The following is a 60,948-nucleotide window of genomic DNA, read 5'->3' as shown; positions in this document are numbered from 1 at the left end:
CCCACCCAGTGGTAGCTTGGAATCTGTGTTAAAACCAACAAGGTTGAACTCATGCTCTTGAACTCTTGCTGGAACTGCAGTAAAACCCCTTAACTTTCTGCTCCAGCACCAGGCTGTCACCAACAAATCAGCCAGAGTGCTATTGCCACCACCCCAGGGCTGCTCCTAATGGCTGGTAAAACCATTCTTAAGGCACAGAAAGCTCTTAAGGAACCAGAGAGAATGGACATTAATGATGTTAATCATAACTCTAAAAGCAGACTTTAAATGCACCACAGTTACCTCTAAATCTGCCCACCAATTAACATAATTAATGCTTTTCTAGATAATAGTCTGAGTAACTTCGGGATCAATCTATTAGTGCCACTTCCAAGAAATGCCATTTTGTCTCCTCTTTGTTCCAACATTGCATTATTCCTAACAAAGTATTAGCTATATTTAAATGATCTTTAATGTCTTTTTTACATCGACTTACTGAAACAGTAATCTAAATCTGGCCCACTGTGAATTTTTTCCATCAGAAAAAGTAAAAAATATTTTACTTGAATAACAACTAGTAGCTGCCTTCAAAGGACACTTCATTAATGAGGTATCACTTGCCAAGTTATTTCTGTTGAGCTTGGTGCAATATGTCAAAAAAGTTATGGTCATTCCCTGGCAAAGTGAATTCATTCTATGACAACAAATTGATGAATCCTTGAATTCTGCCACATCAGGTTGATGTCAAAACATGGTGGCTATCTCTGTCAGCAACTATGTTAATATTTAATAAAATAATATTTGTACCTGAGGACCAAAAACTGTGTTGTGTGCAAATAAACACTAAACAAATATTTTGTATCAAACTTTTATGCAAAGATAAATAATTGTTACACTGTAAAATTGTCAGTTCCATTTACAGTACATCGACTAGGTTACAATGCATGAGAGACTAAAGAAAACAAAGAGGGTTTGTTTAACTACAAACAGTCTTAAAACTGATATACATTGTGGATAGTTCCCCATAAAAACTTCAAATGCTCTCTTCATTTCATTGCTCACAACTAGCTAACTTACATCTCTTAGCAAAATAAACACATACCCTTTATTTAGCATGGCATATTTTGTTGCTGAATTAATAAACAAACGTTATATAAAAATGATCTGAACATTTGCCTCAAGGGGGAGCTTACAGTTCATTCTTGTAGATCCTTTGCATTTTCAAGCCATTCCAAGCTAATGTTCTTTGACGACATTATAAATACAGCCTCACTGCAAAATGTTATTTTTGCATTCTTTTCAGTCAGTAAATCATTATACCTCCATGCTACTGTCCTTCCTAGGCGTCTTTGAAATCCATAGTGTGGACTGGTTCGGACTGGTTTTTGTTCTTCCTTTACTGAAAAATAAAAATATAAACTGTTTTCAGTGCCACATGTGCCTTTGCAGCCCTGATTCAGGTTTGTGATCAGACCTGATAGTTTCACTCCCATATTTGAAGGGCACAACACAAAGTTGTGTTGCTTTCACAGAGGAGGTTTCTCATCACAGTGGCACCACCTTGGTGGGTTTAGGTAAGCAACTGTTACCAAAGTTACCAGACCACCCTGCTTAGCAGTGCTACTCCCAGGAACTGTGATAACTTGGTCCATATTTCATTCATTTTGGTTTTGTTTTGTTTTTTTTTTTCCAGTTCCCATTTAACCACACCTCCTCTTACTGAATGGTCTTTTCAGGGATAGGTGTGGACACAGTTTGACCAGGGTTGGCGGGAGCTGAGTGCTTCCCTTGTAGTGGGGACCAGACACACACACCCACCCCTCAGCCCTGCCCAAGGGGCTCAGGGTACAGCCCACCCACCCCAGGGGAGGTACCCCAACCCTGCCCACGTGCACCCTGCACCTGCACCCCTGGGACCCCAGAACACTAATGGGTGTCAGTGCCAGAAAGCCTCTTCCCTTCAGGGCTTGACCTGGCGTCCAATGAAGTGATGGTGCATGAATCAGACTCCTAGCAATGAATGACTGGTAGAAAGCTTCACGAGGGCTGGTTTTCCTTCAATTGTGGTTTGTTGGGGGAATAAAACTGGTTCCAAAAGTAGGTGGTCTACAATATTTAAAAAAAGTGTTCACTCTAGTTTTTACAGGGAGCATGCACCACCTTCCCTCACGTACACTGGCAGGTAACAGTGCACTGCAGTCTACTGGAAAGATAAGCCACTTCATGAGCCACTGCAGCTGCATTTCAATCAAAATGCTTTACTCTCTGGCTAGAATATTTCACACTGACAGGTTCTTTTCCAATTAAGTAATTACCAGAGGAGGAGAAGTAGCCCTACATTACTCTGTAAGCTGGAAACTTCAAGAGTCCCAACAGTCCTACACATTCAGTTTTCTGAATTTTCAGCTTACTCCTTTCCTGGTTTGTAAAAGCAAGCAAGTCTGAGTTGATTTAAAATGTGCTTTGAGGTAGCTGAAAGGTACAGTAGTTTTAGTCCCTCCAGACTTACCTCTGTAGTCCTACAAAGCAATGCATTATGTACCTGAGCCCATTGGAGTGATTGAAAAGACTCCCATTGGCTTCAGTGGACTTTAGATCAGGCCACAATGCTATAAACAAAGCAATTGCAATGAATCAAGGAGCTTCAGCACTCCTTTCTTAAAGAGACTGATTCCCTACTTCCTTCCAGATTAATACAGCAAATGCAGGCATTTTTGGTAAATTAATGATGAAATGCTTTGAATGGAGAGTCCTTGCCACACAGCAGGAACAATTTCTAAATACCTTGGATCAGAACTTGAGCTGTATAAAAGGAGCTTATCTTCAGCAAACCTACGCTGATTTTCACCAGCTACACATCTGGTTCAGGAAATATATTTTAGTAAGAAAGGTAAGGAAGATGCAATAAATAGCTTGAGCATATTGCTGTTTTGACCATCAAATGCAATCATAGAAACTGAGAAATATACCAGGTTGGAATTTAAACTTTCTGCAAGGCATTCAGATGATAATGGAGATGGGTCTTTGAAGCAGTTTCTCCTTGCTTCCCTGGAAGAAATGAAAGGGAGAGCATCTAAGCATGAATGAGCTGATCAGTTCTGCCAGCTACAGGGATGAGGTTTTGTTTTCCTTGTTAGTACCCTTTAAGAGCCCAATGCCAGGCAAAATTAGTCATGACCTTTCAAGCTAGGCATGTCCTGGTTGGCCATGGATTGTGGGTTTCAGAGGAAAGGTCACCATGTTGTGGAAGCCTAAAAAAGAATGAGAAGTCAGGTTCATGTGGAAAGTTGGGGATCCCTCCTTCCCCAGCAGGACAGAATCCCTTTCCTAAAGCTCTACAGTGTCCAGATGATCAGTTCAAGTGTCTCTTTTTTTAATTTGCCTTTTGCCCAAGAACTGCACATTTGTAATGAAACAAAATGATTTGCAAGGTGGAAATACGTGGAAAAATAATTGAAAATAGATGGGGAAATATTTTTTTAAAAACAAAGTTCTGTTTCAATAGATAAAGAAAATACCTTGTTCTTGGTGATAGCTTTTTAATTAAAGTAATTTTTAAAAATTGGTGTAATTTCCTAAATTAAAAGTTTTGATGAAACCCAAATGAACATTCCGGGAGGAAAAAAAAAATCCCACAAACAAAAAGCCAAAACTGCTATTTTGATTCAAAAATCACTTTCTCACTGATTTTTGTATCATTTAGTCTATCAAACTAATCAGCTAACAGAAAAGGGACAATCTTCCAAGGTGAATTTCCAGTATCTGTGTCATGCAATTTTGAAGTCTTGGAAGTTCAGATGAATTACTTCTGGATGAACTGCTATAGCATCAAAGGCCTGATCAAAGCCCACTGAAGTCAACACCACTAATTCCATTGATTTCAGTGGGCCATGAATCTCTCATTGCTTTCCCAGGAGTATTTGAGGGCTGAAACCTTTCTGGGGGGAGAAAGACCTGCCAGGAAAGGTATGAACACATATGTCATACTTACCAGAAAATCCAGGGCTATTGTAATAAGGGTTCCAGATTTCAACTACTATAAAATTGCTGTTGTTACATACATTATTTCTTTATTACCCTTTTTGCTTTGAGCTTCCAAACTTCTGCAGCCCTAGTGCTGATGCCTGGATGTAATCTTGCACAAGCATGTATTTGCCTGTCATAAGACGTTGAAAAGTACATATTTCCCTTTTCCTTATAGGAAAGTGCATAAAAAAGAAAATCTTAATTTATGATGCAGATCTCATAATATCTTTACTTTATGATTACTTGCTTCAATGAGGCACATCACTAACAAGTACTGCAAATATCACTATAGACTCACTCATACAGACAGAAACAGGCTTCATATTTGAAAAGTTTTCTCACCTGAAACAAGGTGTTTTGGCTATTGGCAGGAAAAATTAAAGAAAAACCACAAAATAAAAATGAAGACTAAAAATAAGGAGGATTTTTTTTCTAATTTCTTAAAACAGTGATATCATATTCCTTACTGTTATTTCTGCTCTTCAAGAGGGATAACAGCTTGTGAATCTGTTTATTACTCTTGATATTTTACTAAAATAGCAATTATCTATTTCAGTTTAAACCTTTCTGGATTACATTGCCTTGAGAGCACTTTCTGAAAAAAAGGATGAAAAGGATCCTGTAAAAAAGTTTCAGAAATATTAGTTCAGAAAAAAAAAAATGTTGTCATATCTTAATGTATCATACTTTAAGAAAAATTAAAAGTCCAAAGAATTTTAAGGCATGAATCAAAACTTATCCTGTTTCATAGACTGAAATGTTTCCTCTTTGCATAATAATTCATCTGTTTGACACTGCATCTATGTACAAATATCTGTTTACTTTATGCATTTTCTTTAGCAGATACACGACATACAAAGGATGTCACCCTGGTGTGTGGCTCAAAGCACAGGTTTGCTCTTTGTTTTCAATTTCTCTGCTCCAGTGATCCATCTGTTGCTTGTAGGGCATGTGCAGTGAAACAGCATTAAACAGCTGCTGGCCCTTAGGTTTATCCTTGGAAAAAACTGCACTTTAAGACAGAAGGTGAGGCAAGTCCTTGAGTTCACCCTGTATTTGTAAGGACCCCACTATTCCTTCCTACAGCCCAGATGCTGTAGGTGGTTATCGTGATGGAAGAGGTGAGATAGAAGTGCTGACAACAGCTCAGCCTACCAAATGGTCTGCAGAGATACCTTTTTCATAAAGACATGAAGTCCTAACAGCAATGTACTTTGAGACCTGGAATTATTTCAGCATGTTGTGGAAAAGCCCAAAGGTGAATGTTCAGCTGTAACAGCTGTAAACTACTTGGATTTTAGCAGATGAAAAGATGCTTATTTGCATATTTGGGGACAGATGTAAGCAGTCTTTCAGCATGAATAGCTTGCCAATGGAAATATGAATTCTGCATTTTAAGACCATTATGGATGAATATATTTTACCTTTTATGAAGCATCTGGAAACAGCAAGTCCCAAAAGCCACCAGTATCAACAGCAGTAGTGGTATAGTGGGTATTACAACATAAATTAGATTCGGAATTATACCTACAAGACAAAAGCTCTCATTAATGTCTCCCATGCTGAAAATACTCTTAACCATGTGAGCAAAAATCTGGAGTAAAATATCAGAAATACATTAACTTACTCAAAAGAACACTTATACATTCCTTCTATAGGAAGAGCTCCAAAGAGATAACTCAGCAGTATCAATAAAACGGCATTTACTGAGTGATGTGCAAGATATATTAAGGTCTTAAATTCTGACATTTTCCGATTTTGTATTTGAAAATTCAAGTATTTTAACAGAGTACATTTCACAGCCTATTATTTTTACAGTCTACACAATCTGTAGACTCAGTTGCCCTTGTATGTTGGATTCCCATCCATGCAGGACCACAGGAGGAGCAAGCCTGGCTCATCTCCTCTTTCCCCTTAAAAGACAGATATGCACTGTTCTTGACTAGTCAGGAGAGCTAAAGGTGCTCTCCTGCAGGTCCCTGGACAAAAGGAGTGGGAAATGGTAAAAGCTGAGACTGTTATCTGTCTACAATAAAGGATGTGGTCTGCAACTTCCAGAAGGGTCTGACTGGTTTTCAGTAATTATATACCCATGTTCTATACCAGCGTAAGTTTAATGTACAAAGTGTGGAGAGTTTCTTACCCATCTCTTTTGAAAATATTTTTCACTAGCAAAAATAAATGTGAATGTTCAGGTTGGCTTTGTTTAGGAGTTTTAAACAGTCTTTGCATAGTTTCTGTAAGTGGTATTATTGATTTTAAAACACAGTTCATCAATATATCAAATCCTCTGGAGTTACAAACAACGGAAATATCAGTTAGGAAGCTGATTCAAATGCAGATAACCAGTGTGGAAACAGAGCACCAACTTTCGATAATCCCATGGTACAATCCTGTAAAATCCAGAATTGCTCCTTGGAGATGTTCAGTTCCTTGAACTAAGGCTGTACTACATATTTTCACAAACCTCAAGACTCCATTCAGGACATAAATTGCTAAATGAAGTAGCTGGGGCACTACAGGAAGCACCCAGGCAGTAGGTATCCATTTCCAAAACACCAAGTCTCATTTCTGCTAGAAATCTCAGCAAAGCACTCAACTCCTCTAAGCATGTGGTATTCCTTAAAACACAGGGTACCTGGAGCTATGGCACAGTGCTTATTCTGTAGATAACTGGAGAATTCATGTCATGTCTGTTAGGAAAGATTCATTTGTGCCTGTTTTTTTAATGAGTCAAAGGTATCAGATATAACCCATACGTCTCAGGGAGGAGATGGAGAGAGGCAAGGCACTGGTTACCACAGCCTAGAAGGAGATGCTCCACAGCTGGGTGAGCACTGGTGAAATCCTACATCTCAGGAGAAACAGTGTAGATTGTAGATTCAGATCAAAGTTTTAGGAGACAAGGAAATTATTTGTTTCCACAGTTACAAAGAAGAATGACTAAAACTCTTTACATGTTACTCAAATGTATACATTTTCAGGGCAGTTCCTGTGGAAACAGACTGCTTCCTCCCATTGACAAATTAATATTTAACAGTTTCCATTATTAACAGAGTCCACTGTTAATATTTTTACCAGAACACTAAATTCATATGAACACATTACCTGTTTCAGTAGCAATAATGTGATACTGATCTTCTGGTTTGCTTGTGTCATAAGGATTTCCTGCTGGCACTGTTGGAATAGTATCTGAAAAGGATATCAGATATCTTAGGAAAACAGTGAGTAAAAAATATGGCTGTTATGTTGTTAAATAAATTAATAGTAATTACATCTTAATTTATATTGGAAAAATGAAAGTTTTTATGACTGACTGAACTGCTGGATATATACATGTAAACAGGATTTTATTACAAAATTGGAATTACATCTGGAACAAGAATTACGAGCAGCGCTATTCTGAATAGCCATATATTCGTAGCTATTGCTCTCTAAAGGATTCATTTCTCCTATGTTCCAGTTTTAAAGTGTGCCTGTTAAACTTAAATAACTTTGGAGGGTTTTGTAAGCTATCCCCATAATTCTGTATTTACCTCTGCAAATCAGTTTAATGTTTAAAATTTCTTACCGTAATCTGGCTCCGCTCTGTCTCCTAATTCTTTTTCTAAGACATAATCTGTTAAATCAATATTTGAAATCAATTGTTGAAGAATTAAATATGTGTACAATAAAACAGATGTTTTCATTATTTTGCATGCAGTATCATAGAAATAGATACATTTCCCCCAAACAGTAATTGCTTAACTCTTCAGCATTTCATCTTCTTAAAAAAGACTATTTGAAAACTAGCCTCAAATCACTTCTACTTCATACTTTTTGCTCCTTAGAAAAGGGCTATAGTTTACTCTAGTTCCAACTCTTGGTGGCCACTGCTAGATTACTGAATAAACCACTAAACATCTTAATTTCCTTTGCTCAATAAAACTCCTAACACCCTCAAAGTTTTATTTGTGCAGACAATCCTAAAACAATACAAAAAACTAAGTGTTCTTGATTAGCACTTCAATCTTATCCACATTTTCAAAATAATGCATACAGAATATTGGCTACGAAACAAAACAAAGCAGCACAAGTTTGTGAGGTTAGATGCCAGTTTCATGTAGTTTGGGTTTGCATCAGGCAGCCCTAAAATCCAAATCATGGGGAGTGGCTTCTAATAAATCTCATAAGGAACTGAAATCACTAAAAGAGGAATGATATCTTACTTGTAACGCACCAGAAACTGGAGGACAAATTCACGGCTTTGAGCTGCATTGCAGAGGCCTGTAAATTTACTTATGGTTACTGTTATAACTAAAAGTTCACAAAGATTACAGAATTAATTACCTCATATAGAGGAAGGAGTGGAATCTGCATGACTGAACACCATTCCTTTATCATAAGATTATACTAACTTAATAGTGCTATGAGCCTGCAATTCTGAGTGTCTTGATAAACACAAACTGCTGGGAGAAATCAAAGCAGCAATAAAGCCTACTAGAAAAAGGCAATTATTTCACCTACTCTGACAAAAAATAGCTACATCTGACCATATATAAAGAAAGATAGCAAAACACCCCAAAGAACTGAGTTCTGTCCCTAGACAGCAGAAGAGCAGTTTTTAATTTGATTGCATAATCAAACATACAGGAGCTGGGCAGAAACTAAATGCGGTTGCAATTACCAACCTATAATTAAATTTAGGATTGCTGAATGATCAATACGATCTAAAGCCAGTAAATGCTGTCAAGGAAAGCACTATAAAAAGGGCTTACAAAAACAAAAGTGACCACCAGAAATGTGGTTGCTGCTTGATCAAGACTGCCTAATGAGCACTGCCCTGAACTTGCTGCTGATACAATTAGATTCAACTTCATCACAGTCACCTACAACCTGTTTTGGCCTGTGACTGGTATCCTACACCATATACACCATAAAGACAGAAAAATTGTGGAGAAACAACATATTTGGATAACAAATGGAAATTCAATATGCATGTGGAGCTTGAATACTCCTGCTAAAATGGATGTATTTTGTATTGTAAATAGCTGACGTTGAAGCTTTTACGGTGATTTGGGGGGAAAAAAAGGTCATTTGTAAGATCTCAGTTTGAGATGGCAAATGTAATTTTCTTACAAACATTGAGGTACTTTCTTCAGGCAGTGAAAGAAATGTCATATACCTATTTATATACATTTATGCATCCACTCCTTTCCTCCATGTGACAGAAAAATGCATTTCTGGAGAATAGTCTGGTTTGCTAAAGAGCACAATTCCAAGAGCTTGAAAAATAAATAGCTACAATTCAGTAGTACTGTATTTAGCTGCACAACAATGTCAGTCCTAACAATTATCTACCTACATATTATTTGCCTTATATGCCTCATTATACACTAGTAACCTATTTCTACATGGTGAAAGGAATATAAATGCATTTTCATTGTTAAGCAATTTCACTGTTATCACTTTGTTTTCTGCCAATCCAAAACACCTGGCATTTTTTCCAATGGTGAAAGCAATAGAAAAAACAATTCTTTATCACATCTCAACAAGAATGGTAAGTAGTTCACTATTAGAGAATCATTATTTCACTTCAATTTGTTTTTTTTAAGGACATGAAATATACTTGAAATTGAACCTTTTTAATCAAATGTGAACTTTCTGACATAAAAATGTTATTTTAATGATATAAAATCTTTTTATTCTCTTATAAATAATTGTGCTCGGTTGTAAAAGTGATAAAAATGTAAATGTCACTTTTCCTTGAAGGGCTTATGATATATAATGATCATCATAAACTAATAACTTTAAAAGCAGAAACAGATTTTGAGGGTGGGGCTAAAATATGTGGGTATACCAAGCCTTCCAAATATTTAATATTTGCTTCCAATATCAATTGTCATTAATATATTCATTAAGAGACTAGAGAGTGAAAAAGCTATCTCCCAAAGTCAGAGGAATAAAATGAATCTCTACAGACAGACAGATCTGTAAAGAGAGAGTGATTATGGTTTGATGGTGAGCATCAAGAAAACAGAAAACCACAGAATGAGGTAGGACAAATAGGTGTTAAGAGTAGGATTTCACAGAATCACAGAATGGCTTGGGTTGGAAGGAACCTTAAAGATCATCTCATTCCAGGGACCAGGTTGCTCAGAGCTCCATCCAACCTGGCCTTCAACACTTCCAGGGATGGGACATCCACAGCTTCTCTGGGAAACCTGTGCCAGAGCCTCACCACCTTCAAAGCAAAGAACTGGCTGCTAATTTCTAATCTAAACCCACTCTCAGTTTGAAGCCATTCCCCCCATCCTATCACTACAGGTCCATGTAAATAGTCTCTCTCCATCTTTCCTGTAGGCTCCTTTCAGGTACTGCAAGGTCACAATTAGATCATTCCAGACCTTTCTCTTTTCCAGACTGAACAATCCCAGTTCTCTCAGCCTTTCCTCATAGCAGAGGTGCTCCAGCCCTCTGATCATCTTGGTGGCCCTCTTCTGGACTTGCTCCAACAGGTCCATGTCCTTCCTGGGTTGGGGACCCCAGAGCTGGAGGCAGCACTGCAGGTGGGGTCTCACCAGAGCAGAGCAGAGAGGCAGAATCCCCTCCCTCCCCTGCTGCCCACACTGCTTTGGATGCAGCCCAGGACACGGGGGGTTTCTGGGCTCCCAGTGCACATGGCTGGGTCATGTCCAGCCTCTCACCCACCAGCACCCCCAAGTCCTTCTCAGCAGGGCTGCTCTGGATCTGTTCATCCCCCAGACTGGATTCATACTGGAGGTTGCCCCAACCCAGTTGCAGCACCTTGGACTTGGCCTTTTTAAATCTCATGCCATTCCCACTGGTCCACTTTTCAAGCTTTTATTAATTAATTAATGAAATTAATGCATAATTTCATATGCATTCTGACTTTTGGCTTTAGTTTTTGAGAAACAGACACAGCACAGATTATTTGAAAATATTTGTATGATCCTGCTGCAAACCATGGTTTCATTTACTGTAAGTACCACCAAGAGTAGAAAGTGTTACAGGTTCAAACTTGAAAGTTTATTTTTCACGTCTTTTCTGGTTTGCATGATGTTCTAGTTTATAGTTCATGTTTCCTCTACTGACATATACAGAACTTATGTCATGTCTGGAAGTACAGCCAAATTGCCTAAGATCTGGCTTTTTCTGTCACCATCTTCACTAGCATCCATCTGCTTTTCATATCTGAAGTTTACATGCATGAATGCAGAATTTTTTTCCTACTGTTCTGGACTTCATTCTTCAAGCCAAAACATTTTGAAACAGCCATCACAAATAACTTAATATAAAATGGTGGGTCTACAACTACAAGGACAGTATTTTTTCCAGTAGGACCAAGAGATGTCTTGGTCATTTTACTTGATAGTGAGCAAGGAAAGTAGAAAATGGCCACTTAAAACACTTTGTGGAGAATAAAATAGTCAGGGAATGAATTAAATCAAAGCAAACCTGGTAGTGTATGATAGTGAAGACAACGTTGAAAACATTCTTATTAGATACAAGCAGGTTTATTTAAATTTATTACAAATTTATTAAAATAAATAATTATTATTGACATATTACATTCCTGTTAATGCCAGCTCAGCACACACCAAAGGAACCAGTACCATAGGCCACAAGACACTTGCAGATTCCCTCACAAAACTGAGGCAATTCTTTTTCTAAGGTAACGTCCCACCTGCGAAATATAACTTTAGTTTCACCTACCTGGGGCGTATTTGCAGATAAAATTGTGCTTCATGTTGCATCTATCATCATTCCATTGATAAAGGTATGGCCCTCCCAGCCCAGGGTTTGCAGTTGGCTGATGATACATCACCACACAGGCTTCACTTCCACAGGAAGGCTCATCTGTATACCAATTTCTAGTGGTACACACAAAGACAAGCTTCAACTTTTGGAGGTAAGGTTCATCAGGGTGCTAAAAAGAGTTTACTTCAATGAAGACACATCAACCCCAACACTCCCATCCTCAAAGATATGCTGCACTTCTCACAGCTTCTCAGTGAAAAGAGTTTAAGTCCCAAGCTCCACATCTCTGGATCTTAAAATTCTGATGAGTCAAAACACCTCTGCAGAAATAAAATCCTACTGCTCTGCTTTCCTGACTATTTGACTTTTAACTGTCCCTTTGTCCTGAGTTCTGTGAGTTGCTGCTACTCTGTCCTTTGGCTTAATCAGGAAATGAAAGGCTTTTCAAAAAGGGTAGGAACAGAAAAATTCACGCTAACTAATATGCATTAATTTACTTAGTGGCTGGCTCCCTGACTTGAGGTGGCCAGAGTCTTACAGAATTTGCCTGCCTGCTATCAGGCTATACCCTAAAGATCCTGTGTGTGGTAGAACAACCTCCAAAAGCCATAAAGAGACAAACTCATTAGATGGGAGCAAGCCACATTATGCCACCCTTTCATAGCTTCAGATTCAAAACCTCAGCTCCCCTTTATGTGGAGAAGTTAAGGAGGGACACTAGTAACTTCATGGGCCAATAAGTCTTCAAGCTTCTTTCTAGAGTACTTGGCTTGCTGGGCATTTCAATCCCCATTTCTTTCCACGGAACCTTCTCAATAAGCAGACTTACCTGAAGGGTGAAATACTTCCATCAGCCCACTGGTAGAGGTCGGGGCAAACACTTGACGTGGCCAGTCCATCGCCACTCCTCCAGAGCCCGATCCAGAAATCACCATCAGAAATCCCGGAGCCTGATTTAGTGAGGTTTTGTAACATGTTTTCTATCAGTTGCTGCTCAGCTTCGCTTTCCAAGCTCAGTAAAGCCCCACCATCCATCTCACAAGCTTGGCGGGCCTCCTGAAAGCCCACGCGTCTAGACAAGTCCTGGAAATAGGCTAACTTGTAACATGAACGCTTGAAGGCACCATAGCACACCTTTTGACCTGAAAAATAAAAACATGAGAGTGTTTAGGGTACAGTAATGAATGGCAAAACTGCCAAAAAAAAAATAGAGCACATGATGCATATGCTGTTGGAGGCCAGGAGATTTTTTTCCCCTGTCTGAAAGGATTCATGGGGATACACTGGCACCACTGAAATACTTCGCTCTAATTTAAATTGCAAATATTGCACAGTTCATGGGAATCTATGGCTTTCTTCCCAAGGCCCGTGAAACTCTCCAAAACACTGAAGATTCCCACTAACTTCTAGAAAAATACTCCCTACTCTAATGACTGTACCATCAGGCCACTCTGTTAAAGCCAAGATCTGTTTGGAGGGTATTTTCTTAACTATTTCATACTCATGGACCAACTCCACTTTTATTTTGCAATCAAAGCTATTTGATTTTAAAAAAATGTTTAAAATTCTCCATTTTAGAGGCAAGAAGCAGCTAGCAGTTTTTGAATCCTGCTATATAACCCTGAGAGGCTGTATTCACAAGGAACTCGTGATGTGAAGCTACTCTTCACTATAATGTGACTACAACATGTAAGGGTGTGTGGAAGGAGAGTATCTGCTTCCTTAGGGTATCTGGTCAATGAATTTTTTGGTGCAAAAAGGAATAATAATAAAAGGAACCAAATACACAAACACAGACTTGACAGGAAAATGTAATGGAGAAAAACAAGAAGGAAATAAAGAAAACTTGTCAGGCACACAAATTGGTGAGCTATCAAGAAACTGCAGGGAAACAAGACTTTGCAACTTGATAAGGATGTTGAGGGGACTACGTAATCTCATGAGGTATCAGGCAGGGTTAGGGAATGGGAAGGAACAAAAGGGGAGAAGCTGAGGAGAAGGAGGGGACTTTGTTCATGTTAACATGGGTGATGCACTGGGGTGCTGTCAAAGGCAGCATCTTGCCTGTGTCAATCTGTGTGACAGCCGTGTCCTGCCTGCACAGCACTGGAATATCTGCTTGGCTTTCCGACTGGTTGAACCATCAAGGGCAAAAGCTGCAGCCACATCCTTCAGCTCAGAGAGAAGCCCTGGGTACCAGGGTGGGCACCAGCAGCCAGGCAGGAGGGGGTCCAGGGACTGGAGGTGCTAGAGGAGGTGGCCACTCTCTAAACATGCTTTGCAACACCCAACAGAAACTCCAGATATTAACAGATATCTCAATGCAATCCAGATCTCACAAAGAAACCCTGTGATGCTTTCAGAAAGCACTAGATCTACTGCATTCACACCACTTTTCCTTTGCCCTTCAGAGTTATGTCTGTGGAAAGAATCAAAAGCCAAATGAAGAAACAATACTTATTCCTTCCAGTTCTGTGGCTGAGAAAGACACATGCCTTTTTCCAGAAAAGGAAAAATAATTATCTTCCATTATTGAGATTCTCTAGAGATTATATACCAAGATGAGAAATTAACACACTCCCATATCAGCTGCAACTGAACTCCAGTATGTTCATTTCAGGACAGGAGAAGGCTTCTAAATATAACCATCTTTTAGAAAAAAAAAATCAATTTTTTCCAGTATGGAAATTTATCATTTAAAAAGAAAAGCGGGAGAGGTTATTTTGATAAGTAAAAATTACTGAAGGATACCAAAGCAATTAAAACTGTGAGACATTATCTAGATTGTTTAGAAATCAACAAATTTCATAATTTGACTGGATAATTTGGCAAGAATATTATTTGATTGTATCATGTCAGGTTTACATTAGAAAATTTTGTGTTTAGTCCCATTCTTAAGCAAACCCTTTGGCTTTACCTTTGAACAGGATTTATTCCATTTTGCATTAAAAAAAACCCACTGTAATTTGTCAGTGGAAAACAGCAACATCATCCTATAAATTAAGTTGTACCATAACTTTTTAAGCCAGTGTTTTTCTAAACACAAAGAACAAACATAGAAGTAAACAGAAAAGCCTAAAAGCTAATTCATTCATCTTGCTTTAGTATTGTTTCATTTTTTTTTATTAAATAAGTAGCATAATTCCCATAACAGATTGCAAACAGCACAAGAGCTGACTGAAGACTTCTCTGTATTTGCAGAGTGGACAATTTCCAGAATTTGTACAGAATAAGCAGACTGTATCAAAGCTGTATTAATAATGCAACATAAAAACAGGAATAGGTCTTGACTTTTAGCTAAATCGGAAAATAACTCTTATTTTTGGGGATCATTTTTGTTGTGGAAAGCTAAATTACGGGGTCAGTAGGGTATTTCTATGCTTAGGTTTCTAGAGTTTCCTAAAACTCTTTCCCAAAAAAAAAAAAACCAAACCAAAACTCTGAAAACTTCTCTTTATGAAACCCTAATAAAGTTCATCTGGGAGAAGGACTGTCAGTAAGATATGTACTTTTGCAGTCTCATTCTTATTTGGCAGAGAGACTTCTGAAAATTCAGTTATTTATCAATAGTTAATCTACAAAAATAATACAAAAACTGTTCAATAAAAAGGACAAGCTTGTTCCACAGATATCCATGGAAAAATCCAGGCTCCAAGATCAGGAAGAGAGCATCTATTTGGACTTCATCTGATAACATCCTGACAATATTGTATGTCCCAATTCCTTTCCTGCCATTTCCCTTTATTCATGCAAGTTAAGAGTTTTGCTATCAATCCATGTAGTAAGAGCCACAGTCCTGGCTGGGCAATGGTGCTGAAGAACCAAAGGGCAGACCCTTAGATACAGAGGTATATAAAATAATGGGCTTCTTTCTAAGACTTCTTTGAATAGAAGAAAAAAATGTCCCTGTTATCAAAGTAAAATGATAACTCTTAACTGCTCAGAAGTGGGAAGTGCAAGAATGAAAGCTGCATGTGAAATCCCAGCTCATTCCCTTCATCTATAATACTGCAATTCAAATTTTGTTAACATGATCAATTTTCCCCAGGAGCTCTGTCCGATCAACATTTTGACCCTCACCACTGAGTGAGTGACAATGGCTTATTGCCAGAGTACACATGTGGATATAACAGCTCAAACATCCAAAGGTTAGCACTGAATCATGTGGGACACGAATCACTTACAAGGAAAAGTGACCACACCTTTCCCTCTGGCTCAAAAGTGGATTCAAAGCATCAATTCAAGACGTATATGTAAATTTAGGGAGAGTCCTTTGTTCACTGTCTTGTCTTTTTTTTATTTTCCCAGACGATTTTTAGAAAGAAGTTCTTCCATGGTTCCTTTCATGCTGTGCACATACTCCCCCTTGACACCAAGTAGTAAGTAATGAGCAAATTCAGCCATCAAAATATTCCAGTCACAGTTTCAGTCATGCAGGAATGTTCAATCTAGATGAGTGGGCTGACCACTGGAGATCTCAGTTCCCATGCTGTACCTCCCTTTCATGGGAAAATAGTTAGCTTTCCATCTATAACACACACATCCAGTCCCCTGCACGTTTCTCAGGTGGTTGAAGTGACTCCTTCCTAGCAGGACAAATGGGTCCTTGCTGGCTACCTGACCAAGCTCCTTCAGGGTATTCATCTCCAGTCAGCTGCTGCACTGAGACCCATGCTGCTTGATAGAATCATTTAGGTTGGAAAAGACCTTTAAAATCATTGGGTCATGGAGTCCTGGCAAGTGCTGTGTCTGAGCTGCTATAAGAATACCACTGTTGTTGCAGATGTTTGTGCAGTGTTAAATAACTCTAAAATCAAGTCTTACAAAATGAAGGAATTGAACAAATGAAACCCAACTCCTAAATTCCTACTCTTTCATTCGTTGCTCTCTACACCTCCGGCAAAAGAAATAACTTCCCCCTTAAAGGCTGATCATTTCTGCAAGAATATACCTCTAGAAACCAACAGAAAAAACAGCAAGGAACCAAGAAATAATTGGCACTAAGATCCATAGACCCATACAATGTGAATGAAGTATGTGAGGCAGAGTAGTAAGCTTTCTGGAAGAAGCTGTGAATTTCTCTTGTTCTAGTTAATTTAATCCCTGCATTTAGTCAGTGACCGACTCTGAATCTTTTCTTTCTTCTTTTGAAGGGACTTTGAACTAGCGCCACTGTGGCAGATAAATGTGTTAATGGAAATCTGCAGTTTTGCCTTAATAGCTGGCAAATCAGTTGACATTTCAGTGCTCTTCTCGGAACGAGCTGAGGTGTCAGGTTTTTAAGCTTCATTTTTTACCACTTTCTCTCTCTACTAATTTCTCAACTACAAAGCAGAAATAATTTTCCAGTGAAAAACGACAGAATGGACCACATTGTACAGCAGACAAGATAAGTATGGAAACATTAACTATGTGTTATTTTACCTTACACTCACATCTTTGCAGCAAGCAAGACTCCATAGTTAATTTTAAAGCAACATTTTTGTTATTTCAGCTGTATAAATTCGATTCCAATTTTTCTGTCACAATTGAATAGAAAATAGATTTGTAACCAAGACTGTTGGAATGAATCACATTAAGACACTATGCAATATGAATAGATAGAGGCAAGTTAGACATTTACAACCTTTCCAAAAGATCTGCCCTGTGATACTTGGGGGAATAAAGAAAACATGAAGGAAAACATTGTGCCACCACATGGTATCCAGAAAGAAAAAAAGAAAAGCATGTTGTTGTATTTGATCCTTCCTTCAGTGTGAGACTGAAGATCTAACTAATTTAATAATTTAATAAGACCTAAGAACTCATTCTTACTCTTTTCCCCTACAAACACCCAGGCAAATTAAGGTTTCAACCAACTCTATCTGATTATCCACAGATGTGAAAATGGAGTGCTTATATCCTTCCTTTCATGAGGTGTATCAGAAGAGCCTTCCCTCACCCAAGCAGAACAGTCCAGACCCTGGTCAGAAGCAGGAACAGAAAAAAGCAAAAGCTCCCCTGGCTTGGTGTCGTGAACCCATTCCTTACCTTTCCATCAATAATTGCTTTCTCGCCTCTTGAGGGAAGAGCATTATGTTGAAGCAACAACTGACAAAGACTTTCACTTTCTTCCACAGTTACAAAAGTGCAAGATTAGATGTCCCCAGTTTTCTTATGGGAATGTCTCCTGGTTTGTTCTTTCTACCTCTCTCGCAGACATCAGCCAGACAACACAGCTCTGGCCTTGTTCCCTCAGCTTCAGCAGCTCTGGTCACCTACTGCGGAGAACCTGAACTGGCTGGACTTCCCTCGCACTCTATCTCACCATCTCATTAGCTGATGAAAGCAAGTCTACAGTACTTGCTCTAAGAAATGCCAGCTACCATTCACAGAATCACAGAATCGACCAGGTTGGAAAAGACCTCCAAGATCATCAAGTCCAACCCTTGATCCAACAGCACCGTGGTTACCGGACCATGGCACTAAGTGCCACATCCAGTCTCACCTTAAAAACCTCCAGGGACCATGAGTCCACCACCTCCCTGGGCAGCCCATTGCAATGCCTGATTATTCTGTCTGTAAAAAATGTCTTCCTAATATCCCACCCATAAGGACCAGTTTTCATCTTTGGGTGTCAATAGCAGTTCCATAGTAGAATGTTTTGATCTCAACATTAGAACAAAGTTTTTAATTAAACTACGCATTAAAACATTTCTGGAAGGAAAAAAGTGCTCTTAGAGAAAAGGAGAAACAAGCAAATTCTTAGCTGGTATTTCAATCAATTATGTCTCCATTAAGTTTTAATAATTATGTTTCATTAGACAGAAATAATAGGTTCCTTGATTTCTGTCATGACAGAAGTTATATTGTCATGATAAAGTGTCATTTAGAAGCTAAATTGCTGATAAAATACCCAGGTCAAAGACTCCTCTTCCCTAAGAGCATCAGGATTTGTATTTACTAAATCTCCATGGACATGATGCTGATGGAGAACTCTGAAAATAAAGTGACAAAATAAAGACACAAGAACTTAAGTGATAGTAATAATGAAATAGCAAAAACAGAATTCTACGTAAATTAACTAAAATATTCCACTGGCTAGAAATATATTTCTCTGCTTGTGTTATAAAGACTAGTCTTGGTCTCAAGCTTGCATGAGCACAGTGACCTAAGGGTCTGGGTAACACTGAGCACAATTTGTTTTCACCTGTCCCTGAGTCACAGGGCATTCCATGCCAGGTCCCAGTAATGCATTTCAAATGCGGCCAGTAAGAGCCTAAAAGATATTAAATTTCCCTAATCACATTTTGGTTCAAAGCTGATGCATCTTGTCAAATGATCTTTGTATCATCCACTCAGATTTTGACTGGGTTCAGCTGATGGTCATGTTTTGCTATATTATGTTACTGCTGTTGATGTTTTACTGCATCATATTTGTGGCCATTCATTGAATTTAATTGATGATTCATATTACTTTTTTTAAAAAAATACTGTGATAACATTTCATAATTACATTCTGTCTTCATTTAGGACAAAAGCAAACTTCCATCTTCTCTCACAAAGTTTGTAACACTAAGACACGTTCTCTAGCTAAATCATTATTCAAACTACTGATGTTTTCTCAGCTAACACTTCTGAGCTGCTTAAGCAATTCTGTGTGCTCTCAAATTTGCCATTCAAATACCAGCTCCTGTACAGATCACACACCAGCCTGTAGCCATACTAATATTTCATAGCTATCTCTTCCATACCTTAGTAGGTATTTTTTCCTCCAACCCGCCTAACAACCAAGTCTGCAAAGAGACATCCATTACTGATTTATACTTCTTCTGGATTAGGGGTTATGCATAATTGTCATCATACATTTTTTCTTAAGTGATTTTTCTAATGGGAAAAATTTTCAAGGGTTCCAAGTCATTTTTAATGGCTTATATAAAATATCACAGGGCCATATTTGCCTATCTAGTAGCTGTACTTCAAGTAGATATGTGTACAGGGAGACACTTGGTATGCATCATATCAGAGTCATGAGCATGTAGACAATGTCTAAGGTGGCTTATTGGAGGCTGGCCCCAAGCTCTCAAGCAAAACTCATCTGTTAGCCAGACTTCTTACAATATATATATTGTAAGGGACTCCTATAATGGAGTGCCTTTCTTGCTAAATTCTTGGTCATTAACCCATAAAAGTTATAGATGTATAGACAGCATGTATAAAATGATCACTAAAAGGTAAATTCTTTCTATTCTTTCTCAGACACAGGCCAAATCTATCTTTAGCCGTTAACCACCCCATATCTTGTGACGTAGCAAAGACGATGCTAGAGGTCCTCAGACACCAGCCAAACAGCCTTCTCTAGGATTAATGCAAATCTTGCAAAGTGACAAAACAGGGACAAAGGAAATTTTAAGTAAAAAGAAAGTATTATACCATTCAGACAGAGTTAGTAGTTATGCAGAATATGAAATTTTATAGGAGTATTTGTCTCAGTCCAGTCCCTGTCTTCTTTATTTTCTCTTTTTTCAGTTCATTTATTGCTGAAATTGGGTTTTCAGCTGTTAACTAGTTAAGCTATTGTGTTTCTAAGCACTTTTGGGGACAAGGATTTCACTTGTTATTTCTGAATAATAACTGTCCTCAATAGACCCATAATAGCTACACTTTTACAAAACCAAGAAATCAAAAGGAGACAGTCCATTTGTAAAGGAACATTAGGCAGTGCTGATTTAAATATTAAATATTACTCATCATTAACACCTGGATTTTGCCATGTGGCTGAATACAAATGCAATTAAAATTCAATCTGATAGCTTCCCTGCATATTGCAGCAAGATTGCTGGTTGTTAAAAATACATAAATGAACACTTATGACAAGTATTGATCTAAATATTACATTTGGGGAGGTTTGTCAAAGCCTCTATGTGCTCAAAACCTGCACTCTTCTAGGTCTTGGGAAGATGCAAGCTAGGATCCCTTGTCCTGCAAAATGTTTTTCATTGTGTTGAAGAAACACTGGGAGGATTTGTCTTTCCCAGAGTAGACTAAAAGTTTGTCTGGATTTTCAAAATCAGTGTTGTGGTGTTTCAGACACAGACTTGCTCTTGATGTACTGGGAACTGGAATGAAAGCTGCCATCTTCACAAAGCAGTGATAGGTTTATTCATTCATTTCACAAAGAAAATAACATTTATTTCTTTTAGTTAGCTTCTCAATCCTGGCACACACAGCAGGGATCTCAGGCCACTGATAAAGAGGCTGTAAAGAAGTAGCTTGATGTCTAAATCTCATTAGAAGCTAATCAACACTTCACCCTCCATAACTACCCTTGCAGGAAAACATACGATTACAATTATGTAAATCAATACAAGGTAAGTGTCTTCAACTGGAAAATAAATATCCATTTTTATTAAAAGGTTTTAGTCACTGATTCAGGTCATAACTCATTATCAAAAAGAAAAAAAAAATCTATAAAGAATTTCCCAAAAAGTATTTCTTTTTTCCCCCCCACAGTCAAATCATTAAAGCCATGACAGCTTTCCTTTCTTCTAGGTGAAACATACCCTCATTTTGGCATCAGCTCTGTTTCAGATATATAACTCATCATAAATTTAAAGCATGTGATCCATTTAGCTTTTCCTGTAATAACAGTTTTCCTCTCTTCTGATCGTGTGAACTTTATAGGTATATATCACAGGGCTGATCATGGCAGACAGCCACTTACTTCTGTAAGGGGCCACTACACAGCTGTCCTGGGGGTTCACCCCAAGTGCCAACATAGCTGCTAAGACAACCACCTGCAAGTTGCCTTCTCTATTCCCATGTTAAGAAGGAATAGAGATCGATGTGAGACCTATATTTTTCCCTTGTCTGCCTTTGAGAGGTCTAGAAACACTGTCACTTGGAGCAACGCAGGCTCTTTGGCACCACCAGGCACGATGAGGACAATGCACTTTGAAACTTAGTGCTGGCATCCAGAGAGGATCAGCTTGCACTTCAACGTGGTACAATCTGCATCTGATCAACTGGCAGCAAGAAAAATGTCACCATGAGCATAGGACATGGAGCAGACCCATTTTCTTCTGCGATATATACTCCGGACCTCACTTTCACTAGCAATGAACTGTGTTTGTTAAAAATTACAGTTCTACCCAAAGAATAACACTCTTTGTGAGTACAAATAACTCTGTTCACTTCCATGGACACAAGCAGACCAATGATGACACCCAAGTGCCAATGGAATCTATTTGAATCTATTCAAAATAAGAGGAAAAACAGTGTGTTGGAAAGATCTACACATCTACAAGTCTGCTCCAGGATGTGGATTATTTACCCAGAACTCAAAAATACTGCTGATGCTCTTAGCAGCATTTTTACTTTATTTTCCTTTTTTCTTAAAAGTCCTATAAACACCCACTAATATAATAAATTTTTTTATATACCATTGCCTGAAGGCACACCAAGTGTTCCATCGTGTCAACTGTTATATAAAAAACAGCACAAATACTCACAAGATGGGCCCAAGGAAGCTGTGGCTGCCCCATCCCTGGAAGTGTTCAAGGCCTGGTTGGATGGGACTCTGAGCAACCTGGTCTAATGGAAGGTGTCCCTGTCCATGGTAGGGGTGTTGGAACAAGATGATCTTTAAGGTCTCTTCCAACCCAGGTCATCCTGTGGTTCAAATTAAGTCCCTTCATCAATAGTTTTCTGTGAAGTCAAATCCAGATCAGATTTCCCAGAAACTTTAAAGACAGACATAGCAGCTAAGAAGTTGTTGACATGTTGTGGAATAGACATGACAAGAACTGTCTGAATGGCTTAAGTATAATGTGTTCCAGCCTAGGGGAGTAGGGAATAGTAATACTCTCCTGTCCCAAAACAGTAGGCATTTTCACAAATACCCAATTTTATATAAATCAGTATGTTCCCTCTACAGGTTTCCTCCTAAGCATAAATTTAAGCACTTCTGAGAATCTCTGCTGATGGCTTCTTATTTTTGCCTCTCGAAGGAAATAGTTCATAAATCTTTAGTCATAGAATATCCCTCAGTTGAAAGGGACCCTCAAGGATCATCAGGTCCCACTCCTAGCCCTGCACAGGATACCCCAAGAATCACACAATGTGCCTGAGATTGATGTCCAAATGCTTCTTGAGCTGTGGCAGAACTGGTGTTGTGACCACTTCCCTGGGAAACCTGTTCCAGTGCCCAACCACCACCTGGGTGAAAAACGTTTTCCTAATATACAACCTAAATCTCCCATGGTCAATAAATATGTCCTATGCCAATTAAATTAATAAAAAGAGGAGAAAAGAGAAAACTTCCCAATTATTTTTCAGAGCAAGCATCATCCATTCTCACCCTTTTTCAGTAAAATTACAATGGATGCAAAATTACATTAATTTCCTTGATTTATGGACTCAAGAGTTTCCTGGTGTGGAACACCCTACATGCATCTCAGTACAAGAGTGTAGAGTGCCTTCTTTTTGCAGCAGTTCCACAATTAAGACAAATCAACAGGCAAGTCCTTGCTCATTCACATTCTCCTAAGAAACTGGGAAAGGCCAATCCACATGGAATCTTAGAATTGGTACTACAATTGAAACTACAATAAAATAAGAGAAAAATAGTCAAATAGAGATAAAGCATGACAGGTTAGTTCTCATTACATGTATACACATACATTGCTGTAGGGGAAGAAACTGTTGAGACACGGAGTGGGATTCATCTCCCCAAACTTTAGTTATTCCCAATGTACCTGTCCACATCTAAGCTGGCTCACTGACCTCACTGTGTAGACAACTGAATGAAATAGGCATTTTTAGGGTCTATCTGTGGTATTTTCAAGATCTAAAGCAAAATGAAACTAATCCCACCCTAAAAATACCATTTTTATCCTTCACCCATAAAGTGAACCTAGAGTCATTAGCTGGAGCTACTTTGATTTAGTTGCAGCTACATTTAGATTTAGTTGCAGCTACATTTAGATTTAGTTGTAGCCCTGCCAACTCTTTAGTTAGGACTCATTATTTCTTAAGATTGCTTGGAACTGAAGGTCCTCCTGTCTGTCAGTGGTGGGAGTAGGGACTGCCTCAGCAAGAGTCTCAATTTCCAACTCGTGAGTGACAGGTATGAGTATGGGATTAGAGTGCAGCAATTACTATCAAATCATTGTTTCGTCTTACTTATTTTACATTAGTACTGTACAGTCTTTTCTGATGCAGAGATTTCTAAAGAGAAAGCCATTATGAGAATTAGTTTCAGAAAAATAGTGCTGTATAGAGAGCCTTCATGAACCAAAGCAAATTCTCCTGCAAACATCTTATAATCAACAAGTTTGATCTACACAGGATCAGACCTGAACTACACAGAATTAAAGGGAAGGTACAGAACATGAGTTCAACAAGGAAAGAGACTTTTTTTGCACCGGGATGCTGTACTGGGGCAGCACACCAGCCTTGTCTCACTTGGAGCAAGAAAAGCCATGTGAAAGAAAAACAAACTATCCGTACTGTTCCACCACAGCTCCCTCCATGGTAAGAATTTCCTCTTGGGCTCTTCAGACAAGTGGAGCTCTGGGGCTTGACAATCATGAGTTTGAGAATTGCAATGCCTTCCTCTATTTTTGAACAAGATGCTGTGAGGGAAAAGTTGCATTCCTGGAAAAGTTGCATGCTCACCTGAGGCACAGCACTAGAAATTTCCATCACTCCCCTTAGCCCCTGAGCAGAACTACAATCTTGCCAACCTGCATGGCTCTCCCTCATAAGCAGGGTTAAGCTTAACAGGGTTGATCCAGGGGACATCACCTCTAATACTGAAATCTGACTCCTAAAACTGGTTCAAGTAGTCTGGTATTTCTACTCTGCTTTATAAGGACTCATCCCCCATCACACATCTCCCATTATCAAAATCATATTCTCATTCCACAAGGTATTGTGGAATTTCTTGCTGACGAGCAAGGTGTGTTTAATAGAAATATGTATTATATCCAAGAGTCATCACATCATTTCCCTTTAAGAGCCCAGATCATTGATTTGCCTCCAAAAAGACATTGCTCAGAATAGGTGGATAAGAAAAGGAATTGATAAAGAACTCCAGGGGGATTAAATGCTCAGCTTCTCCTGCACTTCTCCAAGTACCAGGTTTAATGAGTACTGAGACCTAAAACTGAGCAAAAAGATGTTGTCCTATGTGGGCATGCGTGTGCATTAAAAGCTTTTCTAGTATGGAGCTGAATGCTGGGTATTTACAATAAAATGTGTTCAATACACACCTGTTGCACATGTATCCTGTAGACAAGACAGGCAGTGGGTTTTTTCAGGTTATACTTTCAAATTCTAAGCTACAAGTGTATATTAAAATGAACTGTTCATGAAAAAAAAAAAAACCACAACTTTACAGTAGAAGGTTTCGTCTACAGAAAATATTTAACAGTTTGACAGACAAAACTGTAATAAGCAGGCCAAGCCAATTCAACTAAATTAAACCCTTTTCAGAAAGGGTCTATTCAATTCAGTACCCATGAAGATACTTCTTCGATTATCTTACTTTGCAGTACTTTATGCACAACTCAAATCTGATCATAAGCTGTGTGAATGAGCATATCCACTTCCTTAAAGGCATCTAAAGCAAATAAGTCTATACTTTAGGGGCAATTCTTGTGCTTTCATAACCCACTAAATGTTTTTCCTCATTTAGTGTTTTATATAACCAAATACTGCTACACCAAAACAGATACATACTGCTTTAAAATACTGCATCACTCTTTAATCTGCCATTGATGCATAGCCATAGCAAACAGCAAAATTTAAAAAGCCATAGAAATACAAGTAGACAGCAAACAGCAGTCATTAAACTATAACATCTATGATTAATACATAGGCTGTTAAATGATTAGTAATAAGATTAGCTTGCATCTCTCCTGCCCAATAGATACTTAAAGTAATTGCATCTTTGCAAACTGCATTATCATCACTTCATGTTCTTTATGATGTCATGGGACAGCAAGGCAGACTCAGCACTTTCTCCTGAGACTGCTTGGATTTTTTTTTTCTTCAAGAATCAATTCTCTGGCAACACTAGATAGCCTGATATGGAGGCTGTGAGCACTGCTCACAAACCATCTGTCTAACTACACTAAAAATTACAAAACATTTGTATTACTGCTCTTCAAAACTTCCCAAATCAAAGATGACAAAGAAATAACACCTGAATATGAACTATTTGATGCTAGCAATAGTTTTAATTATATCCCAGGAAAATGAACATACTTGGAAAGAGTAGCAAAAACCCTTTACTTAAGGAAATGTCATTTTGAAAAGGCAGGCCCTTTCTTCTCTGCCCTTTTGACACTGTGGTCAAAATGGTTGCAAATTTTAAATTATTGCTAGGTTTGGTGCAAATGTACTGCAGTAAATGGGACTCTTTCCACAAGGTCCAACCAGCACTCAAGCCAGTTTCACAAACAGCTTCTATGTGAGTGGTAGGAATTATATATTTATTTGGAATGAGAACAGTGACACTTCCAATCATTCAAGATTATTTATCATAACTGAAACATGAATTAGCAATTTCTCAGGAACTGAGGTCTATTTAAGATATAGACTTATTAATTCAAACAAACTTGTTTAAGCCCAAATTGTTGGTTCTTCTACAAGAGAGAAATAAGCTAGATGGCAGTCAGGTGGACAGCACACACTGCCCAATTATTCAATAGCACTATTTCTTGTCTGAAAAAGTGTCAACTACTACTAGTACTAGACCTATCCCTGAGCATGTACCAGGATAGGGGTGTGGTCCTTGAGAGAAGAGAAGAAAAGAAGAAATAAAATAAAAAAAGAGTTCTTCTGTCAGTATATCAGAGTATCTGACAGAAGCATAATAAATATTTGGCTGTTATTTAACTAATGAATACAACTTCAGCTAATAAACTAACAGCATATAAATGGTTCTTCTGTAAGTGTCTTCAAATCCTTCCCTGTATTCTACCAGCCAAGTATTAGCTGCATAATACATTGACATGAGGCTCATTATATGCTTTGAAATGTTTCAGGGAAATATAGGGCAGAGCCTGTATTCTTTCAAAGCCCCAAAACCTTTTATGCATCTATGAACAATTTGACTAAGCAGTACACACATATTGTATATCATTTTTAAAAGCTGGACCTCTACTCAGTTTGCTGCATCTCAAACACAGAAGCTTCAGCTAGAAGATTAAGGGACTGAGTTTCCTCTGTCACACATGGACTCCAGCAGTGAGACTACTAATGCAAAATACATCTCATCGATGATTAATCTTCACTATTCCTTAAAAATCAGCTGTTATATAGGATTCATATAAATTGTTATACAAAGGGCTTTGATGTATCATATCAGTCAGTACAATTCACATTATAATGGAGGTAGATGAAGTATTTCAGGGTACTCTTCAGGCAAGCAAGCTTTGTCAAAGTGTTGGAAGTACTATTACTTAGCTATTGTTTCCTGAAGATATTGTTTCACCAAAAGCCCAACAGCACCTCTCAGTTCTGCACATGAACATGTTTCAAATAAAACATGATCAAAATGATCAGTGACTGCACTCTATCAGCAACTAAGAAAGTTATCCAAATTCAGAGATCAAATGTCTCCCACAAAAAACTGCAAGAAGTTTTCTTGACATGCTATTATTACAGCCTCTGAAACAATGGTATACAAATAATATGCATTGTTCTGGAATCAGTTCATAAAGAGAAGTGATTCTACCTGCATATACAAACATTTACACAACTTGTTAACAAGCACAGTCGACCATGTACATCTTTGTTTCCAGGAAAATGCATGTATGTGCTGCACATGTAACATGCCCCCGAGAGCCTCTTAGCTTTAGCTTGGAGGGTCTGAGCCAAAGTACAATCAAAAATAGACTTTTCATTAAATTTAGCAGCTTCTGAGCATATGCACCCGTACACTGGAAACACAGTGTGAGCTTACAGATCTTAAATTAAACCTAAGAGAGATTTCTGAAGTACTGTCTTCCTTTCTGCTCTGAGAGTTGTGGACGCACCTATACGTAATAAAACTATTTATGCCACCTGCTCTTGGAAGTTTGCTTTTTCCTCCTGACAACATTACAAACAAAGAAGAAATATCGCTGTACAGACGCCAACACAACTCAACCCACAGCTGTTCCTCGGGAAGACGCTGCAGCGAGCACACGCTCGATCTTTTTTAAAGAACTCGGACGGAGCCGGAGCGCGCCCGCAATCAGCCAGCTCCAACAACACGGGGCAGGAACTGACTCCAGGCTGCCGCGGGAGCCTGCGGACCCAGACCTGGAGCTGTTCCCAGCTCTGCCGGGTGCGCAGCCCCGGGATGGCCCCGCCGGGACGGCGGCGCTCCCGCAGCGGGGCAGCAGCGCCCGGGATGCGCTTCCAGCGCTCGCCGACAACAGGCGGGTCCTTCGACCAGCGGGCTCGCTCCCGGCTCTCCCCCTCGTGCTTCCCGGTCCTGCGAGCGCTGCGCTCCCGCACCGGCCGCCGCACGGCACTCACCGCTGAGGACGCGCCCGGCGAGCGCCCCGGGCCCGCACAGCGCGGCCGCCGCCAGCACGGCCGCCAGCCCCAGCCCCGCTGCGGCCCCCATGGCGCTGCCCCGCTGCCGCTGCCGTCCGTAGAAGCGCTCGGGGCTGGGGATGCCCGCCGGAGGGGCAGGTCCGCACGCCCAACTGCGCCGCTACCCGCCACCGCCTCCACTCCGCCCGCCGCCCTGCCTTTATCTGCTCCCCTCGCCCAGGGACCGCCCCCGCACCGCCCCCAGACCCAGACCCTGCCCCAGACCCTTCCCCAGCCAAAGCCCCTCCAGCCATAGCCCCTTCCCCAGCCCCCCTATCTACAGCCCCAGCCCCGCCCCAGCCCCCCTATCTACAGCCCCAGCCCCTGCCCCAGCCCCATTCCCTCCTGCCCCATCCCTGTCCGCCGGAGCGGTACCCAGAGCGCAGCGCAGGTACCCAGAGCGCAGCGCAGGTGCCCGGTGTGCGGCCCGATGCTCTACGGGCTGGAGGCTGTCGGGGCGGCGGGTGCCTCCCAAGCCCCCGCTGCCGGGTCACTCGGGGGTAGTCGCTGTCCCCAGTCACACTGGGTGAGTGTGATCCAGAGCCAGGTCTGTCTGGATTCTGTTGAAGGCTTTATAGACCTTCCTGGTCTGCATTTTCTGTAGCAAGAATAAAAATGTCCTGTTGCCAACTTGGAAATGAGGAAATGCGTATCCACATGTACAGGTATATTCTTGGAAAGTGTGTATATACACTGGAATATACAACATACGTACTGTAAAGTCCCCTTTTCTCACTGCCCTAGAAGATACCATAGTCAAATTCACACTGCTGTCACTCTGAAAATACACTGATAATTCTCTGGACCTCTTCAAAGGACCACCTTAAAGACTTGTTCGCTCTTCAGAGTCATGTCGAGATTTCTTGTACAAACACACTTTGTAGATTTCTGTGATTACTTGCAAATGCTTTGCTTTTAAATGGGATAGATCATTACAGATGTACTTAAAGGACACTTTGTATGCAAATTATTTAATGGTTTACCAGTCAACTTCGTCTTTCTCAGAACTCAACTAGAGATCATATATATTTATGTGGCGTATTGGTAAGTAATTTTCCCTTTGGATGTTTATAGCCAGCTTTTGAAGTCAATACATCTCAGATTACTATGGATTTTAAAATACTTGATGGATTCTTAGCTGCCTTAAAGCTACCTGGGATCAGTTTTTTACTGAAAAAAAAACCCCAAACTTGAAGTTTATAAGTAACAATGGAAAATTATTTCAAGCACTGCTATGTTTTGCTACCAACTTTTTCCATTTAATAGCAGAGTTATTTGTTTGTTTGACTGATACAGATTTTTTTTCCAGGTGGATTTATGCTTCCAGTTAATAACTAATTTTTCGCTGCATCTACAGGTACGTTGAGCTGTGATCCTACTGAACAATACATTCTGAAATGGAAAAGTTACCTTGAATCTCCATGGCATCTGAGATTCAACCTTTCCTTTATGTAAAGCTGATGGTTTGCAGAAAGAGAAGAGCATGATCAAAACCTATAATGAATAACATCAGGGTTCAGGTTTCTTCAAATTATCTTGATTCTCAAGTCATGTCCAGCCCAGGAGTTGGGAAAAATTAGAAAGATACTACAAGTTTTCCAGAGTGTAAAGTCTCCTGCTGTCTCAGTAATGACATATTGATAGTAAGGGACAAAACTCTCTAAATCCTATATTGAATAGCAGGCATAGACATTGAAAAAGTCTTCTTTCTTTTCCTTACACCTTTGCAAACTTTGTTAGCTTGCCAGCCCCTAAAGCCACTTCAAAATTAAATAGTTGTATATTTGCACAGCTAAAGAAAGTCTCCAGGCATCCACGCCTTCTCTTCCAATGGAATTAACAGCATGCAGAGGGAAACTGAACAAATTCTGTCTTTAGTAAATTATGCATCACCTTTCTGACATGCTTTATGCTGGTTTATTAGCCAAATTTGGATATACAGTGACTGTTCCTGGCATTCTGCTGATCTTTTCTGCACAGCTCGTCACACGACTCTCTTGGGGGAAAAAAAAAAAAGGAAAAAGAAGGAGTAATTTCAGTTACTTTGTGACCAAACTGCATTTTCATAATTATCTGCAGAAACTTTCCAGGCTTGTGTTCATCTTACTTGCAGCCACTTGTTGCTTTCTTTCCTGTAGAAAGAAAACACAGAGCCCTGTGATGCTGCATCAGGGGAGCTTTCCTTGCTGTGCCAATTCACATCAGTCAAGAAACTGCTTATTAATCTCTCTCCTTCTCCCTGTCCCTTTCATAGCTGAAGTAGGGGGTTTTTTTTCAGGAAATGGTGAAATGGTGAATTTTTCACTTTCAGTTAAAAATAATTGCTTCCCAGACATTGCAACTGCATAATTTGCAATTGTTTGCCTGGGCCTTCTGAAGGATGCAAACAGGACTCGTTGCTGGGACCAGGTTTATGGTTTCTATGACGCGTTCCCTCCGTGGTTTCGTCCACAATGTATGAACATAAGACGTGGCAGCATTGTGAAGTGACTGGGCAGCCTAGAACTTTAACAAATACAGCAATTGTATTCTAACTCAAAAGTTTAGTAATGCATATTTCAAGTTTATAATCATTATGGCTGAATCCTGGTAACTTGTATGTCAGTGAAACAACTCTTTGAAGGCAGATTGTGTTTTCTCTGGCATAATTAATTTGCCACATTTCAAAGACTTGTTTCCTAACCCGGAGAACATAAATTATGTTCCTGGAGAACATAAAATTAGAAGGAGAATAGCTTAGCTGAACATGAAGCTTTCAAAATGTTGCTATCTCCAAATCAGGGCTAAATACTTTTCTAAAGTAACTTTTAGTCAAAGTCAAATTATTTAACAAATCAAAGAAGAAAATATGTAAACTTGAACAATGTTTTTCCATAAGTTAGCTAAATCATTTGATAACTTGGTGGTACTTAGCCTACCAACCTTTGAATAAATATGATAATTAAATGCTGATTTGTTTCTTCTTGTTGCTTTTTGGACACTTTGGAGACTAGATTTGGCTAATTTTAAAAGATGGTTACTATTCAGTATCACTAATCAATTTTCAATCAAGGCTAAAAGGGAAAAAAAATAAATTAAGTTAGTTGCCTTTTGGACTTCAGAGGACTTCAGAGCCTCTCTACTTTGCAATTCCCCAAAGTGCTAGTGCTCTGTACTTTGCTTTCATGCAGTGTTGTTAAAAATCTGAGTTACAGATGTTTACTCAGTTCATTTCTCAGCTATGACTATTTTCGTTTTAGTTTTCCCACTCTTATCGAAAATTCTTCTGTCATTTGCCCATGAGCTTAGTCTTTGAAGCTTCCCTGGTACACAACTGAAAGTAGGAGAAGAAAGCAATAGCTTGCACATGGATAATTTATTAAATAACTTTTCTAGAGCTCTATCAATTTGGTGTCTCATTGTCTTCCAAAAATGCTACTTAGCTTCTCCTGCCAATTTTCTTGGGACTATAATGGCATTATATTTTTAATGGGTTTTTTTATTCTGTAGTTATGGAAAAGAATTCAGTGCTGATGCTAAAAACTTCTGAGAAAATATAAGTACTAGAGGAGGGACAGGGTTAGAAAAATTTTACGTCTCTTCACCACTTTTAGCAGTATCTGAGGTGCTATCCACCCATAAATTTAATGCAGGTCAAAACAAACAAACAAACAAACTAAAGGAGCAGAACAAAAGAAAAGAAATGTACCGTCATTTGGTATTGAAGTGTCTTAAAATGCTTGCAAACCAGCACAGTATGGTGCTGCTTAGAAATTCCCAAACTACCTGTGGATTAGGGTCTGCATAGCTGGGGCCAGCGACACTCCAGTCATCGTGGCAGCATTCCCAACTCTGTGTGTGCAGCCCTGGAGCCAGCTAATTCAGCACTGAATCAGGAATTTCTGCAGAGTGCTGCATTGCACAGCACAAAACGCCGCTGTGGCCGTACGTGCGGCGCAGCAGGACTGACAGTTACACCAAGTCCTGCCAAGGAGGACCAAAGTAATTGAATTTCCTTCTATTATAATCCATTTAGATGTAACATATAGCAGAAGTAGCTTTAAAAATAAATAAATAAATAAAGATTAACAAAACGGTTTAGTTAAACGGGGTTTCTTAAAGGCCGTAGGACTTTTTTTTTACGTATCAGCATAAAAATTGTAAGTTCACAGATTATCTTGAGCATTCTTAAACTGTGATTATCTTGCACCTACTAAAATAACATGGTTTTTTTCCCCCTTAAACTCCTATTAAATCTGGTTCTTCAGCAAAATCTTCATGGCTACGGACCCAACTTATTAATATTTCTTGGGTTTGGATCAGATTAATCAGTAAAATGGAATTCTGTGCATGTTAATTAAACCTGATTCTCAAACCAGATGCAAAATACTAAGTGAGCAGCAGTTCTGTCCCAAACTAAGATAATGAATTGTATTTCAAACTGCCAAGATGAGCATTTTGACAACTTTAAAACTTTATCATGAGAACTCATTCAAGACAAGGAGGTAATTGCAAACAATTCTTGTTAGAAAATTCATCTTTCTGGGTAAAAGTAGTGGTTCACCAGAATTCACAGCTGAGTCAAATTTCTAGCCCTTTCTTTCTCTGTCCTCTCAGGGGAAGCAACAAGTGTGTAGCATTATTCTCTTAGTACTTATGCCCAGCTTCAAAGTCCGGGTGGCCACTGCTGGAGGGGATTAAGTTCTATATTTGAGTGAGAACAAGCAACTGTATATCTTTACTAGATTTGCCTGAATGAGAACTTAAGTCTTGGTTATTGGTATTTGCCAAACAACACGTAGCACATTTGTGAAATATTCCTCTTTCACAGTGTTACCCTGTTTTCCCTGTGTGCCAGAGATGATGACAGAACCTTGTTTGCCTGATGGTGTCTCTATGTATTACAGATACCAACAGTATTTACATATTTACAGCCTTGCCACTGTACCCTGCATGAAAGATGCACTGCACATTTCCTTCTGGTTGTGACCTATGTTTGATTGTTTAATCTGATTTTGTTCTAATTTTCTCCTGAAAACTTTCTCTGTTTCTTGAAGCATGACTACCAGGCCGGCACACACATTCTTTCCTTCTCAGCTGCTTTCGGGCATTTGAAAAGAATTGTGATTCAAAGGAGATGTTGGTGGCCAATAAGGATTGATGACTGTAAGGTCTGCTCAGCACTAGAGATTCCCTGTGGAACCTGAGCTGTGGGTTGCGTTTTGCTCTTTCTTCTTTCTGCAGGAGGCAATTTTACTTACCAACAGAAGGGAGTTGCAGAAAAAAGGAGCATTACTTGGGGGGATGTAGTGGTGTTTCCTTTTAAGCACTTCTTTGCAATGCATCTCTTAGTTTTCCTCAGCTCTAAAAACATTTATTATGTTCCTCTATTCCTTACCCTGCTATCTTAATTTGATGATTCTATGGGTGTTACTGCAGGTATCTTGCAATGTTACACTATCTTGACCCTCTTCATTCAGCACTAGGTTTCCTGAACTCTGCTGATACTGATACAGCAACTGCAGCTCATTCTTGCTCCTCCTGATAAGTTTGAATCATGTTCTGTAAGTCCCATAATGCCATGAAAGCAACTTTGCAGTGCTGCTTAGTCCTGATCTCCTGAACAGCAAGGATATGGCCACATGCAGATCCTTCTTTGTTCCCTGCCACACTGTTCTTTTTCATCTCAATTCACCAATATGACAGTTTTCCTTTTCAGGTTCTGCTGCTTCCTGATGCTGAGACACAGGATCTAACATCAGGTGAAGAAGTGACAGTACTTGGGCAGCTGTGAGTGGTAGGGATGTCTTTTCTCCTTCTCTGGGAAGGACTAGGTAGAACAAGGAGTTCAACTTGTCACTCCATCTTTGCTTTTGTCAATGTCTCAACTTTTTAATGACCTAAGCTGAAATCAGCATTCAATTAGCAGAAAAAAAAATTTAAAAAAACCCCAAACCTTTGTTTTACAACCTTGTTCTGTTTTCTAATGTATTCTGATCAAATCAAGCAATTTGTTAGCAAGAGAAACCCCCAGGAGCTAGATTGTCTTGTGTGGCTCCAGAGGCTGTTTTACTTGATGTCAGCAGCTGATTCAAGTTTTTCTCACTGCCCTTCTGATCCACCCCTGGCAGCCATAACAATATTACCTAAAAAACTCAAGAAGAAATAGGGTTCCTGGGAGAAAGTCATTATCCTTCTTGAAGAACCACACCAAAATTCCATACTATAGGTCTGACACAAAAAGGTTAGCTTACACTAGCACAGTGCTTCCCAGCCTTGTGTGAACTTCTGGGCTGGCAAGGGCTATCTGCTTGGAACAGAAATGGGAGTAAGAAATCCCTGGATCTGTGACCTGCATTTCCTTGCTGGCCTTGCAAAAGCTCATATCTTGGAATTTTTACATTCCCTCCCAGCTCATGACATCCTCATGTACAGGCACCAGATTCTAATCAACTTCTGTCACTTAAGTCCAAGTTTCCACTAAGAAAGGGCTCTATTTAGGCCTTGGAGAGGATAACCTGTATGATACTCTGGTGTATAACTTCTCTGGCCCAGATTTGATGAGGGAGAGGCCAAAGTCTCAGACCCTATAGGTATCTGTAATGTAACACCAGCCAAGGCCTCAGAAAACTGAAGGATGAGTAAGGACTTCACATTCAGCGGCTTAGATCTTGACTTTCTCTCTATCAGAAGGAGTTATCCTCATTCTTAGGCTTCAGTGCTGAAAAGTAACAGTTGGGTGCTGCTGCCCTTGCTACCTTTGTTCATCCCCCACACAAGCACGTTTCTTTCACAAAACAGTCCTTCACAGCTCTGGCTTTGTTCTAACCAGAAGTCCTCAAATCAGAGTCTCCCAAAAGCTGCCCCTTGCTGGAAGCACAGGAGGTGTTTGAGCAGTGGCATTCCTGTAAAATTCCAAATTTCTTCCCTCTGTGTTTCTGGTTCAGCTGCTGGTGACTGGATCTGAGGGCAGCTGGATCTCAGCTGGATGGGGTGGAGAAAAACTAGAGTCCAGCTGTTAGCTGGCTGCAAATAAGGCAAAACCTGCAAAAGCATAGGCATGTTAGATCAAGCACATTTAACCTTTAATATTGCAGTTAAGTAAAATGCTCAGTATTTGCACAGTAAGATGTAAGCCTTTCATTCACGTCCTACATTGTTGTACCTGCGGTATTCCCTGCCTTGCTCATGGGCCTTTTAGCATTTCATTTGGAAGACTTGGCAGTTGGGCTCATTAACATGAACAAGTTCTCTGACAGAATTCAAATGAGCTGAATTCAAATGCTGAAGCTCTTGAAGAAACTAAACTGAATGTCATCTTGCAGTTTTCACCTAATGTGTAACACTAAACCAGTGACTGCCATGGATTTGTTCCCTTGTTTTTGTTCTGGTGAGGTTTTCCAGATGCAAGGCTACCTACATCTCAGGGAATTACTTCTCTAATGAGGGGGAGCTTCATCATAGATCTGCCTGCAATAAGGAGAACTACCATGGCCTCATAACTTCCAGTAACTCAGATGGTGGTAACAGGGTGGCAGCAACTCCTCGCTGTTCCGTGATTCTAATTCCTGGAGAGCTGGGATTAATTCGGTTGCAGAAGTCAATTGTTGCTAATTCAGCTCTGCAGCGATAAGGTGGCTGATTCAGCAGGAAAGAGAATTCATTTTCTTCTAGACACATACTGGTATGTCTTTTCATGAACTAAGCTATTTGTGATCCTCCCTACCTTGCAGAAGCAGGAATGCCAGTTATAACTACTGGCCTTGCATTCCCAATGAGGTTTAATCAATGTTAGGTGTGTCAGGAACTCTGAAGACTTGGCTCTCATGCTTCTGTTTAAAACTGAACTTTGGCAACTGACACCATCTGAACATGCTACTGCTCCTAAATTGTTCTGTTTTCCTCCTTTCTTTACATCCCCTTGTCCCTGCAACTTCTTGAAGTTGACTTGGGGAGGGGGAAAGTTAATCCACGCACAAAACACCCTGCATCAGCTAGTTTAATGGATAATATTTATGAAATAAAAGTCATCCTCTCTAGAAAATGTAATCAGTAGATTTTACTTTCTGTCTACAGAGAACACTGAATAATCTTATGAGACTACATTGTTGAATTAAAGCTTCAATTGTTTTGAAGGTGGAAGGTGTTTTTCAAAGAAGTAGAACTGATGGTACCTGCATCACAGAAAGAAATCTAGACATTAGAGAAATAAGAATTCATATATTAAAAGTTTTGTTGATCATAGCCTGAAAAAAGTGTATAGCTTTATAGAAGAGATGATTCTGTTCCTTTAGAACATTTGACAATGGTTACTTTTATTGCAAGAGAATATACTACCAAGGGTAGTACTTCAAAAATAAACATCTGGGGGATTTTGTCTTAGCTAAGCCTAAGTAAAAGCAAACACTGGCACTCCAAGAATGCCGGTTTCCCTTGCTACAATGAAAGCTCTATGTAATAAGCTTGTGCAATACATACTCTGACTTTAAATATGTAGCATACCTTAAGGATATCTGCTCATTAAAATGATTCTTGTCAAACACTGTATTGCGCAACCTGACCCATGGCTTTATGAGTTTCCAAACTTGGAATGCCTTCAGCTCCCCTGAGTTGAATGTCAAATGACAGGCAGTATCTACGAGGGGATGAGATGGGATGGAAATTGCTTCATGTCCTCTTGGAGGAAACTTACTGCAGAAATCAATTTGAGTGTTTGTTGGTTCTTTTGAAGTCACCAGGCCATTCTTCTGTGTGTGGTGTAAACTCTTACCTTCAGTTTTGTAGAGAGGCTGTAGAAAAACTCAGATATTAGGGAGTGGATGTAGTGAAATTGCAGAGTTAATATTAGCAGCAGAGCTTCCACCATAGGGCAAGTGTACAGGTGAGATAGTTAAGGATTACTCTTAACCTTTTCAGATCATCTACCCGAATGAAGGCCACTTGGATAAGTCTCTGATTATGTTTGGATTCTGTTCTTTAACAAAATCCTGCTAACAAGGACTTTGATGAGGTAAATATACTACTTAACTAACAATAAATGCTGGTTACATTTCATAGATTGGTGAAATAAAATTAAATAAGCAATTATAGTAAAATAGAAGGAAAAAGGCTAAAAATTGCTATAGAGTCAGCCTTTGGTGTCTATTACCTTCATTTAGGTTAGCAATTTGCAAACATCTACTGCTCATGAGAATTGAAGTTATACTTAAAAGCAGCAACAGAAAACCTTTTCATTCATTTTTGAAAGATCACATTATGGACAAAATCTCTTCTTTCTTTCACACAGTTGTTTAAATATTTGTTGTTCTTCAAGTTAGGAGTAAATTTCTCACTCAAGGGGATAACTCCCTTTCAATACATCATGATGTCTCACTAGTTGAATCTTTTCATTTGGATACTGCTTTATCTTCCTTTTACCCCTCTTTATTGGCACAACTTCTATTCCACCAATGTTTGTTGCGTGCGGTTCTCTACACGTGGTCCTCTTTCCTCTCTGTAGAGAGAGAACAGGGAGAAAAATTGATTAAATCATTAAATACTAAGCCACAAAACTAAGATGAATAAATCATCTTAGTTTTTGTGGCTGTTCCAGCTGCCTAATATACAAAACCTGAGAGTGTTTCTTAGTAAAATGGACTGAAGAATTGCAGCCAAGAAACTTTATGCGAAGTGTAATGGAAGTAGTGATCTTAGCTGGCAGAATTGGCTATGGGTGTGTTGTGGTGCTGGTTAACTCAGGAAGGAATTGTTCTTGTCTAGTTGTTAAAAACATCAGCAAAAGGTATGAGTTAAATACGCAGCAAGGTACTTTGTTTCTAGCATTTTCCTAAGCATGCTAAAGAAAATAACTGCAAACTATCTTTGAGAACTTATAACTGTTTACAAATAGTGCTGCTGGAATATACGAGTGAAAATGAATTTTTACTTTAAATTTTAGTTTTCTTTTCTCTCCTTAAGAGAGAATTGTCCATTCACATCAAAATATTTTCCATCTTGAAACACAGAAGCTAGGAATGAGAGCATCTGCTTTGTGTTATAGGAGCTGTATTTCAAAAGTTTTGAGTATCTGAACACCATAAAGGTAGTTTTTACTAGAAATAAAAAAATGAAAAATCTCGAAGCATCCTGTTCTGATCTCAAGTGTGTCACAGACCTTTCCCTTCTCGCCTCGAGGTCCTGCTGCTGGCTTGAATGACTGAAGACTTTGGAATTCTCTTTCAGCAAATAATTCAAACTCAGTATCTCTTCAGGGTTTTTATTGATCTTGATTGATGTGGTGTCACAGAACTGATCCCAAACATTTAAGATACTTTCCCAGGCTGATGTGACCTCAAGGGTCATGTCATATCTCGGATCATTTTGAGCCACGTGATCTGTCCAAAATTGCTGGTAATTTTGCAGGGAAGCCAGGACTGAATTATGTGGTCTGCTTTAATTTGAGGGGAGTATCTGAGAGATATGAAGTACTAGAAGTGAAGTTCCACAAATATCTTTACTGGTGCTCCACCAATGTGAATGCACATTGCGTGTTGGGGTAGCTGAAATGTCCAAGGCATTGGGGAATGGGAGGAAGACTTCTGGAAAGAGATGGATTCCTCTGTAGTCAATGTGAATAAGTGCATAGAAATTAATAATAATAATAATAATAATAATAATAAATAGCCTTGCTGATAAAAATTATTCAAAAATTGTTGCCTCATGACTAGTTTGTAAAGGGTCTCTACAGTGCCATCCTCCATGGGCATGAAAAGAGAAAAGAACTAAACCAGTGAGCAGTAGGGAGCTTAAGGGGAACACACTCTATTTTCAAAGGCTCAAAAAGCTTCTTACTGACTTCTCAAAGAAATTTGCAGAGATCAGAAAACAAGGGGACTGCTGAACTCCCATTTGCATCTTCTTGACCTCTAAATAACCCATACACTTACATTTCTGATGATTCAGTACTACTCTGTTTAATATTTTTGATCTGACCAGTAGAACACAGAAAAATAGCCAAGAGGGTCTGTTTCCGTCTTCAGGTCCTTACTAGTAGAATATTTTCATAGTTCCAATAGAAGGTGGCCAATGTTACTGTGGAAAAGATCTTAGTTTTAGGTTAAAAATCAATTTGAGTTACAAGTTTGAGGTGTCTCCTTTCTGCTTTATGAAAAAGAAAATTGGTTCTATAGAAACCAATCTTTGTTGGAAATGTCAATCTGTGGAAGGAGAGTGGCCGAAATCCCCCACAATGTAAATTGAGAAGGAACTATTATCTAGAAAATCTCTTTTGGAAAAATGAATTTTTACCTAATGATTCTAATTGCAATGAATGTGGACGCTGATTGTCAAGCTCTCATGAAAAAAAAAAGCAACAACAAAAACTTAGTTTTTCTATATATTTCTTCATTCTGTGCTATTGATTGAAGCTGCCCTTTTTACATTGCTACTTTCCTGCTAATACTTTCCACTTTATGACAAACTAAGTACTCTGTATTAGAGTTTTCTACAGTTAGAGTCGAGGCTTCAGAGAATCCTAATGGCACAAAGAGAAGTTTAACAAGCTGTATAAAAAAAAAAAAGAAAAAAAAAAAAAAAAAAAAAGTATTTTTAAAAGTATTCAAAAAGAAAAAAAAAAAATTTAAAAAACTTTAAAAAAAAAAAAAAAAAAAAAAAAAAGAAAAAAAAAAGTATTGTGATAGTGTGTCAAAATAAACCTTTGTGGTTTAGTACACTTTCTTCAAGTGACAGAATTCTCAGCCAGTTATGAGATCATCACGCGTTGTCCGTATTTCATAATTTATATTTCATCCAGTTTTCGGATTTCAGATCTACTTGCTCATCCATGAAAATCAATATAACTTCTGTATCCATTTATTAAGTTGTGATGGAAAATACATGAATCATCACTGGCTAACTATACTTTGTTCAATATGATACAGCATTAACTTAATAGCCTCTGAAGATCTTGTCACATTTAGCTATATCCCAGTGCTGTGGCAACCACTTCTCCTTTAGCAGTGATTTGTGTCTTTCCCCTTCCAATCCTATTAATGTGTTTGAGTCTTTAACAGCTATGGAGCTCTTCAGGTGTGCAGTATTCAGGTGTATCACTACAGATGCAAGATGCAAAACAAAAGTGACATAGGAGTATAATTGTTGGTTTACTTCAAGACTTTGTCTGTATTTTGACAAAAGAGAATATCCTTCTCCAGAAGTTACCCTGATTTCACAGAATCATCATAGAATCATAGAATGGCCAGGTTTGGAATGGACTGTAAAGATCACTTAGTTCCAATCCTCCTGTCGTGGGCAGGAACACCTTTCACTAGACCAGGTTGCTCCAAGCCCCATCCAAATTGGTCTTGAACACCTCCAGGGATGCAGCATCCACAGCTTCACTGACAAGCTGTGCTGGTGCCTCACCACCCTCACAGGAAAGAATTTTTTCCTAGTATCTAATGTCAACCTACTCTCTTTCAGTTTAAAACCATTCCCCCTTGTCCTGTCACTACAGGCTCTTATAAATAGTCCTTCTCCATCTTTCCTGTAAACTCCCTTCAGGTACTGGAAGGCCACAATTAGGTCACCCCAAAGCCTTCTCTTCTTCAGGCTGAACAATCCCAAATCTCTCAGTCTTTCCTCATAGCAGAGTTGCTCCATCCCTCTGACCACCTTGGTGGCCTCATCTGAACTCTCTCCAACAGGTCCATGTCCTTCCTGTGCTGGGGACCCCAGAGCCAGATGCAGCATCTTAAATGTTTGTTTAGTGAAAAAAATAAAATAAGATTCCAATGACAATGACAAGGTCTGTATAAGGATAGGTGTGATTGCTTCTCTGTATAAGAAATAGCAAAGGAAGCAGTTATAATTTTTTAAGATCTAAAAAAGGATTCCTCAAGCTTCTAGCTCAGGTTCTAGATATATTTACTGCTGTAACTGGCTGAAATGGTTTTCTTAACTCAGAAATCTCTGTTTAAGTATCATCCTAACGAATCATCCTTAGGAATGCCTTGGATGTCATGTTCAGGATTTTTGTACTATTTAAGTACCTCAGATGCTCTTTTGATTCACTGCTACACTTGAGAAGATGAGTGGGGCTGTTGTAATAGAAAGACCTCACTGGCTGACTTTTAGGGCACAGTGAGCTTTTAGGGAGAGAAAACCCTTCACCATTGATCTAGGAAATAAATTTAACCATCCTAAAGAATTTTTGTGTGTGCTAGTTAAGTTCTTTATCAAAGGTGCTTGTATTTGTGCATTAACAAGATCTGAGGTTTTACTCTTCTTTAGTGAAGGGACTGACCAGGTAAAAGTGCAGTTTTAAAAGTAAGCTGAACAAGATGAACAGGAAAGACCCAGTTTTAAGTGCAGCTACTTCAGTTTTGGATGCTGAGAAATGTTTACTAAACAGCAGATATGCTGCTAAAGAGGTCTCTAGACAGATATATTTTCTTGTGCCTTCTTTATTAACTTTGGATTATGTGAGGCAAGGGAATTGGATCAAAACTGTCTCAAGTCTTGTGCAAAGGACTATGTTGAAGACTGGACTATGCTGGGACCAGACACTGACCACACCTGACACCTGGTGTCATGAAGCCAGTAAATGCTATTACTCATTTCACTGGACCCTGATCCGTTCTGTAGCTATTTAAGATCCTCTGCACTCATTGATACAACTGATGCTTGCAGCCAGGGCAGGTGAAATCTGATCTAATGAGGGAGAAGAACCTCACACAGGACCACACATTGCACCAACTGGTATTTCTGGGTACCTCCTCACCTGCAAGCTATCCTGTCCTTTTGCAATATGCAACCATCTGTCCCCCTAACAGTTGGCAATTATTCCATGTGGATGGCATCCTTGAAAATTATACCATAATGAGTATTCTGCTTTTTAAAACATACTTCCTGAATAGTATTATGCGAACAGTAATTAATTCTGGTAGGCTCAGAACAGGATTATGAAACTACTGGCTAGTCTGTCTAATCAATTTATTGCATCCAAAAACCAAATAAAGAAACAGAAATGGGGAAAAAAATATTCTGTCCATAAACTAGGTTTTCTTGTGTTGTGAATAAAAATATCAATTCCCTGGGGAGGAAGAGAATTATGCTGCAAGTCTGCTGTAGCATTCATTGTACCAGAGCTAATATAATAATCATTACTCACGTCATCTTCATGAAGTGGAGGAAGAGAACAAAGGTGAACTAAATGGTCATAAAAAGTACTTCAGTTAGGGAAGGTGCTTTTCTGGAACACAGGCTTTTCTGCATGCTGTGGATTTAATTCTAACAGTTTGAAATAGACTTGATCAGAAAGCAGAGTTTTCCCTCTGGAGCAATACCCTAATTTTTCTACCTGCAAGTCCTAAAATGAAGTGTAAATGAGATGACTCAAGACCAATAATTACAATAACAACATTGTAAATGTATATGTACAGAGGTTTGTTTTCATTTCAAATATGAACAGTAATACCTTACTTCTAGTTCATAATAAAAGCAAAGTATTTAACCTGAAATTGGACACTGTGCTGAGCCTACTAAGAAAATCAATCTGAGTGAACTTTTTCCTTCCAGGATTGAATGACCATTTCTGAGCCAGTGGACAATTTCAGGGATCAACATTGTGACAAGTACTAAACACAAAGAGAATTGCAAGAGAGTGGAAAGAGACAGATCCTGTAAGAAACTAAAATTACCCTGGGATTGATAGATAGTGTACGTAGCCACTTTCTGGAAGACTTTTAGCCTTAGGTTTGTTTCTAAGGGAACACAGCTTGGAACTTAGGAGTTGAAATGAGGGTGAGGACTGTGCTCTCTTCAGCCTGTCTCTCTCCTTCTCATAAATCTGTACTCCAGTTCTTCAGAAGCATCTGAGCCACAGGGTAGAATGGCCCACTGCTGGTGATGGGTCAGAACTATCCTTCACATTTCCCTTTTAAGTGTACTCTGGAACACTTTTCTTGTGCTCAGCAGAGAGATTTGAGTTTCTCTTCTCTTTACTGTTTTAAATTTGCTCAGAAATAATGTCCAAAGTGTATATTTCATTTCAACCGCCCATAATTACTCATAACGACCTGGGTAGGAAGGGACCTTAAAGATCATCTAATTTCAACTCCCCTGCCATGGACAGGGACAATTTCCACTATCCCAGGTTGCTCAGAGCCCCATCCAGCCTGGCCCTGAACACTGCCAGGGATGAGGCATCCACAACTTCTCTGGGAAACCTGTTCCAGTGTCTCACCACCCTCACAGGGAAGAATTTTTTCCTAATGTCTAATCTAAACCTACTCCCTTTCAGTTTGAAGTCATTCCCCCTTGTCCTGTCACTACAATGATGAGAAGGGGTAGCTCTGTGACCAAGCCCTAGCTCTGAGATGGGCTTCATTTCTAGCTTTTCCAACATCCTGGGATGTATCTACTAGTACTTCAGATCTCATAAGGTTGACAGTACTGCTCTTATACGAGTTATCTGAGTTTTCTTTTAAAAGAAGAATGGTCTTTGAGGCAGGAATGAATTCCTTCTGGATCATACTAGCGAAGGTGATAACAATAACGATTGGAGCTTCTGGGCAGCTGAGCAGCACAAATAATAATGCTGAGCACAAATCATTCCAGCAAAGAGCTGATCAGTATCTGCTCTCATAGAAACTCTGAGGATCTTTTTGCTTCTTTTTTATCACTAGTGATTTGTCTCTATTCTCTTTGTTAGGGCATTGTGCTTCACTGCCATAGTTGAAGCAGAACATTAGAGCAGAATACTGTCTTTTGATAAATTTCTTCTGCAAATTATTCAGCCTCATTTCTCCTCTAAGAGAAAAATGTCTGCTTTCTTCTGCCATTTGTGTTGGTTGGTAATCAATCTTCTGACTGTATCACTGGACATCATCAGGCACTTGGAAGCCTTGGCAACCTCTTCAACTGGCAGGTAAGGCAGTAAAAACAGTTCTGTTTTTCTATTGTCTTCAGTATTGCAAAATCTCAATATTTACAGTATTTGTAAGCTAGCTGCTAAATATTTACACATCCATAGTCACTTCCCTACCTCAACTCTTACCATAATGCTAACCAGTGAAAAGAATTTTATGTTGTTTTTTTAAAGAATTGTATGCTGTACTTGCAGACCTTGTGCAGCATGTCATTTGCACACTAAACTCAGTCTGAAAAAAATTGAGGTTCAAAACAACTAGAAATGATAACACCAAAAAATACACTATGTACGAAAAGAGACACTTTGTTAAACATCCTAGGGAAAAAACTGATGAACAATCACAGATCGTGGTCAAATTGCACAAAATCAGTGTAATTCTGAATTTGTCAGAAAATTGGTTGGGGAAAGAGACTCCTGATTTTGCTTTATTTTAGTGTTCCTGTTGCACAATTAAAGGGAACAAATGTTATAAGGTATGTTGTTTCTTTTTTTTTCCTGTCTTTGTACCAATCCAAAAGGAGGACAGTTTACATCTGATAGTCAGATCTTTTGCCATAATATATTTGCCTTTATGTATATAATCTCCTCATCTCTCACATCACCTGTAGAATTGCACAGATTGAAGCCCTTATTCAGGACAAGACTACCATCAATTGAATAGGGGTGAAATTAGACCATCAGAGACCTCATTTCTACTGGAAATGCATAAGCTGGGAAGAAAAAGTAGCTTGGCTTTCAGATTTAAGGATGCTCTGACAGAACCAGTAGTAATAAAATCCAAACAAAACACCATTTTGCATGTTCACTGAGCAAATTTAATCTGAAAGTTACTGATTCACAGCATACCCAGAAGCCTGAAATCAGTGTGGTGTGGCATGGACATATGGTCTGTCTGAGAGGAGCTATTTGCAATACCCAAGTTTTGCATACTATTCCTTTTCCTAAAGAAAACTCTTAAGAGGTTGTTTTCAACTGGGGTAGAGTTTATTTTGTTTGCATTGGCTGATCTGGGGCTGTGTTTGGGGTTTATGCTGAACACAGTGATGATGATATAGAGATGTTTTTGTTATTGCTGAGCAGAGCTTGCACAGAGCCAAGGTCTTTTCTGCTTTGCTGGAGAGGAAGTTGGGGGTTCATGGGAAGTTGGGAGGAGACACAGCCGGGACAGGTGACTCCAATTGAGCAAAGGGATATTCCAGACCATATGACATCATGCTCAGTATATAAAGTGGGGGGAGGAAGGGGAAGGGGGACACATTCAAGGTGATGACGTTTGTCTTACCAAGTGACTATTACATGTGATGGGGCCCTGCTCTCCTGGGGATGGCTGAACACCTGCCTGCTCATGGGAAAGAGTGAATTAATTCCTTGTCTTGTTTTGCTTTGTTTGCACACACAGCTTTTGCTTTCCCTATTAAACTGTCTTTATCTCAGCCTGCAAGTTTTATGGCTTTTACCTTTCTGATTCTCTTCCTCATCCCGCTGGTGGGGGAGTGAGCAAGTGTGGGGCTTGGTTGATACCTGGGGTTAAACCACGACTGAGGTTCTATATGAATGAGCAGAAAATGCCTGTCTGCCGATGGAAATGAATTGAGGGGAATCTACCTGATCATAATATTCAGAAATATATATGTATGCCTATTCATCTGCCTATTTTTTAATGCACTCATAATGCCCATTACAGATGGTATTGTGTTCCTGTGGACAACTTGATGATTCTGTCATAATTTTTGACAGGAGCCAGCCTGAAGGTTGTCTAGCCAACTGCTCAGCCCACACACTGAGGGTTAAGTCCACCAAATGGATCCTTTTGCTGTCTGGGTTTTTTTAATTCCCAGCAAAGCATTTGAAAAAAATAGAGTGAAACCTTCCTGCCAACTGCATTAGGTACTCAAAGGATCATTCTGGTAAGGTGAGTTTCTGGCCTGAGCACAGCTCATTTTGGCTTACAGTGAGCCATCCAAAAGAGTAGGAGAGGATACATTGCTTAAGTGGCTGTGGGTATCTATTTTACTTCTATATCTACCCTCCAGGTCATTATTTTATGTAATTTTACAGTTTCAGTAAGTCTGGAGCCATTAGGAGGTAGAGGTCTTCATGACAGATTTTCTGTGGAAGCTCTACTAACGATACAGATTTTTTTTTAATTTATTTTTGAATGGAAAATAGATAATATGTATTTTCTGTTTAATCCAAAGGAGCAATTCTATATGATTGAGGTTAAAGCATGCTAAGGCATCCTAGGATATTTAAAACTGACACTTAGTAGAGCATAAAAGCACACTTTTATTGGCTCACTGCAGAATTTACAGCTACAGTTAAGAATATTGCCCTACAGTATATTTCAAAGAATTCTATTTTCTGTAACATAGTAGCTACTTTAACTGGTAAAAAGTTTTCCTGATGTATGTACATTACTTTATTGACTTGCACTTTGCTCCATGATAGATTTATTCCTTTAAGTGACACCAAAAGTAATAAATATTAGACTTCAAATGAAAAACAATTTTATTGGCACACTGGAGAAAGAAAGTAAATGCAGTGTATAAAAACTTGGCACAAGCAGTCTATATTTGTGAAATGAGGCCAAATTAATGAGGAAAAGCAGTTAAAAAGGAGCTTCAGCATGCTGTTCATTTTCCAATAGTTTAAAAGAAAAAAAGACTGAATGCTTGGTTGTGAATTTTTCACTGAAGTACAAGCTGTGGTATATTTTATTGCATTCTGGAAAATTGAGGGAGTTTCCTGATTCCAAAAATATCCCCCTGTGCGACTTGCCACAGTTTGGTATTCCTGTAGGTACTACTCAGAAGTGTACTTTGGAGGTGCAATTCATCTTTGGAGCTCATCATGCTGTGTTGGAGGGCAGTAAAAAAGTGCAACACATTTTTGTTGCAGTTAGACTCACTCGGGTAGCGCAGAGACAGGGGTCAGGTCTTCCTTGTATTCTTTTCATATCCCCTAAAGAATGCACTCACAAAGCAGATAAATATTCATTAATAGCCAAAAAAATGAGATAACCAGTTATAAAACCTTATTTCTGATGCTGGGAAACATGAGATGATATGATATGACATGTGATGGACCTATGGTCAAGGCAGTGAAGAGATCCCATCCATGGTGTGGTTCACCATGGTCTTCTGATATTCACTGGTATTTCTCAATCAATGACAGCAGTCAAGAATGGAATACACACTTAGCTTTGAAGAGTCCCTTGGAAATGCACTCTAATATTAATAAAGCTGCAGTTCCTGAACAGGTGCATATAATATTTCAATGGAACAAGACAATATACTATACATACACTCAAGATTGATGTGCTTTGACTACAGGTACATCTACTAACTATAAATTAGCTGTGTAGATATTGACTAAATAGCAATCACATGACATCCATGATAAAGAGGCATTCACCTACATTAGCTATTATGTGGATCAAAGAGTCCTTCTACAATATTCTTCCAGGCTAACCATGGGAAGGGCAGTTTGATCCTTCTTCCTGAGATCTGAAATAAAGGCAAGCCACTGTGTAGAGACAGGAAAATAGACTGGTTTGGGGAAACTCAAATTCTCAGGTAAACTTAATATGAGATACGGTTACAGTTTTCAATTTCTAACCACTCATGATTTAGGATAACAAATCTCAAAATCTGTTTTACCTGGGAATATCTATATTAATGATACCTATCTTATTCTGCAAATCCATGTAGTGTCTTGAATTTTCTGTTTTAAACTTGATTGCCATCTCCATATCTTACACACTGTCCTTATTTAACTCTATCTTCCTTCACTGTGTTAGAATTCTACTGTGCAAGCCTCCTAAAGTCAGTAGAAATTAGTCAACAGGAACTAGTGGTCTATGTCAAATGACAGTGAGAAGATATCTGAGATACTGACTTCCTGTATTTTCCTCCCTTCGAGTTTTTTTTCCTCTTCTTCCTTCTACTGCTCTGTCAGCACCTTGCACTTGAGAGCTGACAGTGTGGTATCCTTCTCCTTATTATCTCTTCTAGCTCCATTCTCATCCTCAAGTCCTACCCCTTTATTCTTGTTGTCCCAGGAAATTCCTATTAAATATTTCTAGTTTAAAGTGATATGAACCTGTATTTGGTTTGTGTGACAAGGTTTTGGTAGTGATGGGGCTACAGGAGTGGCTGCTGTGAGAAGCTGCCAGAAACTTTCCCCACGTCTGGCAGAGCCAATGCCAGATGGCTCCAAGATGGACTTGCCACTGGCCAAGGTATGAGTGAGAGAATGTGAGAGGTTCTACTCTGCAGACACCAAGGTCAGTGCAGAAGGAGGGAAAGGAGGTGCTGCAGGTGCCAGAGCTGAGATTCTCCTGCAGCCCCTGGCGCAGCCCATGGTGAGGCAGCTGCACCCCTGCAGCCCATGGAGGTCCATGGTGGAGCAGAGATCCACCTGCAGTCCATGGAGGATACCACTCTGGAGTAGGTGGATGCCTGAAGGAGGCTGTGACCCCTTGGGAAGCCCATGCTGGAGCAGGGTCCTGTCAGGAACTGTGGTCCTGTGGGGAGAGAAGCCCACGATCGAGGAGGTTTGGTGGCAGAATTTGTGACTCCGTGAGGACCCACATTGGAGCAGTTCATGAAGACCTGAAGCCCATAGGAAGGGCTTCTGTTGGAGAAGCCCCTCATGGAGGACTGTCTCCTGTGGGAGGGACCCCATACTGCAACAGGGGAAGAGTGTGAGGAGTCATCACCCTGTGGAGGAAGGAGCAGCAGAGACAACCTGTGATGAACTGACCACAGTCCCCATTCTCCATCCTCCTGTGCCACGGCAGGGGAAGAGGCAGAGAAAATCAGGAATGAAATTGAGCCCAGAAAGAAGGGGGGGAAGCTGCTTCTTTGAGATTTTTTTATATTTCTTATTACCCTACTCTGATCTGATCGGTAATAAACTAAACTGATTTCCCCAAGTCAAGTCTATTTTGCCCATAATGGTAACTGCTGAGTCATTTGTACCTGTCCTTTATCCTGACCCTCAAACTTATTCTCTCCCAGTTCTCTCCCCTGTGCAGTTGAGGAAGGGGTGATAGAACAGCTTTGGTGGGCACCTGGCAGCCAGTCGAGGTCAAACCACCACAGAACTTGTCAGTGAAATGTTTCAGATGGACAAACAGCTTTGGGCAAGGCAATAGATCCTGGCCAAAATGCATAGATAGACAACTTCTAGAGGACCATAATAATTCAGCATTCCCAGTGTACAACTCTCTGCACTTCCACTTCTGTTCTGCTTGTTGTTTTTCTTTCGGCAGCCAGGTGTGTGACACTGGGTGATGGTAAAGAAGGAAGTGCAGATCTTTCGTATGTAACAATCATCTTTTTGAATCAAATACAAATGGTCCTTATGTTTGAAGGCATAATAAAAATAAGTATATTCAAAAACTATATCTTTTCTTTAAGGAGATAAAACCAGATCAATTCAGTAACAGCACATAAATCTCTCATCTCTTTTAATATTTACTGGCAAGGGCAGTAATTCATGCAGTTCTTTATTATCCTGGCTTTAAGGCTGGGGGAGTTTCATTATTTGAGACTTCTCTGACCACCCAGAAGGGTGCTAATTTGGGTCATCTGAAATAAAAATGCTTGCAGTGATGTTTCATTACGGTCTTTGTGAAAGTTTGGTTACATAAATTGATAAGTGCCATGTGTCAATTTTTATTTCTACATGTTTAATGAGACAATGCCTTATTTCCTGCTTTAGTGAGGTAGTTTCTAGGTTTCACATCAGCTTGTTTTAGAGCTCTTTTAGGCATCTCTACTACCATAAAACCTGTATTATGCACACACTCTTGAACAGACCTAACAATTCAAGAACCCAGATTCAATAAACAGTAGAAATTCCTCCTACCCATTCCAGCAACAAACCAATTATAATTATTTTGTTGTTTTAACAGATTTAATATTTTAAAATGGCCTTCAAAACTGCAAAGAACCAGTAGCATTGAGCTGGGAGAACCACTGTAGGTCAGTCAATGTGATCTGGTGATAATCTTATATAACTCTTCCTGTAGCCTTGTAAATTGGCCTGATCTGCTCATTCACATTATGTATTTACAGTGATACAGCTAATGCTTTTTTTTTTACTGCAAGTAGTGATGACAATTATCAATTGTCATTCGTGATAACAATTGACAATTGCTCTTTCTATTAATGGCTGCTCATTTAAGTAAGAAGCTTATTAAAATAGCAGACTTCTATCTCATTGGTTATTTCATTAGCTTTTAATCCTGAGTCAGATCAAATACTGAAAATAATGACTTTTTTTATCTTATGCTCAGATATTTTATGATAGTTTTCCATGGGAACATTAAATTGTGCTGTTTAGCTATTTATGATTAAAATCACTCAGATTTGAGATTTTGAGTTGTTTTTTGGCTGAGTTGGCAAAACCAGACATCCTGGCCTTAAGAAGCATTCTTCCCTTACTGAACGTTATGTAAACTCCCTGTCTAGCCTAAATCAGTCTTGATGCATCAATCAGTGTCAGTGGGAGAGTAAAGTGCATTATGGTTGAGGCAGTGTGACATCCCAGCTGTAGTTCACCATTAGAAGATTCTGGCTCATGGGACAATCATTGAATCATAATCATAGAATGGCCTGGGTTAGAAGGGACCTTAAAAATCATCCAGTTACAACGTTCTGCTGTGGACAGGGACACCTTCCACTAGACCCCTCTTATCATCTTGGTGGCCTCCTCTGGACTCACTCCAACAGGTCCATGTCCTCCCTGTGCTGGGGACCCCAGAGCTGGAGGCAGCACTGCAGGTGGGGTCTCACCAGAGCAGAGCAGAGGGACAGAATCCCCTCCCTCCCCTGCTGCCCACACTGCTTTGGATGCAGCCCAGGACACGGGGGGTTTCTGGGTTCCCAGTGCACATGGCTGGGTCATGTCCAGCCTCTCACTCACCAGCACCCCCAAGTCCTTCTCAGCAGGGCTGCTCTGGATCTGTTCATCCCCCAGCCTGGATTGGTACCAGGAGTTGCCCCAACCCAAGTGCTGCCCCTTGCCCTTGGGGTCTTGTTGAACCATGTGAGATTGCACAGTGAATAGGTTATGCAGGTGAATTGCTCTAACCATGAGGTTATGCAGTAGCTCAGAAGACACCGGGGAGAGGAGCATTTGTTTTAGTCAGTAACTTTTTCAGATGGGAATGCATTGATCAGGGAACCTTTTTCGTTCTGACATCTCTGAGCACACCTGTATTTCCATCATTCTTAATCGACTTTCCTCCCACTCATGTGTCATTATTGTGGTCTATCCAAATGTAAGTTAGCAAGTCTGATGGACGTATAATGCTGACTGCTATGTATAGTGATGTGAATAGGACTTGCTAGAGAGTCATGGCCATAGTCAGCAGTTAACATATCTGCAATAAGGAAGGCTGGAATTTATGTTTATGGAATTGGAATTAAGCTTTGCAGGTGCCAACCCATAGAAGTTCACTGAAACTTCATGGCCAACAGCCACGGAAATTGAATATCTGCTGAATAGGGTGTTAAATTAGCAGGGCTGCTGAAGCAGGCTTGCTGAAACAACATTGTCATATTTTAGTGTCAGAACAGTTTTGTGCATGTTTCTGACAAAAAAAAAAGGATGAATTTCTCATGACAGATCTCTTGTTTGGAGAGAGCAGGGTGATTAGCTGTTAATACAGTTTTTTTTATTATTCCTATAGAAGTATTCAAAGAGTATTTCTTTAAATACAGCTCAACGTTGTGTGGCAAAGGTTGAGGCACCTGTGCAACAGTGAATGAAGACTATCTAAATATGAATGACTAATTATCAGGGAACAGGAAAACACTAGTTTTCTTTCATGACTGAGATGGCTTCATCCTATTCAGAATAATCTGTTGGGAAAATAATTAGCATAAAGAAGATGGAGTTTTGATAAGTAACTTTGATGTTCGTAATTATAGTAATTTTTGTATAATTTCTTTCATTTATGCTCATGTTTTATTTCAGTTTTCTCTTTCAGTCATAAAAGCTGATATTAAATTTTAGAGTAAACCTATCTTGCTGTAGACAGCCTCCTTAGGAAAAACTGTTGTCTTTGTATAAGAGTGGACTTAGCACAGATTTGCTGCTAGGATTCCTTTCCATTTCTCTGAATTTGTCTTCCCTATCATAATAATTCAAGCAGATTAATGTTCCAGGAAGGATATAGAAGTTTTAAATTTAACATGGCCTTAAAAGAAACTTTTTTCACTTTGTTTGTAATATTTTTAACTTTACTCTAGACAAAAATGCATCATCTGAAGTGTTGAGCAGAGTAGAAATATTGGGATCACTGTGCCATATGAAGAATAAGGGAGGATCTTCCTGACTTAGGTCCAGAATCTGAGACAGTAGTGTCTGTCAGAGGGCTCTGAAGGTTGCCAGATTCTATTGTAGTTGTTCTTGTGCTTAGTGGTATAAAAATTCTGTCCTAACTTTCTTGAAGGCTCTATAATGCATCTCAGTCAGCTGAGAAATAGAATTTTTTACACAACATTTCTTTACACAAAATGAAAAAAACAGTCAGCTTACATTAGTAATGTTTTTCAGATCTATTTAAAGATGACTCAACAGAATAATTGCCACATCCCGCCTCTCATTTGCTACCTAAGGAATTAGCTACTAGGTTCTCCTAGTATCTAATTTGGCAGTAAATTGCTCATATTGTTCCTCCTATCAAGGAACAGAACTGAACTCTTCTTTTTCATTTATTGCAGAGTTTGTGTGCACATATTGTTTAGTAGGAATGCTTGGAATTTGGGGTGCTTGCTTTCTGAAACCCTGCTTAAAAGCAACATGTTCTTGTGAAGGACATTATACCACTCTTTTCCCCCCACAAATTCTATTATTTTAAAAACTTTATCAGGTTTCTAATGGCATGTGTAGTTAAACTCTGTCCCTGTCTTCTCACAGCTCAGGGGTTCTGGGGGTACCTTTTCAGATGGCTAACTGTGCTATGAGAGGAAGACACATGAAATGCAGTAGTGTTGAAGGATGAGTTGTTGCATGTGTCCCATTGAAATCCAGGGAGACTTAAGTGCAATAAAATTATCATCCTGCAGCTGTGCAACTCAGCTACAGACTTTTGACCAAGGCAGGGAACTCATGACAGAGCCCCAGTGCAAACAGACTGTGTATTGCAGATGCAATACACACTGCATCTGCAGATGCAGACAGGGACAGGCTACAAAGGAGGAATTTTGAAAAGAAAAGTTGTCCAGGCAGAAAGGGATGATGCCAGGAAAACCAAAGGTCGTCTAGAGTAAAAAAGTATGAGTGACACGAGGGGCAACATGAAGTGTTTCTACTGCTACATCACCACGTTTCCCAGACCCCTGCACTTAGTGGCAGGGTTCAAGGGGGAGAGCTACCAGCAGTGGGTGAAGATTGAGTCAGAGATAACTTGACCAGTTCAAGTCCATGGAATCATCTCCTTTTCTGTGATCCTGATTTAGTTTTATTAATTTTATTAATTGCAAATTACATATCTCCTTAGAACATGGTGGAAATAACATAAGGATAGAGAGACGTGGCAAATACACTGATGCATTCTCAAAAAGTTGATTCAATTCCAGTTCCTTTTTTTTTTCTGATTACTTAGTGTTTTGAAATTAAGAAAAAAACAAAAGATCTATTTGACTGTTTTAAGCCAGATTCCTTAACGCTGTACAATTTGCTTTCCAGAAAAAACACACATTTTCCTGCGTGCCAGGATAAAAGGAGTTGCTGCTAATCATCATCACAGGAAGCTTATGGTAAAAATTAAAATCATTAAAATAAAACTGATGTCTGTAATAACCAGAATATATTTTTTATTTTTTATTTATTTTCATTCCATTTAAGTCCAGTTGCTACTCAAAGTACTATGCAGTGCCTTCTTATGGACTTACTGCTACCTCTTCCCAATTTGCAACTGACTTCTCAGTAATTTTTTTGGTCCTTTAAAATAGGAATATCCCCCCATTTCTATAAATAATGCAGTTTGAACTGTCGCTTGAGGTGTACTTGCTTGGAATAATTTTCCTGAACACTGAGTTCCAGTTTGGTATTTTTGATGTGTTTGAGACCTCTGTACAGGAATGCTTTGATAGCACAGCTGTTTCCTAGTAGTTCCAGATTCTGGACCCTGGGGATAAAGTGAAAAATCTGGAGAATATCATCAGGGAAGTGGCTTTTATTTCAGGGTCTATTTAGTAAGAAGTAATAGGAGGGTCCACACTTGGTTTCCTGAAAATCATGTCTTACTTTTATTTGGTTTTGTGAGAGGATGAAACAGCAAAATAAAGCAAGTCTTTATCTGATTACAATTTGAACAATAGCAATTGACAATTCAGTATTTTGTGGTTAAGAAAATTAATAAGACATCGTCTTACAAACTGTTCTGTAATTCAAAATTATGAAGTTATTGGTACCAGTGCAAAAGAAATGCCATGAAAAGAATAAAGATTTAAAAATTCTGCTCTCTTTCATCAGTTGTGATGAAAAATATAAATGTATGCTAAATGTGGGTAAAGTAAAGGCATACTCAAGGCATCCAACTAGTGAGTCTGGCAATACTATTAAAGAAGTAATGATGAGGCAAAATGTTTGAAATGTTGGCTAAACAGTAGCAGTGAAACTGATGTGGCAAAGTGATTCGAGCTTTCACCAAAAGCTGTTTTACTACAGTGATGAGAATCTGTTTTATTACTGTGCTCAAGTTACTGTACTCCAGTGCCTTCAACAACTGCCATGGAGCTGAGACCAGTCTGCAGGCACACAGTGCTGTGGCTGTCAGGAAATCCAACAGGCAGAAAAGGGACCTGTCATTTCTTTGGGTTTTTTTTCTTTTGTCAGATTCTTTACCCTTTCTCGGTATCCTAGAACTGCATTCTCCTAGATATTTAGTATTTCTTCCCTTGTGTAATCTCTATATCCCTGTCCCCATTTTTTTTCTCCCTCTGTCCACATTCAAATCTCCAACTAACCTAGGACATTTGCACAAAGACTACTTTAGCACCTGATTTCTCCTTTCTCCTAATTTTCATGTTCTAACAATTCTCCATCAAAACTACCTCCTTCATTCAATTCGTTCTTGTTGTCTGCTTTCTGCCATGGTGATTGTTTCTAACAGTACCTTCTCAACACCTAGAATAAAAGCAGTGTAGTCCTTTGACTTACATTGGTAAATGTTATTAGTGTTTGATTTTTGAAAATATTTGTTATATATACCTTCTTAATGACATTGTGTAAGTAATTTTTCTTAAGCTACTTTGACACCTCAAGGTACCCATGGTCTTCTATTTGACAGAAAAATAAAAAGGCTGTGTAATGCAGCTAATTGTGGTGATTTGACCCCAGCTGGATGCCAAAGCCACTCTGTCACTTCCCTCCTTAGCTGGACAGGGAAAAGAAAATATAACAAAAGGCTGATGGGTGGAGATAAGGACAGGGAGTCACTCGCCAATTGCCATCATGGGTAAAACAGATTTGATGTGGGGAAACTAGTTTAATGTATTACCAATCAAATCATAGTAGGATAATAAATAAAACCAAATCTTAAAACCACCTCCCTACCAGCCTCTCACACTTCCCAGGCTTAACTTTATTTCTGATTCCCTACCTCCCCTCCCTGAGCAGCACAGTGGGACGAGGAAGGGGGGCTGTGGTAAGTGCATCACAGGTTGTGTCTGCTGCTCCTTCCTCCTCAGGGAAAAGGACTCCTCATGCTCTTCCTCTGCTCCAGTGTGGGGTCCTCCACGAGCTGCAGGTGGATCTCTGCACTCCCATGGACCTCCATAGGCTGCAGGGGCACAGCTGCCTCACCATGGACTGCACCACGGGCTGCAGGGGAATTTCTGCTCCAATGCCTGGAGCACCTCCTCCTTCACCGACCTGGGTGGTCTGCGGGGCTCTTCTTCTCACGTGTTCTCACTCCTCTCTTCCCTGGCTGCAATTTGCTCCTGCACAGTTAACTTTTTTCCCTTCTTAAATACATTATCCCAGAGGTTCTCCCACCATTGCTGATGCTCAGCCTTGGCCAGCAGTGGGTCCCTCTTGAAGCCGTCTGGTTTTGGCTCTGTCAGACATGGGGGAAGCTTCCACCAGCTTTTCACAGAAGCCCCCCTGCTACCAAAACTTTGTCATGCAAACACAATACATTAGTCAATATAATGTGTATTAGTCTTTGGGATTTTGGGCTGTAATTTTGGATTGTCCTGTATGTTATATTTGCTCTGTAAAAGGAACAGAAGGATTAAAAGATCAAGTGTTTCAGGGCCATGTAGCTGAAAAATGGCATGAAAATTGCACAATTGAAAAAAAAAAAAAACACAAAACCAAACAAACTTGCAGCAAAGCAGAGACTGTAATATTTCAGGTCTAGATTTATCCTTCAGGTATTGTTTGCTGGTAGAAAACTCCAGTACCTTGTTCTGGTACAGACAAAGAGAGAGTGAGATTGAAGCAAATCACCAATGCAGAAAAAAAACATGCATAGGCAGGAGAGACACTGTCCTTGAGGAGGAGGTGCTGAGAGGATTACCAGTCATGAATATTCAGTAATTATCCATGCTGAATTTGTGACGTATTAAACCCTTGCACAATATAACCAATGTTTTAGTCTTACGGCAAGCCACTGTTTGTTCAGATAACAAAAGCAAAGAGATTCTTCTGCCATGAGCATGAATGAAGACAATTCGTCATGCTGAAACATCATTGGTATTGCATCCTTAATATATCTGCTCTGAAAAGAAATGGGTTTAAACTATAAAACTGTATTTGGATCATTATGATAAAACTGAGAAAACTCTTCCCTTAAAAGCAGAACTAGTTTTCAGCCTAAATAGGCTCCAAAAAGCCACTCCATTTTGATGTGTTTATGTTAGATTGCCATACCTGCTTGGTGATTTGTGCTAGTGGATGTCTTTTTTCCTTTGTGAGTGTCTTCTCTCTGAAAGAACTTCAGAATGCTTATATTTGAAACTTAGGGATGTTAATTTAGGTAAATCACTTTTCTACTATTATTCTGTATGTATATTCTATTGTCTCAAACCAGAGTTAGATGTCATGTTCGTGATCTACCGTGAGTTAAAATCACATTGCTCGAACTTGAACAACCCACAAATGGTATCAGCCAGGCAAAACTGGTGGTGTGAGCCTCAAACTTGTGTTATACACTTTGCCCCCAAAAATTTGTTGTAGCATTGTTTCAGTGAGTTATCCCTAAATAGAAGCAGCAAAGGCACTCAGAGATGTATTTTGTATTAGAATTTAACTCTACAGCGAATCATACCTATCATTCAAACTAATCCTGAATACCATGTTGTCAGACTAAACAATCACTTTAAAAATCATGATTTATTGTTTGTCTGTCTTCCTTGATACAAAACAAGGAATCTATTGATTTTTTTGAAGCCCATTTTTATTGTGGTGCGAGGCTTCTCAATCGCTATTATCTAGAATATTGTATGGGCAGTGAAATAGTCAGTGCTATTAGTTAATGTGCAAGCAAATATCGACCAGTAATTTTCAACAATAAATTTAATGATACCAGACACGAGTGTATGTTCAGCATTTTATTTTGACAATCAAAAAACTGAAGAAAATCTCAGAGTTTGAATCTAGCTACCATTAAAAATTGTGCAATAGTTTCTATCCATCTAGGTTTGGCAAAACTGGCTGTGGGCCAAAGGTCTAATGACTTTAGCTTTAGAAGAAAATCAATGGTATGCAAATAGTTATTGAATTGTCATGGAGTAAGCAAAGCAGCTCAAAGATTTAAACAAAAGGAGAGGGTTTTAATTCCAAGAACAAAGATTTGCTACTATTTCCCTTGGGATGGAGACAGTGTTTGTATCAGTGGAGTTTCTTTGTTTTGTTAGGGAAAAGTACTGGGATGCTGAGTGGCAGGCATATTTAAGACACAGTATAGCTACCAGGAACCATGTGATAGGAAAAGAAATATTTTACTTTTTGCATGTGAGAGCATTTCTGTAATAATCTCCCTGCCATGCCTCAGTGCAGCACTGGGGTGCCCATTGGTTTCCATGGTGCTGCATTCCCTCGTCTTGGGCAGGGCTGCACCCCACTGATGTCAGAAAGGTGAATGCAGTCTGTAACCATATAAATATGATTTTGTCCTTGCAATTATAGGCCAGAGGCCCTGGGCTCAGCTACATTTAACAGGTGCCTCGTGATGAAATCAACGGGAATGTTTAACTCCAATAAAATAGGGCTTAAATTTACAAAACAGAAGAGAAATTCGTATTTGCTACCTATTTTGTCCAACACAGGATGTGGTGAAATGAAGCAGAAGAGTAGCTGAACTCTTTATTGAAAACCAAATTATTTTTCTGTTAACATTAGCCTATACCATTAAAAGATGAAAGATTTATTATCGAATTACTAGGAAACACAAAGCATACAATTAAGGTCTGAATCTGTGGCTGCATGTTTTTAATCCTTCATCACAGGCAGGTCTCTCATAAATCACTCATCATTTATGAAATACATTATGAGAATATGCTTAATGATAATTTTCTTAAAGAAGGAATTAGAAGGAAGTCAATTATTTCAACAGACTCTATATTATTTTCAAAAAATTGTTTTCCATCAGTTTTGTCAGTTTTCCCAAGTGTGAAATTAAGAACAGTAATATTCAGTGTAGCTGCCCTTCTTTTATTTAAAATTAATAATGTTACACTGTCACCCAGGAAGCATGGCTATACTTGCCACTGCTGGGAGCTGGGGGTGAGTCCCAAGGGGTGTCTGGGCTGCCCTTGGCCTGAGCAGGGCTGAGCTGGGTTCCCGTGGCCCAGCCCGTCTGAGCTCCAGCTCTGGGAATACTACCAGGAAATGGGCTGGCAGCCCCAGACAGTCCCTGGGAGATACTGGTGGGCTGTGTGGAAGCTTTCACCTCCTCCCTGGGAGCAGGGGGAAGGGAAAAGGCCGGACTGAGAAACTGTGTGAATGAAGTGGAATGGGACACAAGATTGAGGACACCACTGCAGACAATGGGTCAATACCAGGAAGGTGGGTTTGTACATGTAATGACTTTGACTGTATTATTAATGAGGCTTTTTTGCATTAGATAATTTGGACTATTTGACTGTGAAAATGTTAATTGGACAAGCAACAAAGGGCGTGTGGCCTTCATCCATAACTGTATTCTGAGTGTAAGAGTATTTACCACAGACGATACATCTAATTTATGTTAGGAGTTTGCTAGTATAATTAATTTGTTTAAAAAATTGCACCTGTATTTCAGAAAGTGCGTGAGTGATTGATTTTTTTCCCTTGTATTATGAAAAATAGTTAAAGCACCTTTGTCCCTCAGTTAATTTGTGCATTAAGGACTCTTCAGTTGTAATTTGCTGCCTGTCCTCTTGTTTCCTTTGAACTGCAGCAAACCACATTTCTCTTCAGCATCTCAAATTCCTGACTTTCTCACTGACTCCAGGGCATGTATCCTTGCTAAATGCTTGAGAAACAGGAAAACTACTGCATAGCTTACCACCTAAGGCACAGAAATGGTGATTTAACAGTGGTTTGTAGCAGAGTGTGGAGTTAAATCTTGGCACTGTAAGGCTCAGGGTTCAAGTACCTACTGTCACTAATAGCAAAGTTCATCTGTAATGCTACTCATTCCTAACAACATTAGTGACCATAACACCATCTAGAAGTTATGGAGAGGAACAGAGACAGCCACAGATCTTGAAAAGGATCTTGCTCTTGGATTGCTGGTTGTTCAGAGGATCTCATGATCTGGAATTGTACCAGATCATTTACAAATGTAAGATTTGTCTTCAGGACCTCAGATGTGAGATAGTTCATGTCCAAAGAATCTTCCTCTGGGAAACAGGGTAGCTTTTGTAGCTCAACAGAGATGAAAAGGTGTCTAGTGTTATGTCACTGTTGATAAGAAAACACATCATCCTCACTCTGAGGAGCCACACACAACATCCTCACTCTGAGGACCCACACAAGATCCATGGTGGTTGTGCATGACTTCACAGCTGACATGATCCAACTTCATAGCTCCCACTCCCACTCTTCACCCATTTTTCACCATATCACTCTCCCAATGGCACTGAGAATCAGGTGTTTTCCTTTTCTTCCCCCTGAGAGTGAGAGATGCTCTGGCAGGAAAGTGAGCAGATTCCACAGGAGTCACCACCCCTTTAGCACCACCGCACAGGACTCCAGAGAAACCTCTGCAAAATAAGGGGTATGAAAGGTGATTTTTTATAGGCCTCACAAGCAGAATCTCATATGGTACACTAGAAGAAAGTGTTTGCTAGAATAATATTACTTCTTTTTTGGTTTGAAAGCTTTTAAGTGTAACATATGGCAGCACTATCCACATAATGTAAGATACGGGACAATGGCTCATGCTGGAACATCAATGACCTGATGGATAATATTTATGCATTTGAGGCCTATTTTTTTTCTTTTTTAATAACTTGATTCCCTTAATCAGGCAAGAGTTACTTCCAAAGAGGCACTGTTATTGTCTGGAAGTCATCTGGAAATTATTCAAATATCACAGAGGTCAAATTAAATGACTGATCTTATTTCCAGAGTGATATATTTCAAACCATAGGATCCCTTCACAGCTGAAGCAATTCTGAACCCTTGCTTTCAGAGGGAGTGGATGTTTAATAAAGAATTATCAGGATGGTTTTCTAAGATCAGGTGAAAGCAAGATGACAGGGTTGGAA

At 39.4% G+C, this 60,948-nt stretch overlaps 1 protein-coding gene across 1 annotated transcript; it reads right to left on the bottom strand.

Annotated features, from left to right (window-relative positions):
- Window positions 1–837: 837 nt before the first annotated feature.
- CHODL (chondrolectin) lies at window positions 838–28,369 on the bottom strand. Its single transcript, XM_027681548.1, has 7 exons — window positions 28,279–28,369; window positions 12,596–12,908; window positions 11,722–11,879; window positions 7,577–7,624; window positions 7,114–7,197; window positions 5,430–5,532; window positions 838–1,378 (listed from the first exon to the last, which is right to left on the bottom strand). Exons 1-7 carry the CDS (start codon window positions 28,367–28,369, stop codon window positions 1,294–1,296), a joined length of 882 nt encoding a protein of 293 aa, XP_027537349.1. The 3' UTR covers window positions 838–1,293.
- Window positions 28,370–60,948: the final 32,579 nt, after the last annotated feature.

The sequence above is a fragment of the Neopelma chrysocephalum genome, unplaced genomic scaffold, assembly GCF_003984885.1.
Source record: "Neopelma chrysocephalum unplaced genomic scaffold, ASM398488v2 Primary Assembly neopelma1_60, whole genome shotgun sequence".
In the NCBI taxonomy this organism is placed as follows: domain Eukaryota; kingdom Metazoa; phylum Chordata; class Aves; order Passeriformes; family Pipridae; genus Neopelma; species Neopelma chrysocephalum.
This window is presented reverse-complemented; position numbering and strand designations above follow the sequence as displayed.

Bases quoted from the DNA above. Each gene is read 5' to 3' on its own strand.
- CHODL (XM_027681548.1), bottom strand. From the start codon at position 28,369: ATGGGGGCCGCAGCGGGGCTGGGGCTGGCGGCCGTGCTGGCGGCGGCC. The intron at 11,880-12,595 runs GTAAGTCTGCTT...GTGTACCACTAG, and splicing joins GGAAGTATTTCACCCTTCAG to AAATTGGTATACAGATGAGC. The intron at 7,198-7,576 runs GTAAGAAATTTT...TATCCTTTTCAG, and splicing joins CAGAGCGGAGCCAGATTACG to ATACTATTCCAACAGTGCCA.